Source organism: Sorex araneus, chromosome 1 (genome assembly GCF_027595985.1).
Source record: "Sorex araneus isolate mSorAra2 chromosome 1, mSorAra2.pri, whole genome shotgun sequence".
Classification (NCBI taxonomy): domain Eukaryota; kingdom Metazoa; phylum Chordata; class Mammalia; order Eulipotyphla; family Soricidae; genus Sorex; species Sorex araneus.
Genome location: NC_073302.1, coordinates 338,582,067 through 338,654,155, shown reverse-complemented (window position 1 = coordinate 338,654,155; position 72,089 = coordinate 338,582,067).

Genomic DNA, 72,089 nt, shown 5'->3' with positions numbered 1-72,089 from the left:
TTGGAAGCACCTTTATCTTTCTGTCACTGTCCAACCCTTTCCTTCTTCTGTCCCGCTCGCTAGGCTAGCTCGGGTCTCTTGCCCCCCAGCTCCCCAGGCAGCCCTGGGGCTGAGGCTTGCAGTCTCCCGGCCCTTGCCAGCCTCACTGTCTCGAGTAAACCTCTCACTGTGAAGGGTCCTTTGTCCACGGGGCCTCAACCCTGACCTGGATGCTGCTTTCTGGCTTCCACAGAGGGTCTTGGCAGGAGGATCCCCAACGTCTGTTCCAGTTGAGCTGGTCCCGTTACCAGATGGGGAAACCCAGGGTTGGTCACCCGGTAGAAAGTGCTGGCACCTTCTGGAGGGTGGCCAGCCCATCTTTGCAGGCCCGGCTGCTCTCCCAGAGTGCAGACAGATGGAGGCCGAGGGGCAACTGAAGGACCCGGCTCTGGAGTCAAGAGCACCAGATGCTTCTGCTGGTGGAGAAAAGAGGGTGCAGTAGATAATGGGCTGTTGGCCTGGGATCTTTTGAGGGGCCCTCCTGGGAGGGAGAATAAGTTGAGGGACCAGGAGAGCAACGGAAGGAGCTCAAGTTCTGTGTGTCAACCACTGGCAACCATCCACCTGAGTGACCACTGGCTGTGGTTCTAATGGGATGATGACAAAGCAGAAGACTTGATTTTCTGCTGGGCCTGGGGATCCCTGCAAGTGAGAAGTTAGCAGAGCAGAGCTGATAGGGTTCAGCGAGGAACACAGGGTCACGTGCCCTGATTGATAAGAGGACTTGAGCATGTCCTCAGCCACGTGAGCCATGGCACTCTCGGCTGCCCAGAGCCTCAAAGCTCATCTCTGTACCGTCCACAAATGTGACCATTGGCATCCAATGAGATTGTAGCCGTCATTTGCTTGGGCAAAGTTGCCCCTCCATGAGAGAGGGAGGATGACAGGGGGCATTCAAGTGGCCCCCACTCCAGTGTGCTGGGAGGGAGTTGGCTATTGGCGATGGTTCCACGAGGTTGACTGCAAGGGGAGGTGTCTCCTCTGCCGTGGCTCCAAAGAGGGAAATTCTCAGCTCTTGGCCAGCTGCTAAACACAGGGGTGGGGATGCCCCCTTTGAACTCTGACTGTTAAGAACCTGGTAGAGCCCCGAGCATACCTCCTGTGCTTGGGGAAGCAGCCTGTCCTCTGCGGCATTCCAACCGTCTGAAGGGCTAAATTCTGGAGGAGCTGCCTGGCTTTAAGCAGGGCTTGCAGACTCGCGGCACTCTTCACTTCAGTGCTGGGTACGGTGTGCTTGTTCTCTGCAAGCATACTCAGGGATTGCCGCTAGCCCCTTTCTTACCACTGACCTGATGCTGCGGAGTTGAGATTTCTTTCCCGAAGCTTATCTGGAGATGCCCTGGAAGGCTCAGCAGGTCCTCACCTGCTTCTGTTCAGACAAACCCCAATCCCTGCAGGGAGAAAGATGAAGACAAGGGTGATCCAAACATGCCACTGGAGAAACTCCAGATTCATTTTTGTTTGTTTGGCTTTGGGTCACACCTAGCAATGTGCAAGGCTACGCTCAGGGGTCACCCTGGTGGGGCTCCGGGCACCGTCTGTGGTGCCAGGGATTGAACATGGCTTGGCCGTGTGCAAGGGAAGAGCTTGACTACTGTACTCTGGCTCCAGCCCACATCCTGCAGCTAATCTTTGAAGCATGTAGTGCAGACAAAAGAAAGACGACACTACCTCAATATGCACCAAGGGCAAAAGGATCCATCAAATATGAATAGCAAATGCATGTAAGTTGGCAAATGATCCAACTGTGAGCTGCTATGTACACCTTTGTTCCAGATAAATTTGATTTCCAGAAACCTAACACCAAGTTTATTTAATTCTGAGTTAAATATTTAACTTACATAGCACTTCTAGCATGCCAGACATGGTTATAAGCATTTTTCTACAACATCAGTTTATTTGAATTTTCACAAAACCCTCATGAGGTAGGTGCTCTGCTCCCCATTTGGCTGCCGAGGACCCCAAGATGTGAACAAGGCACCTCTGCCTAAGTAATGCGTAACTCTGGGTTCTCTGAACTCCAACTCAGGCTTTCGTCTTGGGAAATTAGTCTATGACCCTAGCACTTAGACCACAATACAATTGTCCAGTTGTTTTTTTGGGGGGGAAGGAGAAATTCTTTTTTTTTTGGGGGGGTCACACCAGATGATGTGCAGGGTTACTCCTGGCTTTGCACTCAGGAATTACTCCTGGTGGTGCTCAGGGGACCACATGGGATGCTGGGAATCGAACCCGCAAATGCCCTACCCACTGTGCTATTGCTCTAGTCTCCAGAAGCAGAAATTCTTGACCTGTGGGCAGCAGTTAGGGGAAAGACAGGCTGGCTAGAGCTCTGCAGACAGCCTTGTCCAGAGCCAGGGCCATGGCCTCCCTGCTCTGTCCCTCTCCCAGTTCTGGTCCTTCCCTCAGCTCTGCCAGGAGCCCCTGCTCAGTGGAACAGAACTTCCCCACAACTGCCTTCTGCCCTCCCACCGAGCCATTGTTCTCCCGGCCTCAGACTTTGGGCCTCTTTTGGCAGGGACCCTGCGGCTTCTCTTATTTACCCATTAACAATTAAGCTCCAGGCATTTAACATATAAACACAGAAAACATCAACATAATTACAGTGAAGATTTCAATTGCTCTTTGGCAAGGAAGGGCCTGAATATTTACTTAACAAAAGAATTCCATCCTTCAGTCTTTAATAAAGAATTCACAAGAAGATTTAACCAGTCCAATTTCTCTAGTAAATGAAAAACATTCTTTTATTCACTACGAATATGATTTGTGTCTTTCTCTTTTTTGGGGGATGGAGGCAGGGTACATCCAGTGGTACTCTGGGTTTACTCCTGGTTTTGCGCTCAGGAATCATTTCTAGAGGGCCTGAGGGGTGGGGGGAGAATGGGGGCCATCTGGGTACTGTGGATCAAACAAACCCAAACTGGTCTCGTGCACAGCAAATGCCCTACCTGCTGTACTATTCCAGTCTTGTTTTGTGTCTTTAGAAACATATGTACTTCCGTCTTACATACAACTTTTCAAAGGAACCTTTTTTTTGGAGTCCTGCTCTTACCTTTAATCTCTCGCTATTTCTCACGTGCTGAGACATCCTTCTCTGAGCAGAGAAACAGGGTATGTGTGCAGATGCCACACACACACACACCAGCTCAGATTAGAAGACCCTGCCATCACACACCCTTTGTTATTGGCTTTCCTTTTGATTTTTGGTTGTTGTGAGTTTTCCTTTGTTTTGGGGCTACACCCAGCCATGTTCAGGGGTTACTCTTGGTTCTGCACTCAGGAATTACTCCTGGGGGGTACTTGGGGGACCACACGAGATACCCATGATGGAACCCAGGTCAGTGGCATGCAAGGCAAGCGCCCTGACTGTTCTACTACTACCCCAGCCTTTTCATTATTGTAAGCTTGTGCTTTACACATAGATTTTCTTTACAACCCATGAAGATTTGCTCAGAGTGATGACTTTGTGAAAATCTTCCTCCTGATTAAAGAGACTTCAGTCACTCCATGAAAACACAGGGCCCTGGGAAAAGCTGGGGGTGGGAGAGAACACTGGCGGGTTTATTAGAGAAAGGAAGGGTGGTGACTCATTCCTTTATTTGTTTGTTCTTTTAGTCATCCGTAATGATAACCATTCTTCTATTCCTACCATTGCCAGACATTTAGGATACAATGATGAAAAGAAAATAGTAGAGTTAGGAAGACAGGACAATAGTTAGGCAAGATGGAGAGTCAGGAGGAAGGTCCCCAGTTCTCCTTGGCTTAGTAGTTGAACATTGAATCAGACATAGGGGTTGGGCTGGGCAAGGTTTCACAGAGAGTTGCATTTTGAGGGTCGTGGATTAGTGGTGATGATGCTGCTAAGCAGTGAACACATTGTATTTGCTCTGTGCCCAGCATTCTGCTAAGCATCTTACACTTGAACTCAAAAATGTCTTCATAGAAACACTATAGGAGCCTTGGAGAGATAGCTCGGGACCTGGAATGCAGATCTTGCTTGAGCAAAGCCTCAGGTTTGATTCCTAGTGCCATGTGGCCCATAGAGCACCTCTGGGTGACCTCGGTGGCCCTCAGCACTGCTGGGCTCAGTTACAGTGCAATGCATGTCCAGGCTGAGTAACAAAACCCTTGATTGATTATCACTGGGTTTTGCTTGGTAAGATCCTTCATCAAAAACAAAACAAACAAAACAGTATAAATGTAATCTGAATAAAGCAGAGGACATGTGAATAGGAAAAAGGCCTTATTGGCATGAAAACAACTAAAGTTGGCACGAATGTCCACCAGCACAGCCTGGAGAACAGCTTCAAAGAGAGGGAGTAGGGGTCTGCTTTTATGCCCAGCAGAAGTAGGGTAACAACAGCTTATACATATTCTAGTAGTTTTCCAGGAAACTCATGCATATTCATGAGGGAGAACCCAAGCCTGCACAATTAAGGTGATATAATAAACACATACCAAATGCACAGAACAAGGTGGAGAAATGTCATGTAGGTGTGACTTTCAGTCTTGTAATGAAGAGGAATGTGAGAGACTGTTGGAAGGGCTCCTTGGTGCAGCCTCCAGTGGCCACTTCTGTCGACCAGAGGCCTGTGGTCTATTTATTGTTAAGGTTCTGTCATGACCCCATCAGAGTGAAAAGAAGGCAAGAAGATAGCTTCTGCCAGGGAGAGCTTGTCACACTCTCCCAACTGCAGTCCCCAGGCCAATCTGTTGGAGCTTTCCTAACCCCAGAGTCCTTCTAAATTATCCAAGGGGTTGGGTAGGGTGTTTGTTCATCAGATTAGAAGGCACAAAGTTGCAAAAAGCTTTGATGATAAAGAAATTATTATTATACTCATTTAAAGGTTAGGAAACGGAGACTCAGAAAAGCTTAGTAATTTTTCCAAGAGCAACAGAATGGGATGGAAGTGAAGGAACAGCAAGCCGCTGTGCCATGCTTACCGGGTCCTGGGTGCAGGGACACCTCACAGGGTGCAGCAATGGTAACTTGGGTAATAACTATTTCCAATGCCTAAAATGTACAAAAGTTAACATGACGAGGGCCAGAGAGATAGTACAGAGGCTAAGGCACTTGCCTTGCATGAGGCTAGCCTGGGTTTGATCCCTGGCACACCAAATGGTCTCCCACATTATCCAGGAGTGACCTTGAGCACAGAGCCAGGAGTAAGCCCTGAGCACTGCTGGGTGTGGCCCCAAACAAAAAATCAAATGCAAGTATTTAATAATAGATATTTCTCTTAAAGTTTTGTTTTAGCTATGTCCCACACATTTTGATATATTGTATTTTCATTCAGTTCAAAGTATTTTCTAATTTCCCTTGAGGCTTCCTCTGAACCATGGATTTTTATGCTGCTTAAGTTCCAAGAGTTTGGAGGTTTTCCAGTTAGGTTTTTGCTATTGATTGTTAGTTTAATTATATTATGGTTAGAGAACATACTTTGTATAATTTCAAGACTATTAAATTTATTAAGGTTAGTTTTATGACTCTGGTTATAATCTATCACAGTGAATGTTCCATGTGGATTTAAGAAGAACATATCTTCTGTCTTATTGGGTGCAGTATTCTGTAAATATCAACCGGACCAGTTAGTGGAAGGACAGTTTTTGATATATTTCATGGCTTTATGTTGGGCTATTCTATGAATTACCAAAAGAGGCCAGTTGAAGTCTCCAACTATAATTGAGGATTTGTCTAATCTTCCTTTCAGTTCTACAGCATTTGTTACATGTATTTTGAAGTTCATTTTGTTTAATACATACACATTTAAGCTGTTATATATTCTTTGGTCAGTGAATTAACTCTTTTATTATTATGCATTGACTCTCTTTGTTCCCAGAAATGATCTTTGCTTTACTTTTTTGTCTGTCTTGGTGGTGGTCAGGGGCTATTGAGGGCCACTGTTTGAGCTCCCTCCCCGCCATAAAGCCGTCCACAGCCCACTGAGTTCTCTCTCTGGTCCATGCAGCTCTTTGTCCAATATTAATATAGCTGCTCCAGCTTTCTTTTTATTACTTTGTGCATATCAATTTGACTTTCTTACTTTTAATCATTTATAAAATTGTAGATAGCACATAGTGGGTCTTAATTCTTATTTGTAAATGTAACTGTTTCCCTCTCTTTAAACTACTTTCATATATTTAGTATGAACATTGGTAGCACTGTAGCACTGTCATCCCGTTGCTCATTGATTTGCTTGAGCAGGCACCAGTAATGTCTCCATTGTGAGACTTGTTGTTACTGGTTTTGGCATATCAAATACGCCACGGGTAGCTTGCCAGGCTCTGCCGTGCCGGCAAGTTACTCTCGGTAGCTTGCTGGGCTCTCTGAGAGGGATGGAGGAATTGAACCCTGGTCGGCCGAGTACAAGGCAAACACCCTACCCGCTGTGCTATCGCTCCAGTCCATAAATGTTGGTATTGGTATGTTAGGGGCTGGAGCAATAGCACAGAGGGTAGGGCGTTTGCCTTGCACATGGCCGACCCGGGTTTGATTCCCAGTATTCTATATGGTCCCCTGAGCACTGCCAGGGGTAATTCCTGAGTGCAGATCTAGGAGTATGTATAAGTATATGCATATATATAATACATATATATGTATGTTTGAAATTAGGTCTACTTGTTTTTAATATCTTTTAAAATTTTTAACCCAATTTTGTTCATCGGTTGGATTTTAAACTATATTTCTTTGTACAGCTAACATTTTCCAGTGGTTGCCTAAAGGATTTTACACATGTATATCTATATATAGATATATATGTATATACACACACTATTTCACAGTCTACTTAGACTTAAGAGTTTACCATTTAATACAGACAAAGGAGCCCTATAATAAAAGTCTCTTTATCCTTGTTCTTTCATCTTGAAGTTGTCATATATATTGCATATATATACAACAAAAATTCACGGAGTCATGTTAAAATTTTTTGGTTTTCCTTAGAGCTAGTGTTTATTTAAGAAGGTAAAGGAAGCAACCCCCCCAGTTGAGGTTGAAGTGAAGTATTTATTTCAGGAAAGGAGCGAGTGGCAAAGACGTTCCTGCAAGCATGGGCGTGGGGGAGGCTCCAGGGGAAATAAATGCCCGCCATGCTCCTATTTTCGCTTCCAATTGTCAGACATGTTTTGTAGAATGGATGAGCAGAACAATAGTCTATTATGTTTTCACCATTCTTTTTCCTTTTCTTTATTTCCAGAGTCCAAAGTTTCTTGTAAGTACTATTTTCTTTTTATCTGAAAAACAAGCTTGCTGATGACAAATGCTTTTTTTAAAATCTGAAAGTGTGTTTGTTTCATCCACTTAAACTTTTTAAATTCAAAATTTATATCTCTTTTGAGCCTCCCAAGAAGTGTTCAGGAGGCCTGGGGCCACTCCTGGCATCACCACATGTAGTGAGTGTCGCTGAAGCGCAGGAGCAGTCAGTGGCCAACAGGTGCCACCAGGGCAATAATGTGGTCGTGTTTGGGGAGCCACGTGGCACTGTTAGGGATCAAACTTGGGACCCCTTGCATGCCAGGCTAGCACTCCAGGCCTTTGAGCTATTTCTCCAATCCTTTACTCTCACTTTTTGTCTTTTGATTTTTGGTCACAGCTGGTGGTGCTCTGGGGAACATGTAGTGTTGCAGAACAAATGCACGAAACAGGAGTTCAGCTGAAAGTTCAGCTCTCTGGCCCCATCCACTCTCATTCTTTTTTTTTCCTTTTTGGGTCACGCCTGGTGATGCCCAGGGGTTACTCCTGGCTCTGCACTCAGGAATTTCCCTTGGCAGTGCTCAGGGGATGAGCACTGGAATGGGATGCTGGGAATTGAACTCGGGTCGGCTGTGTGCAAGGCAAACGCCCTACCCACTGTGATATTGCTCCAGCCCCCATCCACTCTCATTCCTAATGATATTTCCTGGAGAAATAATTCTTGAAAAAATTAGGGGGAGGGTTGGGCCACATCCAACTGAACACAGACTTCAGTCTGGGGTTGGCTACATGCAAGGTAAGTGCCTTAACCCCCCTATCTGGCCCAATATATTTTTTTCAAGTTCAGACAAAGTTTATAAGCATGTAATTCACTGTTTAAATTATAAAATTTAATGGCTTTTAGTACATCCATAGTGTTGTGCAATCACTTTTATTTAACTCTAGAATATTTTCATCACCTCCTAAAGAAACTCTGTTATATTAAGCAGTTATTTTAAATTTTCTTCTCCTATCCTCTGGCACTACTAATCTGTTATCTGGCTCTATGGATTTGTTATTGTGGACATTTAATATAAATGGTCTGATACAATATTTGAACTTTTGTGTCTGGCCTCTTTCACTTACACATAATTTCAAGCTTCCTTTGTTGCGGCATGTAGCAATACTTCATTCTTTTCTATTATTAGATAATACCCTATTACTTGGATATCTCATTTTGATCAGCCATTCATTGGTTCATGCACATTTAGTTTGTTTTTACATGTTGAATATTTTGGATAATGCTGGCATAAATATTCACACACAAGTTTTTGTTTGATACTTGTTTTTAATTCTCTTGGATATATGTCTAGGAATGGAATTGTTAGACGCATAATAAATCTATATTTAACATTTGAGGAACTGCCAAAAATGTTTTTCACATTTTTGTGTCTTTTGATAGTCTCACCACCAATATGTGGGGATTTGAATTATTTTATATTGTTACTGCACTTGTAATTACCTAGTTACTTAACTATCTTGCATATGTGCATATATGTATTTATTGCCATAAGGATATACGATGGGAACTCATCAAATGTGTGTTTTTTTAGTTGCATTTTTCTAAGAACTGATGATGCAGAAATTTTTCATTGTGTTAATTGGCCATCAGTATTCTGCCCACTATTTTAATTGGGCTTTTGTCTTTTGTTGATAGGTTATGAGTTTATTCTATATCCTAGAAACTAGATGTTTAGCATATAAATACTCCCATTCTGTAGGTTGCTTCATTTTCTTCATAGTGTCCTTGATGTACAAAACTGGTTAATTTTGATTCAGTCCAATAAATTTACTTATTCTCTTATTGGTTGTGCTTTTTGTGTTTGTACCTACATTTCATGCTAAAATGTTAAATCTAGCTTTTTATATTTAAGTTTTTTTTATCCATTTGAGGTAATATTTACTTATGATGTGAGGTAAGGGCACCTATTTCATTCTTTATATCAGGTTATCTAGTTATCTCAGCCCATTATTGGAAATTATTCTTTTCCTCATTGAATAGTCTTGATCTTTTTTCAGAAATCAATTGGCAATAGGCATATGGACTTATTTCTGAATTCTCACTTCTACTCATTTGATCTATATGTTTTTAGATATCTTTATAGCAGTACACCATAAGCTTTGGTTACTGTAGCATTATAGGAAGTTTTGAAAATGGAAAGTATGAGTCCTTCGACTTTGTTCATTTTTTCAAAATTGATTTGGTTATTTGAGTGTCCTACAATTCCATTGCAATTTAAAAGAAGCTTGTTCATTTTCACCCAAAAGCACACCTCTGAGAGTGTACCTGGGTGCTTAAGGGAGGCTCCGGGGTCACCACTGGCAGTGCTGGGGTCTCCAGGGCTACACTAAGTGGTGCTTGGGGGCCCTTGTGGTGCTGGAACTGAACCAGTCTCAGTCACATGTATGGCATGCTCCTTAATCCCTGCACCACCTCTGTGGAGTCCTTTCCATTTACATATTGAAAAATGATCTTTTAGGACTAGAGTGATGTAGAGCAGGCAATGGGCACTTGCCTTGCAGGAGGCCAATCTAGGTTCAATTCCCTGCACCCCATGTGGTTCCCAGAGCTGGCCAGGAATTATCCCTGAATGCAGAACCAGGAGTGATCCCTGAATGCAGAACCAGGAGTGATCCCTGAATGCAGAACCAGGAGTGAGACCAGGTGTGGCATCTCCAGCCCCCACCAATATTATCTTTTATTTGAAGTTTTACCTTATTATAATCAAATGTATCAATTTTTTTCCTTTATGGATTGAACTTTGGTGTTTTATTAAAGACTTTATTTCTTCCTTTTTTTCTTAAGGCAGTGCTAGGGGACCATGCGGGATGCTGGGGATTGAACCTGGGTTTGCCACATGCAAGGCAAATACCCTACTCTTTGTACTATCACTCCAGGCCTGCTTATTTCCTTATTAAAGCGATGAAGGTATCCTCTTGGTTTTTTTGTTTAAACTTAGAGTTTTGGGGGCATTTTGGGACATACCCAGCAATCGCCCCATGTGAGGCAAGTGCTTTGTCCCTACTATCTCTCTGGCTCACCTCCTGTGTTTTCAATCTTCCCTTCTTATAAGTTAAGTTTTCTACTTTCTATTTATATTTTTGGAACACTGCAAATTTATGTTTTATACATTCCATGAGAAACCATAGTCCTCATAGACATTAGAAGAAGACATTTAATTCTTTTTTTTCTGTAAGTAAACAACCAGGTTCTAGAGCTATTTATAAAGTAATTCTTTCCCTACAAAATTCCTCTATTGGAAATCAAAATTCCAGAGAATATATTATTCTGGGTTTTTTAGTCTACATATTTTCATTGAGAGATAACTGACAGAGAATTTTTTATTAGTTTCAGATGGACAACATAATGATTTAATGTATGTATGTAGTGCAAAAAGGATTACACAATAAATCTGGTCAACGCCCATCATCATAGAGTTACAAAAACTTTTTTCTTATGAGAACACAACATCCATTCTTCTAGCAATTTTTAAATATATAATACTGTATTTTAAGTTCTATTTTTGATTTATCATTGGCTTACAATATTATGAAATGTAAGGGACTAGCATCAAACCTCTATATTACTGGCCACATCTACCACCAAAATTCTAGCTATCATCAAAATGATACCTCTAGACCTAAATGATACCTCTAGACTTACTCCTTTTCACCTCCTCTTTCCCTCTGTTAACCACTATAGGGTTTTATCAAGTCTAAGACTTAGTTTTTGTGGGGTTCAAGGGAACATGATGGAGTTTGCCACACCCAGAAGTGCTCAAAGATCAATTCTAACAGGGCTCAGGAAACCATACATAGTGCTGGGTGTGTGGGGCAAGGGCTTAACCCCTTTACTGCTGTACTGTCTCTCCAGTTTAGTTTTGTTGTTTTGCTGGTTCATTTATTTATTTGCATTCCACAGATGAGCAAACTCATCAGTTCGCAAAGAAGTCTTTCACTTCTTTGTTAAAGTAAACAAACTTTAGCAAAATAGCCTCATAGTTTCATCCAATTAGACCCCAAAGGTACACGTTCATCTTTTTAAATGGTAGCGTAGTATTCCATTGAGTATACCTACTCCTCTGTTGATGGGCAATTAGGATGATTCCAATTTTGGCTATTGTGAATAGTGTGTCTATGCACATAGGGGTACAAGTAACTCCCTATTACTGTCTTCATATGCCTCAGAAGAATGGCTAAGAATGGTATTGCAAGATTATATGGTATTTCCCCCGCCCCCCCCCTTTTTTTTAAAAAAAGGACAATTCATACTATGCTCCCTGGTGGCTGCACCAATTGATATTACCACCAAGAGTTACCAGGGTTCCTTCTACTTCCCATTTATACCAACACTTGTTATTTCTTTTTTTGGGGTCACACCCGATGATGCACAGGGGTCACTCCTGGCTCTGCACTCAGGAATTACCTCTGGCGGTGCTCAGGGGACCATATGGGATGCTGGGAATCGAACCCGGGTTGGCCGTGTGCAAGGCAAATGCCCTACCCGCTGTGCTATCGCTTCAGACCCCCAAGACTTGTTATTTCTAACCTCTTTGGGAGAGCTCAATTCTTCTGGTATTTGCTGAATACCAGATGATCGCTCCCTGTAGTTAATTTTTGTTTGTTTTTGGGCCACACTGGTGAGGCTCAGGGATTGTTTATGGGAGGATTTGGGCAACCATACGGGGTGCCAGGGATTGGACCCGGGTTGACCACGTACAAGGCAAGTGTCCAATCCACTGTCCTACTGCTCTGGCCCTAGACAGCTCATTGCAGTTTTAAGTTACATTTCCTTAATGACAAATGTTGAACATTCTTTAATGTGTGCATGGGCTATCTGACAATATAGCAATATAGTTTATTTTTTCATAGGTCTATGCCCGGCGGTGCTGAGGGGGGCTCACTCTGTGATGCTTGGCCTGGCTGTGCGGCTCCAGAGTGTGGGCCTGGCTCAGCTCACAGGACCAGCTGTGTGGTGCGTGGCCCAGTTATGCTCAGGGGCCACCAGGCCACATCCAACGGTGCTGGGTCGTGGAATACAGTGCTGAGGATCAGACCCAGGCTCTTGCACGTTATGATTCATTACTTTGAGTTGTGTCCCCCTACAGAATAGTGCCCCATAATTTATTATTACGGGCAGTTTGTTGGGTTGGGGGCCAAGCCTGACTGTGCTCGGTGATAACTCTTGGCAGGGCTCAAGGACCATGTGTAGTGCTGGGGATTGGACCTGGCTTGGCTGCATGCCAGGCCATTGCCTTACCCACCATACTATCTCTCGGGCCCTATATTTCTAGTAGTTTGTATCTTTCTGTCCCTTCACCAATTTTACTCTCCCCCACTTTCACTGCTCTGGCAATTACTAATCTGTTCTTTGTATTTTTTAAAGCTTTTTTTTTTTTTTTAAAGATTTCAAATGTAAGATCGCCCAGTATTTATTTATGATGTCACTGTCACTATAATCCTGTTGCTCATCGATTTGCTCGAGTGGACACCAGTAATGTCTCCATTGTGGGACTTGTTACTGTTTTTGGCATACTGAATACGCATGTCCCTTTCAGAATGTATACCTGTTAAGTGACCATGACTCTATATAGTATATATTTTTTATTCATCTATTCATAATTAAACACCTATTGTTTGTGCCCTGGTAATTGTAAATAATGTTTTAACATCCCAGGACTCAGATACATCTTTTCTATGCTTCTTAGTGATTTTGTTTCCTTCTGCTATGCAACCAGAAGTATTATTGTTGGATCCTACAGTAGTTCTATTTTTTTAAGGAATCCCAAACTTTTCCTACATGCTGTGCTGATTCTACCACTCCATCTTGACTAGAAGTCTAGTAGGAACTGTTCAGGGAACAGTTACTAGTTCTGTGGAGGAAATCGAGAGCGGCTGAGAGGCGGGCTGGTTTAGCTGATAGAAAGTTTAGCTTAGTTCAGCAAAGTGGTTTAGCTTTGCACACTCGGTCCTCACTCACAATCTCAGATTTTGTTCTCTGAACAGTGGATAGATGATGAAAAGTTGGATACAGGCAAGTGAAATTATTTTTCACATAAGCATTTTGGAAATATTTTTCTGGTTAAACTAGAGAGGATGGAATAAAGAAGAGTCACATGAGGTCCCGGTGCCCCGCTGAGAAGGAATTTCAATAATCTGGGTGAGACATGCCAAACACCCATGAGGACCATGGTAGTGGGGAGAGGGGAGATCGCAGGGATAAATCTGGGAGATAAATAGGAGGAATGGCTTGGATGGATGTCAAGGATGAAGTTTAGTTTTTGAAAAACTGGTGGAAGGTGGTGCAACTTGCTGAGCTCAGGAATGCAAGGAAAGGAACATGTTTGTGGGAATTCATTTTCTTTCACAATTTTGTCAGTGACTGACTGCATGACCGCTCCCAAGGTGCTGGCCCATGACTCACCTGGCAGATGCCTAGTTGCTGAGTGCCTGCCTGTGAGGGCTGATGCCAGGGGACCTTGGAATGGGCAGGGGATGAGCTGGTACAAGGGCCACCCTCAGCTCCTGGAAGAGGAGCATTCATCAGTGCTCAGGAAATGCTTGTCCTCTGGTTGGCCTTTGTGGGGGCTCCCAGAGTCTGCCAGAAGCCTGGGTCCTTCTGAGAAAGCTACAGGGTAAGAAGTATTTCTCCTCAAGCGAGAGACGGAGGAGCAGGGAACTTGCCTTTTCTTTCTTCCTATTCCCCGACTGGTCATTTATGCCTTATGATCTGGGACCCAGCTTTCTGCTATCAGTGTGACAGGATGAGGAACTAACTAGCTCGTTCTGAAGCTTGATGTAAGTCTGTATGGGTAAATTGGCCTTCTCTGTGATGTCTCAGAGGTACCTCGGATGTGGATGTCTCACTCTTCTGGTCCATCTCTTCACCTGCTCTCCCTCTGAGGGTGCCACTCTGGCTTCCCCTGAGGCAAGCTGGGTGTTCTCTGCCCGTTCCTGCTAGCCTCTGTGACTTTCTTGCTAGTAGCTATGAGCAGACGTAGAAGCGCATTCCGGCTTTGGGAAAGGTCAGTTCAGACCCTAGAATTTACTCTGTGGTGGGGTGAAGGACCAGAAGGCTGAGAATGGAGGAGAAGGTCTGTCCAAGCCTTACTCAAAACTGTCACTGTCTGGCTTCATTCTTTTAGATATTTTTTTAAATTAAAAAAATTTTTTTTGTAATGGATCTCCGTGAGGTACAGTTACAGACTTATAAACTTTTGTTGTTATGTTTCAGTCATACAATGCTCAGCACTCATCCCTCCACCAGTACCCATTCTCCACCACCAATGATCCCAGTGCGCCTCCCCCTACCCCCACCTCATCCTCCCCCACCGAGCCCAGTTTCTGTGGCAGGCCATATCTTTTTGCTTTCTCTCTCATTTTGGGTGTTGTGGTTTGCAATAGAGGTATTGAGTAGTCATTGTGTTCAGTCTATAGTCTATTTTCAGAATGCATCTCCCATCCCGAGCGGGCCCTTCAAGCACCCTTTACTTGGTGGTCCCTTCTCTATCTGAACTGTCTGGCTTCATTCTTACTTCACTGAACTTTAGGCAGAAATGAAATAACACCAGGATGTTACGGTGTGGAAAATGACAGTACAACCCCTACATTCCATACATGAGGCCTTCGATGCTCGGTCATTTATCCGAGGTCAGACTAGTGCTTCCTGTCACTCCCGATCCCAGGGGACCCCAGTGAGCTCTGGGGTCCTAATGCCGGAGAACATCGGCAGCCTTTGGGAGCAGCTGAGAGCTCCGGGTTCCACAGATTTGAGAGCTGAGTTTGGGGGGTTTCTATCACGTCCGGGGTCCAGGCGATCAGCGCAGGTAGTCGTGGAAACAGGATGAGCTGCGAACATTCTGGAGCTCACCCCAGCCCCTGCACCTGGGGTGCAGGCATGAATAGAGACCTTGTTTGGTAGGAATCTCTTCCCGTGGCTGTTTGCTTTGGGTTGCTTCCCTCTTCATTCCTGGCTGCTAACCCAATATTTGGCTTTCTGTGAGCACTAAATATAATTCTTCATTTTAACCCCCCAGAATCATGGTTTCCTACCTGCTTCCCACGACCGGATCCACAGCCTGGAATGAAAACACACCCGCTGGGCAGGAGCGCGCCGAGGGGGCGGCGGTTCCGGGCCGGGGCGGGGGCGCAGCTCTGTCCCTTCCTGCGCCCGGGCTCTCTGCCGTCCACTCCCTGGCCCTCCTCGAGGCCGCTGGGCAGGTCTGAGCAGCAGCGGCCGCGGGGCAAGTGGAAAATCCCCGCTCCTGTGCGCGCGGTCTGCCGGCTCAGCATCTCTGCAGCGCCCGCGGCAGGACACCCCATCTTACCCGGTGGGCAGGGACACCGGGAAGCAGCTTCCTCCCACCGGGTCGCCTTCACCCGCACCGCACCCCTGCAGCTTGGAGCTTCTTGCGGTCCAAGAGGCCTCAGGCCCGGAAAAGCCCCCACCCACCTCCCGACTGCTTCCGATGGGTCTGGGGCCTCACTGGCCTGTGCTGGGGTCTGGAGGGTGGATAGGGCCTGGCGCAATTGGATAAATCAGGCCCATTCTGACCTTCCGTGTCCCCTTGTCCCCTTCCTAGTCCCAACTGTCTTGTTCCTTCATATGAGACCGTGAAGCAATCCTGAGAGGGACCCAGAGGCTTTAGTTCCTAAGACCAGGAGGCCTGAGATGCAAATGTCTGCGACAAAAGGCACCCTGAGTGAATGAGTCAGAAGGAGCACGACAGGTAGAGAATGACTGTATTCGTTTGTGGGATATAAAAAATATATAGTAGAAGACTAATATTATCCATGGCCAGGGAAAACAGGGGCTAGGAGGACTGGTCAGTGATTGGAATCTACCCCAAGTGTGTGTGGGACTGTGGGGAGGAGGGTTGGTAAGATAGAGAAGAGACCAGTATGGCAATAATAGTTGGAAATGATCACGCTGGATAAGAACTGAGTGTTGAAAGTAGGTAAAGGGATATACATGATGACCTTTCAGTATCTGTATTGCAGACCACAATGCCCAAAAAGGGGGAGGGAGGGAGGGGGGAGGGAAACTGGGGCACTGGTGCTGGGAAATGTACACTGGTGGAGGGATGGGTGTTGGAACACTGTATGACTGAAACCTCAACATGAAGAGCTTTATAAGGGTCTATCTCATAGTGATTTAATTAAAAAATTTTTTTTTTTCTTTTAAAAGGCACGGCGTACTGATAGGTCCTAGGGACTCCAAGAGCTCTCTGGAAAGGGCCAAGACTTCCCCACGAGGTGACAGTGTGTTTGTACCTGGGACAGAAAGCTCCTTCTGGGGGCTGTGGGAATTTCCTGGGGAACGTCGTGAGAGCTGTTTGGAGGTTCTAGCAGGGGAGCTCGTTGCTATTCTGGGAAGCTTCTCTTGGACTTGGACAGGGACACACCTGGAGTGGCGAGAAAGGGAAGGGACACTAGCGCCAGATCAGCTGAATCAACCCTGTGACCAATAGGGGTGACATATCACGGCCAGGTCGCCCTCAGACTGGAGACTCCAGATCTAGAACTTCTTCCTCTGACCTCCCCAACAAAAGCCTGCATTCCTGAGGTGAGTCAAACCCAAGTGTTTGGGTGCTTGGGCCCACAGGATGTCTTCAGGGCTGGCACCATCTCACTCCTGGTCTGGTCCTCTCTCAGCATCTTGCCAGAGGATGTGGTGTGGGCACTGCTTTATCCCCCCCCTAACAGCAGGGCTGATCTGGGTGCCAGGGACACAATGAAAGTATAAGATCCCCTTATGCTCAAGGAAGCCACAGCGAACATCTGGCACTGCCCAGGCTCTGGAACCCTCACGGGCTGCACGTGACTTCTGTCTCGCAGGGCAGGGAAGGAGGGTGGTCTAGATGCTGGTCACTGAAACTCGCATTCTTCACGGCTTGCTCACACTCTTGTCATCATTGGGTGGCATGTGCTTCCACATCTTTATTCTTGCCACTGCGACCTTGGGCCCTTTCCTCTTCCATAAGAGACTGGCTTCATCGTGCTGCTGTAAAGAGCAGGTCTGTGGGCCAGTGTATGTCTGGCACACAGAGGCACACTGGAAGGGACTTTTCCTTCCGTGGGCATAGGATCACAGTGCATATTTATATGAAATCTCCTTGAACACTGACTGAGATGGAAATTCCTACTTCTACCACACTCCCTGGCTTTGATTCTTTATGAGGTTGGGGAGGGGGGCTGCCTTCAGGGTAGGAGAGATGTCTGGGGCTTTATTAGCACAGGAACTGTATCCCTGGCTCCTTCCAGTAGGCGGAGGTTGGGCAAGTTGGTACCCTGCCCGCCTGTTGGCTGGAGGAAGCAGCTTATGGATTTGGTGACAGATTCCTCTGACAAGATGAATGAAGCAATTGTGCGCTTGGTGTAGAAAAGATTCCAGATAGAGGAGATGTTTTCAATGGCAATAACCCTGAGATGGGGGATTTCACTGAGTCAACAAGCAGAGTTATCGGCACCGGCTTCTCTTTGATGGTCCTGTGAGCACTTGTAAGCCTCTGAAACTGTTCTTGGCACCGTCGGACCATGTCTAAAAGCTTTTATTCTCTTCTTCATTTTATTCACCCCCTCCTGCCTCCTGGAGGGATTCCTAACTCAAATTCTTGGACAACAAAGGCAGCTAACGGAATCCTGGTGGGTGAGATCCCAAACTAGAAAAATAGTTTTCACATAGCTCCAGAAATGCCCCTCCTGGCTCAGAAATGATTTTAGGAAACATCTGATGACCAGATTAAAAGGGGTCTCTGTGGGGTTTGGAGGCTTTTCTGGGAGAAGGGCCATCCTCACCTGCTCATTAGGGTTTCCGAAGACATGAGGGATGGCTGAGCGCAGAGATGGACTTGCAGAATGTTCGGCTGGTAAATAGGCAGCTTAATAAAGCATTTCATGTGGAAGCTGCAGGGTGGAGTGGGGTGGGGCGTAAACGGGAGTGGAGATATGCTTTACTCCCAGTTTACCAGTGAGGAAGAGGCCGCCAGCCAGGCTCTCCTGAGAACCCAGGTGGAAAGCACCACAGATGGGGCAATCCTGCGGACAGACCGGACTGGCAGGAGAGGAGATGGGCAGGTTGGAAGGTGGAGAGCAGACCGTCCTGGCCTGAGATATGCTCAGGGGGAGGGTGGGATGGAAATGACCCCTTTCCCCAAAGGTTTAGAGGCCCCTTTCTTTCTGCCCTAGGAGTCTTAAGAAGATCCTACCCAGGACAGTTTTCTGGGGCTGCCAGAGATCCCTCTGGATGGCTGAAGGCTGAGGTGACTGGTTCCTGGGGTGCCTGAGAAGGAGCGGGCCTGGCAGAGGAGATCTGCTCCAGCGACACCTTGGCTCCTGTGGGTGCCAAACAGCTGTGCCCTTTCCCTGACACCCCAGGCAGGGCTGCATGGCATCTCCTGGGGGTGGGGGAGCAAGGTCAGAAACAGAAACTGTAATTAAATCTTTTTTTACCCATCCTCACCCCTCAGCAGGGAGTTATTCTTGGAGCTCAGCGAGGGGAAGAAGAGGTGGAGTGTGAGCGAAGAGGTGGGTTTTGACCCTGTGGCCTTCCTGGTGATTGGGCGAGAACTTTCTCAATGGAAGAAGAGATTTCCTTGGCATCTCCTGAAAATAGGTCCCTCTGGTGAGCTCCTTTGAGATTACTGCAACTTTCAGCAGAAGGAGAGGCACTGGCATCAAGTGTGACATTCTCAGGCTCCCTGGCTGCCTCACTCTCTTCTCTTGGAGTCTGGGGGTGAATGTGGATAATGTCCTCAAGATCCAGTGAACAATCAGAGGTAATAGAAACCACAGGAGTTAGTTAGGTCAATAGTTAAAGCAAATAGTAATAGTTATATAACTCAGGACAAAGGCACAAGCCAAAGATTAAACCACCCACACAGCAGGGCAGCGGTCCATGGAGATAAAGAGCAGGAGGAAGACCATTCTCGGGCAGGACGCATGTCCCTGTTAGGATGAGATATGCTGACCATCATCATCGCTGTGCCCCTGCTATGCCCAGATAAAGGTGGGGAAGTTTGGGTGAATGTGTGCAAAATTGTACAAATTGTTTTTTGTTTTGTATTTTTTGGGTCACACCTGGCGAAGCACAGGGGTTACTCCTGGTTCTGCATTCAGGAATTACTCCTGGCGGTGTTTGAGGGACCATATGGGATGCTGGGAATCGAACCTGGGTTGGCCACATGCAAAGCAAATGCCCTACCCTCTGGGCTATCGCTCAGTCCCGAAATTGTACAAATTGAAGACAGGCTGGACAGTCAGGGCTCTGAGTCCCTTTGGCTAGAGAGCCCCGGGCGCTGAGCTCTATAAACTATATTCTATTAACTCTGTCTGGTCCTCTGGGTGTCTGGTGATCATGGTGGCCTAACATTCAGAGGGACAGCTGTGGGCACCCCACTGTGGCCAGAGGCAGGCGTGGCTGTGTCAGACAGGGACTGTTTTGTGGATCGGGGGTCGTGTTTTGGCTGAGTGGCCTTGGAAATATGCTGCATGAGCAACTCCTGCTCTTCTCCAGGCAGGACCTGAGGCTGAGGATGCTGATGGGGAAAGCAGAGGCCGGGACCAGCCGGCTTTGCCAGCGTTCCCCTTCCCGTCCTTCCTTGCAGGGGCTGTGAGGGAGAGTGGCCTGTCCCTCTGCTCCTGTCCCCCGTGTGTTCCCCCTCAACCCCCCAGACTTTTCCTCTCCCCCCAAACTGTGGCTGAGGCCAAGGAAGCAGGGCCAAGCCTGAAGCATGGTCTCTTGCTGTGGGGATTTCGGCATCTCCCTTTGACAAAAGCCAAAGTGGACAAGGAAAAGAACGTTGTGTCCAAGTTCTTGAAACCGGGCCTGCAGACACTTCACGTTCAAGAAGAAAAATCACTGACCACGCAGGGAGCTGCCTTTGAAGGGAAGGTTGAGCGGCTCAGTGGCCGGAGGACTCGCCTTGCAAGTGGGCGGTTGGAATTTGACCCCTGGTGCTCTCACCAGCTCTGGTGTGGTCTTGGGCTCTGATGAGAAGCCCACTCCACGGGCTGCTTTCTACCGCAGCGTAACTCCGCAGCTGGGATCTGTGAGCCCTGGCAAGCAGAATAACTCAAGGAGCAAAATTCTTAAGCGCCCATGTGTGAACATGGCAGCAACACCCGCTGAGCAGTACGGTCTGATGATGAGAGCACCCCAACTAATCACTGAGATCACAGTCAAATGGGTGGGCGCTGAAGCCCACACATCCTGGGTGTGTGACCCTTGTGAGACCACTACTGAAGTGAGTCACAGCCAAGTGTGTGTGTGACTCCCCGAGACTGTGACAATACTCCATGGAGTGAAAAGCAACACAGTGAAGACTGTGGCTTCTGTTCTCTAGCTACTCTGTGCAGGCAAAATTCCCTTTCTTTAACTTCCTGGCATCATGCATGGGAAACATTCACTTTCCCACTGAGCTACATCACAGGCTTTCACCTGCGTTTTCGAGGGGGGCTGGGTGACTCCCAGGAAGTGCCCAGGAGGTTCAAAAGTCTCACTGAAAGTTCTTGGCCTCAGGGCCGGGTAGTCCAGTGCAAGGGCTCAAGGATGCAAGGCTGCTTGGGTGAGGCAACCTGGTTGCCCTCATGCTGAGGCCTCCGAGGCCGCACTGCCTGCTTGGGGGACCACGTGGGGCCAGAACCAAACCCACATCAAATGCTGGCCAGGCCTGCACCCCACACCGGCCCACCTCCCAGCCCATCATTTGATTGTTTTGCTTTGTTTGGGGACCACACCTAGCTTGCATCTATGGCTCTATGGCAGGCCTTTTCTTCTCTCCCTCTCTCCCTCTTTCCTTCCTTCCCTCCCCCCTCTCTCATCCTCTCTCTGTCTCATCCTCCTCCGTCTCCTTCTGGGTACTATTGTCTGCAACATAGATACTGAGAGGTTATTGTGTTTGTTTCTTTACCTACTTTCAGCATGCAGTTCCTATCCAGAGTGATCATTTCCAAGCATCGTTGTCATAATGGTCCCTTCTCTATCCCAACTGCCTTCCCCCCCAGCACTTGAGGCAGGCTTCCAACCGTAGACTAATTCTCCTTGCCCTTGTTTCTGCTGTCCTTGGGTATTAGTCTCATATAATGAGTGCAATCATTCTATGTCTGTCCTTCCTTCTGACTCACTTCACTAGGTCCATCCAGTTATAAGACAATTTCATGACTTCATTTTCCCTAACTGCTGCATAGTATTCCATCGTGTAGATGTACCATAGTTTCTTTAACCAGTGGTCTGTTCTCCTTTGTTACTCTTTACTTCTGTCCTCTTTCGTATCCCCTACCCCCACCCCGCTCTACCGCAAACGTGGACCTCTATGATGGACAGTCCTGCACTCACATCGGGAGCCTCTCCTCACCGCCACTCCCCTCCTCTCCCAGCCTGCCATCTTGACTTGTTTACCATCATTAACTGTGTTCTCTTGCCACCTCAAGCACCTCGAACATTGCCACCATGGCCAGGACCCCTTAGACTTTGGCTTCCTGGACATCTACCCCACTGCCTCCTCCTTCACTCTTCCCCTCCCCAGCAGGCTGGAGGGACTTTCTGAAAACTCAGGGTGGCCACATCAGCCCCTCTGGGAACCCTTCCGTGGCTCACAGCCTCCAGGGTGATGCCCAAGTGGCTTCATGTAGCCCTCAGTGGACTCGACTGGCCCTCACCAGTCCCACCTGCGCTGGATTCCTGTTTCCCCTGTCAGAGGGGGCTTCAGTTTTTCCAGATCCCTGTGTGAGACTTCCAGGAACTCTGCACACCCCTCTTCTCCAGTGGAATGGTGTACACCAGCACCCCACCTGGTAGACACCCCACCCCACCCGTGCCACCCCATGGGTACATCCTACTTACAGACTGCAATTTCCAGGAAAAACCCTGAAGGACTTCCTATTCCTTTCCAGTCACTCAAAGAAAACACCCTTTCAACTTAGGTGTCACTTCTGTTTTATGTTTTTTTTTTTGGGGGGGGTCATAACCAGCAGTGCTCAAGCATCACTCTGTGTTTTGTGCTCAGGAATTACTCCTGGTGGAGCTCGGGGGTGACCATATGGGATGTCGGTGATCGAACCCGGGTCAGCCATGTGCACGGCAAGTGCCCTCCCCACTGTGACCCCTCACCCCTATGTTTTGTGCTACTGTTGATATCTCGTCCTTGAAATGCTCATCTGTGATACTTTCCCCTGCGCTTGCCTTCAACACCCATTCTTTTTTTGTTGTTGTTTTTTGGGTCACACCCAGCGATGCTCAGGGGTTACTCCTGGCTTTGCACTCAGGAATTACTCCTGGCAGTGCTTGGGGGACCATATGGGATGCCGGGGATCGAACCCAGGTCGGCAGCATGCAAGACAAACGCCCTACCCGCTGTGCTATCGCTCCAGCCCTCAACACCCATTCTTGCCTTTTTTGTTTGTTTGTTTTTTGTAATGTAGTGGTCACCCAACTTTTTACTTGATGAATCTTCCTCTCTGTGTATGTGTTTGAAGGGAAATAAATTCTGTCTTCTCCTTGAAGTCTGGAGAAATTAGTTGGGCATCAGACCCCCAGAAACTGGCTTAGTGGTGGGCTGTGGTGGGCTGTGACCAAATTCAGGTCAACGAGTTTGAGGAAGATTTGATCGTTTTCTGGCTAAGATGTTTCCTTTCTCCTTTGGAACATCTCTGCTGTGTAGGTCTTGCCTGGGACGGGAGTGGATGGAAGAGTATCAGTGAGGGTATGTGCCACTGAGGCATTCCATAACTGGAGGGAGGTGAGCACTTTTTGGTGTTCCCTTGAAGACAGCTCTCAGCTCAGTGCTCTCCTGGCTTAAGTGGCTTGGTGAGGGAGGAGAGATGGGCAAGAAACAGCCTGACAGCTTCAGGTGGCCCACTTTAGAGTGGATGGTGATATAGTGCATGTGCATGTGTGCATGCGTGCATGCATGTGCGCGCGTGTGTGTGTCGGGGGGGGCGGTCATGGTGCATATGCATGCATTCTTTCCTTCCTCTGTGCCATCTACCAGCCTGGCACCTCCAACTCTGCTCATGGACGGTGACAGGAGGCAGTTACACTGGTGGTTCACTCTCAAAGTGCACAATGGCCTGTGGCAACCTCCTCCAGTTCTCTCCAGAAAGTGATTCTCTTGGATTTGCTTCTCACTTGTGTTCTCTGATTTTTAAGATAGGGGGTTCAGGGGAAGAAGGGCAGGCACCTGTGTGTTCATGTGTGCATGAGAAGAAAAGTGTGTTCCATGAGGCAGGCTGGGGGGGTTGGTGGGAAACAAGGCCTGGGTGGTGGGCAATGCATCCCACTGAAGTCAGGGAGTGCCCAGGGAAAGTTCTCACTAAGTGGATTGGCATGGCCCAGGAACGTTTCTCTTTCTCTCTGTTTTCTGATAATTTTCTTTCACATTTCCGGAAGCTGTCTCTTTGTTCTTTGAGTGCTTAATAGGCTGAATATGCACCTGGATTCTCTGGATAAAGTCATCTCCTCTGCCCGAGTGTTCACATTGCCAACAGCCTGTCAGTCAACATGATTGTGCCAAGGTAATGCTCGTGGACATTTTGTTTTGGATAGTGTGCATTCCCTTGATGTCTACAATACTTTTAAAGAATTTATTTCTTGTTTTGTTTTACTATTGGTGAGGACTGGGCCACACCAGGCTGTGCTCAGGACTTACTCCTGGCTCTGTGCTGAGGGATCATTTCTGGTGTACCTATACAGGATGACAGGAAATGAATTTGAATTGGCCTTATAGAAGGCTACAGAGATGGTACAGAAATTAAGGTGCATGAAAGAGCAACTTCTCTCTCTCGTTCTCTCCTTCCTTCCTTCCTTCCTTCCTTCCTTCCTTCCTTCCTTCCTTCCTTCCTTCCTTCCTTCCTTCCTTCCTTCCTTCCTTCCTTCCTTCCTCCCTTCCTTCCCTCCTTCCCTCCCTCCCTCCCTCTCCCTCCCTCTCTTTTTCTTTCTTTATTTCCTTCCTTTCTCCCTCCCTCCCCACTTCTCTCCCTTCCTTCCTTCCTTCCTTCCTTCCTTCCTTCCTTCCTTCCTTCCTTCCTTCCTTCCTTCCTTCCTTCCTTCCTTCCTTCCTTCCTTCCTTCCTTCCTTTTTTTTGCTTTTTGGGTCACACATGGCAATGCTCAGGGGTTACTCCTGGCTCTGCACTCAGGGAATTACTTCTGGCGGTGCTCGGGGGACCATATGGGGTGCTGGGAATCGAACCTGGGTCGGCCGCATGCAAGGCAAATGCCCTACTCACTGTGCTATTGCTCCAGCCCCACTCTTTCTTTCTTTCCTTTCTCTCTCCTTTCTTTCTTTCTTTCTTTCTTTCTTTCTTTCTTTCTTTCTTTCTTTCTTTCTTTCTTCTTCTTTCTTTCTTTCTTTCTTTCTTTTCTTTCTTTCTTTCTTTCTTTCCTTCCTTCCTTCCTTCCTTCCTTCCTTCCTTCCTTCCTTCCTTCCTTCCTTCCTTCTTTCTTTCTTTCTTTCTTTCTTTCTTTCTTTCTTTCTTTCTTTCTTTCTTTCTTTCTTTCTTTCTTTCTCTTCCTTCCTTCCTTCCTTCCTTCCTTCCTTCCTTCCTTCCTTCCTTCTTTCTTTCTTTCTTTCTTTCTTTCTTTCTTTCTTTCTTTCTTTCTTTCTTTCTTTCTTTCTTTCTTTCTTTCTTTCTTTCTTTCTTTCTTTCTTTTCTCCCTCCCTCTCTCCCTCCTTTCCTTCCTTCCTTCCTTCCTTCCTTCCTTCCTTCCTTCCTTCCTTCCTTCCTTCCTTCCTTCCTTCCTTCCTTCCTTCTTCCTTCCTTCCTTCCTTCCTTCCTTCCTTCCTTCCTTCCTTCCGTCCTCTCCTTCTTTCTTTCTCATCATGTCTAGTCCTTGCTCAGGGGCCACACTTGGCTCTTCCTCAGAGATTAGTCCTGGCTCAGGGGAACATACACAGTGCTCAGATTTTAACCAAGGTCTCAGGGGCCATAGTCTTATGCTATGCAAGTGCCTTGACCTTGTCCTATGTTTTTTACCCTCTTTCTTTTTCTTTTGAGGATCTCACAGCAGTGCTCAAGGGGCCCCTATTGATACTTGGCCAGCTGGGATGGACAGTTCAGGGTTGCTGGGGCCCAGTGGTGCTGGACCAGCAGGCCACACACAGGGACCAGGAATCTAGATTTTTTTCTCCAGATCTTTGAGTTCTTGTGTGACCCCCATTTTAAAACATCAGAGAGAGAAAGAGAGAGAGAGAGAGAGAGAGAGAGAGAGAGAGAGAGAGAGAGAGAGAGAGGGAGAGGGAGGGAGGTGACTGCCGTAGAGGCAGGCAGAGAGTCAAGGAAACCCTGGGAAGGGTGCTGGAGCACTGTATGACTGAATCCCAATCATGAACAACTTTGTAACTGTGGATCTTGCTGTGGTTCAATTAAAAAAATTCTTTTTCCTCCCCATTTCTTTACTTCTTGGTTGCTGTGTGATGCTGGGGATCTCATGGTTGTGCACAGTGCTCCTACCTTTTCAGCCGTGATCTCCAGAGGCCTCATGTCAGGCTGCTGGTGGGGGCGGGGGGATTGTGGTGCACTGGGACCTGGTGCTAATGAGGGCTCAACTTTTTAACTGTGGGGCTTGCACATGTGCCTGCCGGCCCTTGTGCTGTTTGTTGAGGCAGGAAAGTTATGGTGCTCATGCACCTGACACCAGGACACCAGGAATCACCCTTCCTGGCTGTGATGTTCACAGATATCTTTTAGCTGTGGCCCTTGTCAGGGGTCTCATTCCTCTCCGTGATGCTGTTGCACATGTGGCTGGGTGTGGTCAGAGTCACCTGTGCCACTGCAGATTTCAGGTTGCAGAGCTTCCAGGTTCAAACGGTGGAGCTGCTGGATTGGTGTTCCAAGGGGATTGAAACTCATGACCATGTGCTTGCAGGTCAGGGACTCTAAGTCCCTGTGCTATTCTCCCGGACTAATTGCTTACTTTCTAAAAGGCCCAAAAAACCTGTAAGAAAGGGGCCAGTGCCATAGCTCAGCGGTAGAACATAGTTCCCAGGTAAATGACTTTGGGCTCAATTCCTGGCACCCAACAAATAAAGAACACCTGGCAGGTGCCTCTTCTCTCCCCATGTGTTTGTTAGTCATTATTTTGGCAGCCACTGGGAGGTGGCAGGTCTGCTTGAAAGGGTCAATCAGTTTTTTTGTTTGGGGACCACACCAAGCAGTGCTCAGGGGTTACTCCTGTCTCTGTGCTTAGGAATTAATGATGGTGGTGCTTGTGGGACCAAATGGGATCCCGGGGATGGAACCTGGGTCGACCATGTACAAGGCCCACACCTTACCTGCTGCACTATCTCTCCAGCCTCTCAGAAAGTAAGTTTTAAATGTGGTGCTTAATGCATGTCCCACTAACGTACAGGTCAAAAGAGGGAAATTAGTATTTCTTTTGAGAAGAAGAGTTCTCCTGTCAGTGCTCAGGGACTATTTTTGGCTCAGTACTCAGGAGTGACCCCAGGCAGTGCTCAGGGACCATAGGGGATACTGGAGATTTGAAAGGGTTTGGGGGGTGCAAGGTAAGTGCCTTACCCCTCTATCATCTCTCTCGGCCGAAAAAGAATTTTTGCTCTCAAGGAGCCTATGAACTATCTTCTAGGGCATCACCAACACCTAGCTATACTATTTTTTATTTTTTAGTCTTGCTTTTTGGATCATGCCTGGTGATGCTCAAGAGTTACTCCTGGCTCTGCACTCAGGAATCCCTCCTGACGGTGCTCAGGGAACCATCTGTGATGCTGGGGATAGAGTCCCGGTTGACCCGAGAGCAAGGCAAGCGCCGCTGTGCTCTTGCTCTGGCCCCAACTGGCTCCATGAGAGCAGCGATTCACCTGGCTGCTGCTGTTGGACACATCTATTAAGGAAGCTGAGTGAGTGTGGCTGGGGAGAAGGTGATCTGGAGATGGGTTAAAGTTGAGAGTTTGAGGTGCAGCAGCTCAAACCGGGGCCCTGACAATTGGGCTGTCTGGGCTGAAGCGTGAGGCGATACTGGGAGGTGACTCTAAGCAAACTGAGAGAAGTCAATCAACTTGCGTTTGATCTTGGTTCTTCTGTTTATTAACTATGTGGTTTCAGTTACTCATCTTGAAGCTCTACTGTCTTCCCTTGTTGAGAAAAAAAAGCAGAATAATAACAGTGTGAGATCATATAAGTAAAAAAAATGCATCATGTTACTCATTTGAATAACTTTTCCAGTTAAGGATCATCATACCCATTTTACAGAACAGGAAAGTGAAGTTTAGAGTAAATGTGAGGTCTAATTTCAGATCTTGCTTCACATCAGCTTTCTTTCCCTCTTCCTCGTGGCACTTACCCTGACTGCTCCCACCTTCCGAATGCACCTCCAGTCTCATCCCATTGCCCCTGGTCTTGTCTCTCTCGCCTCCTCTCCTGGGTTGTGTTAAAGGCAAGACAGAGCTCTCTTGCCCTTGGTGGTGGTGGGAATAATTATGAGACCGAACTAGGAGAATGGAGAGATGATTGCACAGTGATAACTTCTCCAAACCAGAGAAATCACATCTCTGGAAGGGAAAGCTCAGGAGAATGGGGCTAAAGGGGATATTTTCTGAAGGAAGTAGGAGCCCGGAGCACCAGGTTCTGAAGGTGCACTTTTGCTCAGTGTAGAGACAGGAAGAGGAGATGAGAAACTGGGGCCAAGTGGGCTTGGGAACCATTACTGAGCCAGCAGAAGCCCCGAAGGAAGGGAACGGGGCTGAACCCTAACAGTATTATGTCCCTGTTGCCTGGGACCTTAAACTGAGGGTTCTGTGGTGGCTAGAAGCATATGGAATAAGGGTTGTTGATGTATTATTGTCATTGCTCTTGCTATATTATTGCTACCCTAAGAAGTCCTAACGGGGCCAGGGGCCTCCTGGCAGAGTCTCAGATCCCCAGGCCAGGGGTCTCATGCAGGTGATGCTCTGGCCTGTGGTGCCCGGAATTATCCGAATGGGCCTGGCAGTGCTCAGAGGGGCACGGGGTTCCAGGAATCTAACTGGGACTGCATGCAGGTGTCTTACCCCACGTTCTATCTCTCCAGTCCCTGAACATATTAGTTTCACCTTTCAGACTTGCAGCATTAAAATGTCCAAGCCTGATTCTCAATTTTCTTCCGTTTTTGGTCACACAGTTGTTGCCACTGTCCCATCGGTGTGGACCGCTGCAGGAAAGGAGCGCACACATCTGCTCCCACTAAAAGGGCCCAGTCATCGCTTTCATTAAACTCCCGTTGCCCTGGAAGTTTGCAGACACCTGCTTGGAAACGGGCCTGTTTATGTTGACGTGAATTGCCTGAGCAGTTGTGCAGAAGGGAAGGAGCATTGTGTAGAAGGGCCCTGCAAGCCAGCCGGGCAGCGCGGGGGAGGAGGCGGCTGTGGCTCGGAGTGTGCCTGAGGAGGTCGATGGTCTCCGGGCGGGTAGGGAAGAGCGTGTGTGCGCCCGGTCAGGTGGGCAGGGGTTGATGTCAGCCTAACCCCATGGCATGCAGCTGGAGGAGGGTTCTTCCAGGACTGTCCAGCACTGGCGTCACTCTGATCAACAAGTGCGTTGTTTTTGGCCAGTCCACCAAGGCCCTGTGGGCTCACTGATTTGGGGTCAGTCCTAGCACGCTCAGGGCTGCTCTCGACTTGGTGCTCAGGAGACCCGCGATGCCAGGGATCTGCCCAGGGCCCCGCCCGCTAAGCATGGGTCCAGTCCTTTCAGCGGTCTCCCCGGCCCTCCCCAGGCTGCTTTGGTCCCTCTCTCCACTGAAATGAAGACTGGGAGCTATTACCCAAAGTTAGGATAATCTCCAGCAATGATCTTCTAGTTGAAGAAAACTCTTTTACAGAGCACAGGGGCTTTGTCAGATGAGCCCCTCACCTCCCTCCTCCAAGCCCCAGGCACTCATCCCTTTGCTCTGGTTAAACCCTTGTTTAGTGTCCCGTCTCCAGGCTTCATAGCCACTAGACTCCCCCTCTGCCTGTAGCCGAAGGTTCTCTTTCCTCTTGCTGGTCTCTCTGAGTTGATTGCTCGAGCAGCCTGAGAACTCAGAGGAGCAGGGAACTTCCCACCTGTATCTCCATAACTGGGCACCGCTGGCAGCGTTCACCATCACCGTGCACCTCCTTTGTAGGTGACAATGCCCCGCAGGAGAAGCTGTGTTCTCAGAGCTTGTCTTTTTTTGGCAAGACCCTCTGGCTTTCTGACCTGCTTGGAAACGGGTGGGTCGTGACGCCAACTGCAAAGTTGCCCCGGTCCTCTGCCAGCTCCTGCTGTCTGCCAAGGCCCCACCTGTCTGACTTCCGTCTGGGCAGGTGAGATGACAGGGAGCAGATGGGGCTGTTATTTTTATCATCTGCAGAGGCTGACGTCGGTGACTGGCAAGGTCACATACCTGTATCAGCGTTTATCAGACACCTGCACACGAACGTGGGGAGCAGCACGGAGGACAGAGCTGCTGCAGGAGAGCATGAGACAGCGACCACCTCCTGGGCCGGGCAGGGCACTGGCATCCGGCAACTTTCCCAGCAGGCATGCGGGGTGAGGTCCCAGCCTGGGGGACCATTCCTCCCCCTCCTTTCTCTTCTCTCCCCCTTTAGTTGTTGCTGTGATGACTGGCGTTCCCACACTTGTTCCTGGGCTTTGTGCAGTGGTTTGCGTCCCTAGGAGGTCACACATGTGGTGGCCCTGGGGCCCCTAAAGAGAAGAGCCACAAGCATTACTCAGGCAATGTGGTGCCCCGATGGGGTTCCAACTTGCAGCTTTGCCAGCCTCCCATTTGCTCTCCCTGCACTATGAAAGATTCTTCTACCTTTGGCTTGGGGTGGGGTGCAGCTGGCATTGTCCCAGGGCTACTCCCTGCTGATTGCTCAGAAGTTACCCCCAGCATTGCCCAGCGCGACCAGCTCTCTCACCTGCGGTCATGAGCTGGCCCTGCCCCCCTGAGCTCTCTCAGGTCCCTGAAGGGCCGTTCTCCAGGCCTCACTCTTCCATCCAGCCCTGTAGCTCCGCATGGTTCATCTCTCCCCCATACTTCCTGAATGTCCCCCCACCTCCTTCCACTTCCCCACACAGCCGGCACCACAAGAGGCTGCCAGATCACCAGTCACAGCAATTAAGACATTACTGTTTAAGGCTAGGGGTGACAATACAGACGGTAGGGCACTTGCTTCAATCCTGGGCACCCCAGATTCTGAACGAATTACCCCGAGCTGCCAGGAGTGATCCCTGAGCACAGAGCCCGGAGTAAGCCCTGAACATAGCTCGGTGTGGTCCCCACCCCACAAACAAAATCACGTTCTTGTTTATACACATCTTTGTTTTTGCTTTTGGGCCACGCCTGGGGTAATCCAGGGCTAGATCCAGCTTGGTCTTGTGGGGTGTCATTCCTGGCAGTGCTCAGGGGAACACGCCAGGTTCAAGCCTCCTGCACATGAAATATGTGCTCACCGTCTGAGTTATCACCCCAGCTCCAGTCCACACTGCTGTCAACATTCGCTGTATCATCAGCATCTCTTGAAACCAAGAGCTCCCTACAGCCGCGCCCTGCCAGCTCCAGCCGTCCGCTCCAGGATGGCAGAAGGTACTTGTCACATGGTGGGTGTTTGTTGAAGGAATACATTATTTGATTTTGTCAGGTTTGTGACATCTTTTCTCATTTTTGGCTCCCAGAAAATATTCCACAAGTTTATATTCCTTTAAAAAAAAATTCAGCTTGTCTTTGTGGTGAGAATTCTACCCACTAAACCGTGTCTAAAGTCCATGGAGATCCGGGGACTGAGGAGACAAAGAGGAGAATTCTGCTCCACATTGTCACTCAGAAGATGCTCGAAGGCACCCGGGCTGTCAGCAAGCAGAGTCATCAGGCAACATGGGGATTGGACAGGGAGGACATGGGCATCTACCCAGGGCCAACCCCATCTGACAGGACCTGGTTGATGGGGGCTCTCTGGGTCAGTCTGTCATGACAGAGTTGCCTCTGTAGGGACTAATGCAGCTCTGGAAATGCACAGCCATAGGAAATGGGGCCCATCCTGGGTCACCCCTCGTTGCTTAGGCCTCCAGCTGGTGTGCAGGGCTTTCCCACACGGATTGGAGTTTAGTGTCCGAAAGGAGAATGGAACAAACATCCTTCCCCTCACCTTACCCTCCCTGCTTCACCGCCCCCACTCAGTTAAACTGAAACTGAATTTATTCTTTCCTAAGGCAGTCATGGGGACCCCTAGTCATAATCAAGGCATCAAGGCCATGTGAGGCCGCTAAGAGGGTCTTTGCTCTGATCGACCCCTGCATTCAACATATGCGACTCTTCTGGGGGTTGAGCCTAAAGGTCATTATTTATCTATTTTTGGGTCACACCCAGTGATGTTCAGGGGTTACTCCTGACTCTGCACTCAGGAATTACTCCTGGTGGTGCTCTGGGGACCATATGGGATGCCGGGGATCAAACCCGGGTTGGTTGCGTGCAAGGCAAATGCCCTACACATTGTGCTATTGCTCCAGCCCAGAGCCTGAAGGTCATTCTCTGCTCCCTGTTGCCAGATGGCTTGAGAGTTTCAGAGACAGTCCAGGAAGATACTTGAGTGGCACTGAGCACTTTAAGGGGTGTCTGCACATGGAGGGAAAGAGAGGACAAAGCTGTCCCAGCACTCTGACAGGTCTTCCTTGCTAACTCTTGGAGGCTAAGTTGGAAGAGCCTGGTGATGCCAGGCGTGAGCAGCAAGGGTATGAGCACTTGCCTGGACTCCTGCCCCTGGATTTTTCTCATAGCATCAACAAAATGCAATACCAGAGGCTCCGAGAACACGTTACTTCAGAGGTTGAAATTACAGACTTGGAGCAGCCAAAATAGCTATTTGCAGTAATAACTATTCTAGCACAGGTTGGAAAAGCCTAGTAAATGTTGCCCTTGTTTGAAATCTTCTCCCCGATCCCCACCCCACCACCGCCCCAGTGCTGAACAGTTGGGCAGGCAGAGCGACTATTTTCTGTTTGTTTGCGTTTCAGAGCCAAGCTGTCTGGAAGGACTGTCTGGAGGAGTCGGCTCCCCGGCCCGGCAAGTGTACCCAGCAATCAGGTGCCATTGCGGGGCCCAGGGCGGCCTGGGTAAACACTTCTCCCATCCAGAGGGATCATTAGTGGAGGCCAGAGGATGTTTCTCTTTGAACCGCCGACAGATGCTCTAGTCCCAAATTGAACTCAGTTCTTGACCTTTAACTCAGGAATTCTCATGATATCATTGGGCAGGAAGACAATAACTTAGACCAGAGGTTCTCAGCCTGGAATTGCCAAGGAGTGTTTGCTAATCCCACAGCCCGGCAGCACTGCAGGGGGGGCTACCTCAGCGTCTCTCTTCGTCTCTCTTGGGGCCTGGGCATGTCTCTACCTTCCCAGGTAAGGCCCCAGGAGATGGCTCCAGGAGCTGAAGCCTGTGCTTTGCAAGCAGGAGACCTAGATTCATTTTCCAGCATGGCAGGGTCCTCTCAACAGGGCTGCAAGTCCTGAGCATTGAGATGGACAGAGTGCACGAACTCCACGAGGTGTGGCATTCAAACCCAACTACGCCAAACCCAACCAAGCAATTTCCCAGGTTACTCCAGTACACTGCATTGGTAGAGGAGCCCTACTTCTGGTGGTTAGGGCTTATGTCACTGCCTCCTGGTGGAAAGCCTGAGAGTCAGGGTGGTATGGCTCCTTCTATTCTTCCATGGGGTGGGCTCCTGGTCCTTCTCAGATGGTGAGCTTGCTCCATACCGAGCATTATTCTGGGGCCTAAAGATCAAGTTCAACAAGGCCTGGAGCTTGGTGACCAAAACATTGGTGACCACTACGGTAGTTCATGGGAAACAAAAGCTTTTTGAGTAGAATGTTGGCCAAAGACTATTTCACTTTATATCGAGGCTCCCAGACCTCAGTCCTGCATGCCCCCTCTGCGTCAGCTCTCTGCATGGAGCATTAACCAGTCACCAGTGGCCTGGCTGGAATCTGGGCATTGCCTGCCCCTCACCCTACGTAGAGCTCTAGATCTCAGGCATGACTGCCCACTCTCTCTGCCTCTGCCCCTGCTGGAGGCCAGGCCCTTGTCTCCCCCTCTGGCACTTTTCTCCCTGTCTCTACTATCACCCCTTCTTCTCCATCTATGCCTTGTCCTGGGATAAACAGTCTAGATACTAACTGCCTCTAGAACCCCTGCTCAACTCCACCAGCAGCTCCTCATTGCCTTCTTAGTTGACACTTCTTGGCAAGCTCCCCATTGCTGCCTACCTGCTTTCTGGTCTCAACTCCCGTGAAATCACTGTAGGGACCCAAGAATGCAATTATAAAGAACTTTGCTCTTTCCTGAACAAAGTTCAGGATAATGCTTGGCAGATTATGCTGTTCCATCTGCCAAACATTCCTTCCCACCCCCTGCTACACTCCTCCTTACTTACTTTCAGCACCCAGTCCAGAAAAGATCAGATCTGAACACTTGAAGAATCTGCCACCAGAACTCGTCAATACACTGGTTCAGCTCTTCACATGCTACCTGTCTGAATGCAAGGTTTCGTCCCAGTGGAAAACCAGCAGGACCGTCCTGTTGTACAGGAAGGGAGACATCCACGACATCTGCAACTATCACCTGATCTGCCTATTGTTTGTCATCTACAAGTTGTTCACTCGTGTCATCCTTAATAGAATAGGCAGAACACTAGATGAAGGACAACCATGTGGGCTCAAGCCGGATTCCGAAAAGGATTCAGCACAATTGACCATATCCACACGGTGACCAAGCTCATTGAAGTTTCGTAAAAGTTCAAGATGCCGCTCTGCCTAATGTTCATCGATTTAAAGAAGGCCTTCGATTCTGTTGAGACTAAAGCGATCATCGAAGCCCTAGCCAAACCGGGCATTCAAACTCAGTACATCAAGATCCTCCTCGAGCTGTATTATGGATTCACCACCAGGATCTCACCATTCTACAAGAAAGTGATCATTGACATAAAAAGAGGGGTTCGGCAGGGTGATACCATTTCACTGAAACTCTTCAGTGCCACCCTCGAGAACGTCATGCAATGACTGGAATGGGAAGGAATGGGAGTGAAGATAGATGGTTAGCAATTACACCACCTCTGCTTCGCTGATGACATTGTTCTAATAACACCAAACATTATCCAAGTGGCACGAATGCTGGCCGACTTCTACCATGAGTGTGGAAAGGTCGGACTGCAACTGAATCTCACGAAGACAATGTTCATGAGAAACGGACTAGTTCTTGACGTTCCATTTGCCCTCAACAGAACGAACATCTCCGAATGTAGCAGCTATGTGTACCTGGGTCGAGAACTCAACATGATGAAAGACTTGGCACTAGAGCTGTACAGGAGGAAGTGAGTGGCGTGGAATGTCAAGAGCGTCAAAGAAGTTGTTAAGAAGATGAAGAATCTCAGGCTCTGGGCACATCTTTTCGACTCCACTGTTCTTCCTGCACTAACATATGTCTTCCTGCACTAACATATGCCTCAGAGACCTGGGCCCTACAAAAGCAGGATGAGAATGCTATTCGGGTCTCCCAAAGAGGAATCAAAAGAGGTATGCTTGAGTATCACATTTCACTCAAGTGAGAGAAGGAACCAGAGTTCTGACCTCCATTGATGAATCAGAGACGCTGTCTCGTTTGCCATGGTGTCAAAAATCAGATGGGCCAGACATGTAAGGCGATTTGGAGATGACCGCTGGACTAGAGCTGTTACCAACTGGATTCCATGGGACATCAAAAGAACGCCTGGACACCCACCTACGAGATGGTTGGACTTCTTCGTCAAGACCCTGAATGAACAGTTTGAACACTCACTTTGTGTTCCTGGAGCGAGCTGACGCCACTGGTCTACACTAGCACATGAAAGGGATGAATGAAGACATTACTGGTGCCCACTCGTGCAAATCAATGAGCAATGGAATGACAAATGATATAAGTGATTGAATCACTGTGAGATAGATACAAAGCTTTCATGACTGAGTTTCAGTCATACAATGATTGAACACCCATCTCTCCCCAGTGTACATTTCCCACCACTAATGTCCCCAGTATCCCTCCCACCACCACCACCCCACCCCACTTTCTGTCTTTATGGCAGGTACTTTCCTTTTTACTATCTACTTTGGGGCATTATATTTTGCAATGCAGATACTAAGAGGCCATCCTTTTTGGTCCTTTGTCTACTTGCAGCACACATCTTCCTCCCAAGAGATCCCTCCAGCCATCAGTGACTTAGTCATACCTTCTCTATCCCAACTGCCTTCTCCTCCAGCTCACAAGAAGCAATCCTCCTAGTTCTTGTCTCTTCTTCCTTGGGTGTTAGTCTCGCACTATGTGATTTTATACTCTACAAATGAGTGCAGTCATTCTAGGTTTGTCCCTTTCTTTTTTTCTTTTTTTTTTTTTGGTTTTTGAGTCACATCGGGCGATGCACAGGAGTCACTCCTGGTTCATGCACTCAGGAATTACTCCTGGCGGTGCTCGGGGGACCATATGGGATGCTAGGATTCGAACCCGGGTTGGCTGCGTGCAAGGCAAACGCCCTACCCACTGTGCTATTGCTCCAGCCCTGGTTTGTCCCTCTCTTTCTGACTCATTTCACTTAGCGTGATACTCTCTATGACCATCCACTTATAAGCAAATTCCATGACTTCATCTTTTGTAATAACTGCATAATATTCCGTTGTGTAGATGTACCAAAGTTTCTTTAACCAGTCATCTGTCTCAGACACTTGGATTGTTTCCAGATTCTGGCTGTTGTGAACAGTGCTGGAATGAACATACAAGTACAGATACTATTTCTTTGCTTATTTGCACCCCTGGGATATATTCCCAGAGTGGTACTGCTGGGTCATATGGAAGCTCAATATCTAGTTTTTTGAGGAATGCCTTTATTGTTTTCCAAAAAGTGTGGACCAGTCGGCATTCCCACCATCAATGAATGAGAGTCCCTTTCTTCCCACATATGTGCCAGCACTAGTTTTTCCTGTTCATTTTGATGTATGCCAGTCTCTGTGGTATAAGATGATATCTGATCGTTGTTTTGATTTGCATCTACCTGATGATTAGTGATGTGGAGCATTTTCTCATGTGCTTTTTGGCCATTTGTATTTCTTTTTTTGTAGAAGTTTCTGTTCATTTCTTCTCCCCATATTTTAATGGGGTTGAGAGTTTTTTTCTTGTAAAGTTGTACCAGTGTCTTATATATCTTGGATATTAGCCTCTTATCTGATTCGTATTGGGTAAATAATTTTTTCCCATTCTGTGGCTTTCTCTATATTTTGGTCACCATTTCTTTTGAGGTGCAAAAGCTTCTTAGTTTAATGTAGTCCCATTTGTTTATGTTTGATTCCAATTGCTAGGACAGCAGTGTTTTGTCCTTAAAGATGCCTTTAGTTTTAATGTCATGGAGGGTTCTGCCTATATTTTCCTCTATGTACCTTATGGATTCAGGTCTGATATTGAGGTCTTTTTTTTTTTTTTTTGGTTTTTGGGTCACACCTGGCGATGCACAGGGGTTACTCCTGGCTCTTCACTCAGGAATTACCCCTGGCGGTGCTCAGGGGACCATATGGGACGCTGGGATTAGAACCCGGGTCGGCTGCATGCAAGGCAAACACCCTACCCACTGTGCTATCGCTCCAGCCCCAATTTTTTACTTTTTAATTAGTGAATCACCATGAGGGTACAGTAACAGATTTACACATTTTCATACTTGTGTTTCCCTCATACAATGTTCGAGCACCCATCCCTCCACCAGTGTCCATTCTCCACCACCGGTGAACCCAGTATCCCTCCCACCCGCCAATCCCCTCCCCCTCCCCCTCCCCCCACTCCCCCGCCTTTGTGGCAGGGCATTCACTTTTGTTCTCTCTCTCCTTTTGGGTGTTGTGGTCTGTAATAGGGGTATCGAGTGGCCATCATGTTCAATCTATAGTCTACTTTCAGCACACAACTCCCCTCCCGAGTGGGTCCTCCAACCACAGTTTACTTGATGTTCCATGAAGGAGATTTTTTAAAAAATGTTTTTCTTCTCTTTCATTATTTGTATATAGAAAAGTCATGGAGTTTTGGGTACTGATTTTTGTAACCTGCATTCTGCTGTACAAACCTATTGTTTCTAGAAACTTTTCTGTAGAGTCTTTACAACTTTCTAAGTATAGTATCATGCCCTCTGCAAATACTGATAGCTTGAACACTTTCTTTCCTATCTGGATGCTCTTGATATTTTTTTCTTGCCTAACTGCTATGGCAAGTACTTCTAGTACTATATTGAATAGGAATGTTGAAAGTGGGCAACAATGTCTTGACCAGGATCTTAGAAAGAAAGCTTTTAATTTTTCCCCATTGAGAATAATGCTTACTGTGGGCTTGTGTAAATGGATTGGACTATACTGAGGAAAGCTACTTGGTCATGGTGTGTGACCTTTTTGATGAGTTGTTGTACTCTGTTTGCTATGATTTTATTGAGGATCTTTGCATCTGTGTTCATTAAGGATATCAGCCTGTAATTATCTTGCTTATGGGGTCTCTACTTTTGGTATCAGGGTGATATTTGTCTCATAGAAACTATTTGGAAGTGTTTCTGGTTCTTCAATTTCCTGGAAAAGCTTGAACAGGATTGGAGTAGGTCTTTAAAGGTTTGGAAAAATTCACCAGTGAATCCATCTGGGCCAGGGCTTTTGTTTTTGGGGAGACTTTTGATTGTCATTTCAATTTCCTTGATAGTGATAGATCTATTCAGGTACTCCAATTCCTCTTGATTCAGCCTTGGGAGGCTATAGGAATCCAGGAATTTATTCATTTCTTCAAAGTTTTCTTGTTTCATAGCATAAAGATTATCAAAGTAATCTCTGATGATCCTTTGAATTTCTGTAGTTTTTGTTGTGATGTTCCCCTTTTCATTTATGAGTCTGTTTATTAGGGTTCTTTCTCTTTCTTTGTGAGTCTTCCTAGTGGTTTATCGATTTTGTTTATTTTCTCAAAGAACCAGCTCTTGGTTTCATTGATCTTTTGGATTATTTTTTGCCTTTCATCTCATTAATTTCTGCTCTAAGTTTTATGATTTCCTTCCTCTGCCTGATCCTTTCGTCGATCAGTTTTCAAGATCTTAAGCTGTGAGGTTAAATTACTTATCTGGGCTCGCTCTTCCTTCCTGAGAAATATTTGTAGGGCTATAAACTTTCCTCTTAACACTGCTTTTGCTGTATTCCACACGTTCTGGTAGCTCGTCTCCTTATTCTTGTTTGTTTCCAGGAACTTTATTTTTTGTTTGTTTTTGGGTCACACCCGGCGATGCACAGGGGTTACTCATGGCTCAGTTACTCAGGAATCACTCCTGGCGGTGCTCAGGGGACCATATGGGATGCTGGGAATTGAACCCGGTTGGGCCGCGTGCAAGGCAAACGCCCTACCCGCTGTGCTATTGCTCCAGCCCCTCCAGGAACTTTTTGAGTTTCTTTTTGACTTCCTCTCTAAGCCACTGGTTGTTCAGCAGGGAGTTGTGTAATTTCCAGGTTCTTACTTATCTCTTAATAGCCTGCCCAGGTCACTGAGCACTCGCTTCCCCAGTCCCTGTCGGGTGCCCGCTTTCAACGCCCCTTCTATGACCAGAATATTCTGGGCATAATTCTTTCAAACTTGATTGTAGCAGCAATGGTTTTGTGTGTGTGTGTGTGTGTGTGTGTGTGTGTGTGTGTGTGTTTGCCCCATACCAGGCTGAGCAGAGCACTGTTTCTGGACTTCAATTTTTTTTTTCACATACTTGGTGCCTGCAAAGCCCAGACTCAAGAAGAGCTTTAGTTTTTCAGAGCCTCACCTTGCTTCAGTCCATTTCCATTTTTTGTTCTTTTTAGTTGATTCAAGGTCTAGTGTGGACTCACTGAGCTTTTGAAAAATTCAGAGGCAGGGAAAGCATGGGTTGGGTCCCTTTTTCCCTTCTATTCCACAGTTGTTTCTCCTCTCTTTGAGGCTTCTCTGAACTGCATTCAACACCCATATTTCAAATTCTTCCTGTCCCTATCAAAGAAAGTTTCCAATTCTTTCTCTATAAAAATAATATGTCCTCAGGATAAGCCTATCTATTTTGAAATACAAAATAATTGCTGTTTGCTGTTTGTCTGTGGAGCAGTACTTCAACAGAAAAAAGGTAAAGGACTGAATACCTAATTGTGAAGCTGTCAATTAATGGAACAGAAACCAATGGGGAAAAAAGTGAAGGCAAAGACAGCCTTCTGTGGAAACTTTCTCCCAAAGCGGGCAGGCATTCTTTGATCAGAGTACTGCTCAGAAAAAGGTGAAATTTACCTATCTCTTTGTGTGTGTGTGTGTGTGTGTGTGTGTGTGTGAGTGTGTGTGTGTGTGTGTGTGGTGGAAAGACCAGAGGAATTATTATTTCAAGCATGCATTCTCCTAAGGCTTATCTTGCATACCTCACCTCCTGGTAGGGAGTCACTCTATCCTGAGGGCTTATGAAGTTGAAGGTCCCAAAAATGACTGTTGAAGATTCACAGGAAAGGGCCAGAAAAAAACAAAACAGAACCGGATGGAATCAAGTCACCAGAATCAAAGCAAGTGAGCAGGCCGCTGCTGGAGATGGAGCGGAGTTGAAAGGAGTGTCCGCAGGAGGGTCTGCAGGCAGAAGTGAAGGGAACGAAGGACATGATGTGGCTGCCCAGGAACAAGACCAGGGCTTCCCCTCCTCCCCTCCTTCTCCTCCTCCTCATCCCCTTCCTCTCCTCCTCCTCCCCCTCCTCCTTCCCCTTCCACTCCTCCTCCTCTTATTCTCCTCCTCTTCCTCCTCCTTCTCCTCCTCCTTCTCCTTCTCCTCCTCTCCTCCCCCTCCTCCACCTTCCCATCCCCCTTCCCCTCCTCCCCTCCTCTCCTCCTTCTCTCCTCCTCCTCTACTCCTCCTCTTCTCCTCCTCCCCCTCTCCTCCCCCTCCCCTTTCCCTCCTCCTCTTCCTTCTCCTTTCCTCCTCCTCTTCCTCCTCCTCCTCCTCCTCCTCCTCCCCCTCTTCCTCCCCTCCTCCCCTCCTCCTCCTTCTCCTCCTCCTCCTCCTCCTCCTCTTCCTCCTCCTCCTCCTCCCCCCTCTTCCTCCCCTCCTTCCCTCCTCCTCCTTCTCCTCCTCCTCCTCCTCCTCCCCCTCCTCCTCCTCCTTCTCCTCCTCCTCCTCCTCTTTCTCCTCCTCACTCTCTCCTGTCTCCTCATTATCCTCCTCCTTCTCCCATCTCCTTCTCCTTTACTTTCTCCAACTTCTTCTTTATCCTTCTTCCTGTTGGGGCTCATTCCTGGTGGTGCTTGCGGGTTGTTTTTGGCACAGTGAATAGGGGCTGCTCCTGGTGGTCTAAAGGGAACCATGAAGTCCTGCAAATTGAATCCAGGACTCCCCTCCAACTCTCCATTCTACTCCCTGGTTCTCATGGTTCTTTCATGAATGCAGGCAGTGTCCACCTAGTCTTGCCTCAACCAAAGCACAAGCTACAACCCATTGAGCCATCTCCCTGGCCCTCAACAGCACATTCTATCTTTATGTTTATTTCCATTAGAGGGATGTACTCAGGGTTTACCCCTGGCTCTGTGATCAGGGATCACTCCTGGTGGTGCTCTGTGGACCATATGAGGTGCTAGGGACTGAGCCAGGTGTGGCTATGTGCAAGGCAAATGCTTTACTCCATTATTATCTCTCTGGTCCCTAACAGGATGTAGAAAACAGGAGCTGTCCAGAAATCCAGACTGGTGTTGGCCATCATTGTAGTAGTTAGTGGCAGCAGACCCCTGCTTCCCTTTTATGTCAGATCATTCATTCAGGGCACAGGGGCCCGTGTGCCCACCTGTGGCTCTCCAGGGCAGTTCAGTCCACTCCCTGCACAGACTGCTCAGCCGTGGCATGAACCACTATTGCTTCAAGAGTTCAGCAAAATCGGTAAGAATCCAGAAGCTTCTCTGCTCCTTGTCTTGGTGTCTAGTCAAGATATTTTTATTTTCTTTTGTGGGAAAGGGGGTGGGGTGGGGGAAGGAAGCAGAAAAAAGGACTGGGTGGGATAAGAAACCTACAAAACACAAACAAAAAGGGAACTCACTAACCCAAATCATTTCCAAGCCTTGGGACAAGACTTCAGGTGTCTAGCTTCAGGCACAGCCAGGAGCAGCACCAATGCTCCCTTGCATCTCACTGGGGAAAGGAGAAGTCCGCTACGGTTTTGTTTGTTTGTCCGTCACCATTAGAGAAAGAAGTTGTGTGAAACAGGACAGTATCATGTTAAGTGAAATGAGTCAGAAAGAGAGAGACAGACATTGAAAGACTGCACTAATTTGTGGAGTATATAGTAACAGAATGGGAGACTAATACCCAAGAACAGTAGAGATAAGTACCAGGAGGACTACTCCACAGCTTAGAAGCTTGCTTTGTATGCTGGGGGAAAAGGCAGCTCAGAAAGAGAAGGGACCACCAAGTAAAGGGTGCTAGGAGGGCCAGTTCAGGATGGGAGAGGCGGGCTGAAAGTAGACTATAGACCAAACATGATGGCCACTTAATACCTCTACTGCAAACCACAACCCCCAAAAGGAGAGAGTGAGAGCAAAAGGGAATGCCCTGCTGCAGAGGCGGGGTGGGGTGGGGGGGAGGATGGGGTGGGGGTGGTGGGAGGGATGCTGGGACCATTGGTGGTGGAAAATGGGCACTGGTGGAGGGATGGGCACTCGACCACTGTATGACTGAAATGCAAGCACAAAAGTTTGTAAGTTTGTAACTGTACCTCATGGTGATTCACTAATAAAAAATTAAAAACAAAAACAAACAAAAACATAGTGTCCTGACACTGAATAGCTCCCTGTTGGGATCTTGTCTCGCCTGGGGGACTCGGGGGAAGCTCTGCATTTGCTGTGGTGCTCTTTCCTCAGCGAGTGTCCTTGAGCACTAGTCCCATGCTTGCTGGCGGGTCTTGCCCGTCTTCACTCATCCACGTGGTGCCTAATGGGGCCGTGCACGAGTGGAGGACCAGCAGAGGGCCAGAGGCTGCCCGCAGGACAGCCCTAGGACGCAAGTGTAGCACCCTGTGCTCCAGTCCAGCTGGACTTCCGCGCGACCTTGGCAGAGCCCCCCAGTGGCCCTCCTGTGCTGGCGCCTCCATCCCTGCATGCACGCAGACTGTCCCATCTGTGCACCTAACACTCCGCGCTCTGCAGTGAAGCCTGGGCTGACCAGGTGCAAATGATTGCTCCGTCAATCCCCAGCCGTCATCCTTCTCTCTTTCAGGCCGCCTCTGAAATTAAACTCAAAAAGAAATATTTGCACAGAGATTTCCCCCAAGGCCACTTTTAATACACCTGGTAATCAGCACAGGCTTTAAGAGGCTCTTTCTGCCTTGCAATTATTGCATCATTTGACTAAAAATTTTTTGTGAATGTTTCCAGTGAAAAAAAAATTTTATTAAAAAATGTTTTCTTTTTGGGTTTTGCACCCATGCCTGTCTGTATTGAAGACTTTCTCCTGGCTCTGTGCATTGGTGGCCTTGAAGGACTAGTGGGATGCTGGGGATTAAACCTCAGTTGGCCGCTTGCAACGCCACCACTCTATGTACTCTTCTATCTCTCTATCCCTATGACTGTTCTCTCTCGCTCCTTAAAAATATTTTTCAGTGAGGTTATTTTTCTCTCTATTCATGGGTGGGGAAGAGCTGTTTTTTTAGTGATGTAAGGCTTTCTTGACTATGTTTTCCATTTCTGAGGGCCCAAGATTTTTTCATAACCAGAAAAAAAGTTTAGTTTTGCATCTAGATGAAACTGAGACGTTGGAAGGTGGGTGTGGGTGTGGGTGGAGTTTTTGTCAGGATCATGCTCCTGAATCTTTAGGCATCAGTTCTGGGAAAGAATTTTGATCTCCTAAATCTGTCTTCCTTTGCTTTCTAGAAAAGTGCCTTTGAAAAAAATTATTATGGAAGACAGATTTCTTCATATCAGTCTCATCTTCCCCTTTTTAACTTTTGTTTTATTTGTTTTGGGGCCACACCCAGCAATGCTCAGGGTTATTCCTGGTTCTGCATTCAAGAATCACTTCGGGCAGTGTTCAGGAGACCATATAGGATATCAGGGATCGAACCCAGGTTGGCTGTGTGCAAGGCAAATGCACTGTCTGTTGTACTATCACTCTGGCCCCTTTCCGGTTATATGCATTTCTCCTCCCTCACCCTACACTCTCCTTTCAAAGCTTCTTTGGTAGTTGGTAGCACTGTAACACTGCCACTGTCATCTCTTTGTTCATCAATTTGCTCAAGCAGGCACCAGTAACGCCTCCATTGTGAGACTTGTTGTTACTGCTTTTGGCATATCGAATACGCCATGGGGAGCTTGCCAGGCTCTGCCATGCGGGCGGAATACTCTCATACTCTTGGTAGGTTGCCGGGCTCTCTGAGAGGGATGGAGGAATCGAGCCCAGGTTGACCATGTGCAAGGCAAACACCCTACCCACTGTGCTATCGCTCCAGTAGGTAATTGGTAGATTACAAAATTGGTAGACTCAAATGTTAGTAGTACAGGTGACCATTGAATGACAAGAGGGTTAAAGATGTCAATATTTCTTGTGGTTAAAAACCCACATTTAGGGCTGGAACGATTGCACAGTGGGTACAGCGTTTGCCTTGCACGCGACCGACCCGGGTTCGATTCCCAGCGTCCCATATGGTCCCCTGAGCACCGCCAGGGATAATTCCTGAGTGCAGAGCCAGGAGTAACCCCTGTGCAGAGCCAGGTGTGACCCAAAAAGCAAGCAAACAAACAAACAAACAAACAAAAAACCCCACATTTAATTTTTCACTTTCCTGCAACTTAATTAAGCTTGTATTAGCCGAAACCGTACTGATAGTTTAGTATAAATCATAAAGTTGATTAATACATATTTTGTATATTGCATATATTTTGTTCCCTATTCACTTTGTTGTTGGGGTTGGGGGCCCATACCTGGCTGTGGTCAGGGTTTACTCCTGCCCTGCTCTCAGTCACTCCTGGCGGGGCTTGGGAGGCCACACGGGCTGAACCTGAGCTGACTGTGGGTAAGGTAAGCATCTTCCCTGCTGTGTTATTCTTGAGCCCTCATTCCATATTTTTTCAAAAAAGATGGACAAATATTTAAAAACTTGTAAGAAAAATACATTTACACTACTGTATATTTATCAATACCCTAAATTTATGTTGTTTGTGAAAAAAATCTATGTATAAATGACTTGCAGGTTGGGCGTTTGACTTGCATGCGGCTGACCTGGGTTCGATTCCTTCATCCCTCTTGGAGAGCCTGGCAAGCTACTGAGAGTATCCCGCCCGCACGGCAGAGCCTGGCAAGCTACCCTTGGTGCATTAGATATGCCAAAAACAGGAACAACAAGTCTCACAATGGAGATGTTACTGGTGCCTGCTCGAGCAAATCGATGAACAATGGGATGACAGTGCAATAGTTCAAAGTTATGCTGGGGAGTGCAGAGGGCGGGGCGGTGCTTGCCTTCTACACAACCTATCCAGGTTCTGCCGCTAGCGATTCCTGAGTGCAGCCTGAGAAACGAGCTGAGCACAGGTGTGCCCCTCCTCTCGAGCAAACCAACCAGCCCAGTGTTGTTCAAGCATCAATCAGATCTCACATTCTATCATTTTCTTTCTGTTTTGCGGAGGGGACATGGGGGGGAGTTGGGTCACACCCAAAGATTCTCAGGGGTTATTCCTGGCTCTGTGCTCAGAAGTGAACCCTGACAGTGCTCAGGGACCAGGCAGTGTTTGGGATTGAGCTTGTGTGAGCAGCCTGCAACAGAAGTGCTTTAACACCTGTCCTCTCTCTCCAGTCCTCCAACACTTTGCCCTCTTATTTATTTATTTCTTTATTTCTTTATTTATTTATTTATTTATTTATGTATGTATTTATTTAGGGTCACACCTGGCGAGGCACAGGGGTTACTCCTGGCTCTGCACTCAGGAATTACTCCTGGTGGTGCTTGGGGGACCATATGGGATGCTGGGAATCGAACCTGGGTTGGCTGCGTGCAAGGCAAACGCCCTACCTGCTGTGCTATTGCTCCAGTCCCAGATTTGTTTATTTTTTAAAAAGGATTTGATGTTCTTTGGAGAATTACCGTCCTCCACGGCCTTCACTATGACGGTTGATCGAATGCCTGCCTTTTCCCAGCCAAGTGACAGGCACATGAGCTTAGCAAGGCCTGTTCCAGGCTGGTTTTTATTGGTAATATTTGAACATATTTGCATGAAACTCTTGTGTAAATGGAGTATTTGATGCTTTCTTAGAGTTGCCAAATTTAATTGCCGCATACCTATTATACCTGAAGTTTAAATTCAAAAGTATATATTCAGTATGTTAACTTTTTATTTAAATAAGGTAATTTGGTTGACAACAAGTTCTGTACTGCTTGATACTTGCAATGCTACTTCACCACCTACCACCGGGGTGTCACTAACCCCCTCCCCATTGTCCTAAGGTCCTTTATCCCTCCAGCCCTAACTCTGCACTTTCAGTTCACTGTTCCGTTGGCAATGGCTCAAGTGTTGTTCTCACTGTTGACTGGCTAGTATCTTGTTTTCTTCCTTTATTCTCCACAAAAGAGCAAGATCATCAGTTATTTATTTTTTTTCTTTGACTCAGCATGATACTCTCCAGCTCCATTCAGACTATAGCAAATGAGAGGATTTCATCTTTTTTTTTTTTGTCCACAGAGAGTAGTATTCCATTGTGCATATGTACCATGATATTGTTATCTGCTCAAAAAAATACTTTTAAAGCAAAAGTATGTCCCTGAGTTTGCATGGGATATGCACTATGAAAAGATATTTCTTTGCACTCAGGAAATACACCTGGTGGTGCCCAGGGGACTTTATGGGGTGCCAGGAATCGAACCTAAGTCGGCTGCGTGCAAGGAAAGTGCCCTACCCACTGTACTATCCCTTTGACACCTCCAAAGTATTTCTTATTTCTCTGGAATTCAGATTCAACTGGGCATTCTCTATCTTCTGCCGTTCCTGTCAGAATGCTGAGACGCACCCACCACAGAGAATAACTGAGCTGTAGCTCCAGTAGTCAAAGGGAGCACAAGAGCTGAACGAGGCTACCACAGTTTTTTTGTTAAGTAGATATTAGGTGAGGCTCCTTTCTCTGAGAGACCGGATGGGCAAGCTCAAAACGAACAGTGCCCCTTCTGTTTGGTAAAGAAGAGACAGCTCCAGGATTCTGTTTACTTGGTCAAGTTTCAGAATCAGAGAAGGAAAGAAAGTAGCTTTGAAGATCTGCTCCTGGATACGAGGCTTGGGATATTTAGAAGCAAAGTATTGTCAGGTGCCAGCTGAAATACCGAGCCGGAGCTTCTAGAGGTTTCTGTTTTAGTGCAGTAGTGAGAGGACCCAGGCGAAATCCCACTGAGACTTCCAAGGAGAGATGGTCTGAGGGGGGCAGACAATGCCAGCCCGAGAGAGCGCAGGGCCAAGTGGTCCAGACTCAGGAGAATTGAACGCCTGCTGCTGCTGGTGCCTCAGGATTTTTAATTAAATTTTTTTCTGGGGGTGTCACTGTACCTAGTGGGCTTGGGGGACCATATGGAGTCCTGGGGGTCAAACCCAAGTTAGCAGCGTGCAATGCAAGTACCCTAGGCTGTACTATCTCTCCAGCCTGTGGGGACCTGGGCCAGCAGCAGGGTCTGTTAGGGATAGGAATGGAGGCCGTCTGGGACAGAGGGCGGCTCCTGCGCTGAGGTGTGTGTATTCTCCACAGGTGACATTTCCCACAGGTGCCCAGCTAGTTGACAGGTGTGACAAGGCCCTCAGAGGTCTTGAGGGACACTCCCTCCCTGACCGGGTCCCCTGCACTCACAAGCCACTATTAATCCTGCCATCATCTTGTCAGCTTCACAATGCTATTTCTCACTTTTTAATTTGGAGGTTATGTGCATCTGTTTACTTGGATATTTCTGTTGTGGATCCGACTCTCTGAGAAGCCCTCACAACCCGAGGTCAAGGGGAGAACCCTTGCTCCCTACCCGCAGCTCTCTTCACCTCTACTAAGTCATGTAAAATAGTCAAGATGCTGATTAAGTTGAGTTTCCTTTCTTGGCTGGCTGGGGATGCCTGGAATGGTCTCCCTCAATTCTTAACACCCCCAAACCTCTTTACTGAGAAGTCAAATTATATCCTTAGGCAAAGGTACAGGCATCATATAAGTGGGGAGTTCAGAAGGAGTAAAAGATTCCCAGCTTCTGAAAGTTGGGTTTTAACTGGGGGTAAAAGTTTTCAGCGAACAAACCATGTCCAAGAACAGGGACTGGATAAGGAACCTATGGTAATATAGATACGATGGACTCCTACTCTCAGCTATAAGAAAAGACGAAGCTGGTTTGCCTCAGTATGCATAGAACTAGAAGGTATCATGCTGAGTGAAGTCAGTCAGAAGCTGAGGGACAGATACAGAATAATCTCTCTCATATGTGGAATATATAGAAGCGTTAAGTATGGGAACAACAAATGGCCTAAAGCAACAGGACCTAAGAACTGACCTACAAAACTGACCTTCCCATGGTGGGAAACAATGGTGCCAGGTGGGGGCATTCAGGAGGGGATCTTGAGACAATAGTAAAGGAAAAGGGTCACTATAGTAAAGGGTGTGGTGTTGGAATGCTGACTGCATGAAACCCTATCATTAACTGTATTGTAAACCATGGTGACTAACAAAAAATTTAAAAAGGATAAACAAGGAGACCAGGAGGAGAAGTCATATATATGTATTTAAGAATATATATTATATATTATATATTTAAATATATAATTTAATGTTTCAGCAGAAAAAAGAGGTTGAACCTAGAACCTATATTTTAGAGCAGGTCAGCCCAGGCCATGAAGTGCAGTAGAAAGTGCAGGTTCTGGAACTTTACCCCACTGGTTGATCTGGCTCTGTCATGTTCTTGCTGTGTGACCAAAGGCAAATCACTTGATCCCTCTGTGCTTTTCTCATCAGTGAAAAAAGAATAATACTAATATTTCCTTATAGGTTTGTTTTGAGAAATAAAATAAAAACACACAAAGTGCTTATGACAGGGACTGGTACAAAGAGTTCTTTATTAAGAGTTGACCCCTGCTGTTTATTTTTAGCTGTTTGCTCAGGCTTTCCAGTCCTCAGCTATGAAGCTACCAGCTGGGATTTCACCAGCTTTATAAAGATCTGGGGAAATTCATTTTGTTTTATTTTAATTTTATTTTTTGACTGCTTGTTCTCAAGGGGAGCGCTCTATTCCAAAAGGATCTGATTATTAATCATCTCTCTAAAACCATGCAAAATACCTTCTGAGATATTTTGTATTTTATTTGACCTGACTTGTATTCCCACAGTTTAAGAAAGTCTGGATTGGGGGCTGGAGTGATAGCACAGCGGGTAGGGCGTTTGCCTTGTACACTGCCGACCGGGTTCGATTCCCAGCATCCCGTATGGTCCCCCAGCACTGCCAGGAGTAATTCCTCAGTGCAGAGCCAGGAGTAACCCCTGTGCACTGCTGGGTGTGACCCAAAAAGAAAAAAAAAAAAGAAAGAAAGTCTGGATTTCAGGAATGCAATGCCAGGGAATTTGAAGCTTCACTGTAGATATCATCCAAGGAAGCCAGGGTTCTTGGAGGATGGTTGTGTCTATAATAGCTTAGGAGAGAAAGGTAGGGTCCTAGGGGGCTGAATTAGAATGGGATTCTAGCTAGGGGAGCTCTGTGCCAGGGTCTACAGCAATGACTCTCAGAACATCGATGCTTGCAGCCTCTGTGCTATCTGGGAACTTGATGGACATGCAGACTCTTGCATCCATCCCATATCTGTTCAATCAGAAGCTCTGGAGAGGGAGACCAGCAAGCTCTCTTCATGTGTCCTTTAGGCCAGTGATTCTCAACGCTGACCACACACTAGGGTCACCTGAACAGACAGAAATGTTGAAGTCTGGGTCCCGCCCTTGGAGATGATTCTAATGTAACTGTCTTGCTTGTGGTCAGGCCTGCAAACATGTTATCAGTAAATATTAGAAATTAGGAATCTGAAAAGCTCTCCAGGTGATACAAACAAGGAGACTTTGAAAACTTCTGTTCCAGGTGGTGTCGGTTCAAGTTAAGTTTGAAAACCTCTCTAGTCAACGGCGTAAGTAAGCCAATGTTCAACTAATGGAGGGAGACAGAGCTGCAAGACTGGAGGAGGGTGAGATGGAACCTGAGCCAAATCAGGGAATGGAGGTTCTGGGAAATTACCAGAACAAGCTTAGCTATTTTCAGCTAGCCTTTATCTTCTGCAGGTGCAGCCTGTAGCCTGGAGATGGGGTTGGGCTGACTTAAAGGGCCAGAAGCAAAGTGGAGCGCAAAAGAAGTACTTACAGGTGGTTGGGAGATAATTCTGACTCATTTGCAATGATGCATTCTAGTTTGTTACCTTTTCTTCGGAAGGGTCTGACAGTCACGTGTCATGTTTTCCCTCCTCTCCACCTTGATGAGCATTTACCTGTCTTGAACAGTTACTAGAGACCTGCAATTCTGCTATTGTGTTGCAGTAATACGGGTCAGAATCTAGACCTCTTACCCAGTGAACCAGTCATTTTTCAGAATTCCTAAGAGGACAGAGATTTTCCCCCTCCAACAACATAACTAGATGGAATCACTTCTGTTTGTTAGAAAGTCCTGCCTTTGGTCCTTTCAAATTATCTTGTAGTGAGTGCTATCTATAAGGTAGTACATGTTAATTGAAATTAACATACATGTTACTTCACACATGTTAATTGAAACATGAATGCCTCCTATTGGACAGATATATGATCTGTGCTCCCTGTAGTTCTAGCTTGGAATAACACAGGACACATCTACTTTTAACTTTCTCTTCTCTTCTCTTCTCTTCTCTTCTCTTCTCTTCTCTTCTCTTCTCTTCTCTTCTCTTCTCTTCTCTTCTCTTCTCTTCTCTTCTCTTCTCTTCTCTTCTCTTCTCTTCTCTTCTCTTCTCTTCTCTTCTCTTCTCTTCTCTTCTCTTCTCTTCTCTTCTCTTCTCTTCTCTTCTCTTCTCTTCTCTTCTCTTCTCTTCTCTTCTCTTCTCTTCTCTTCTCTTCCTTTTCTTTTCTTTTTTTTTTTTTTTGCTTTTTGGGCCACACCTGGCAATGCACAGGGGTTATTCTTGGCTCTGCACTCAGGAATTACTCCTGGCGGTGCTCAGGGGACCATATAGGATGCGGGAATTGAACCCGGGTCAGCCGTGTACAAGGCAAACGCCCTACCCAGCTGTGCTATCCCTCCAGACCCTGACTTTCTTTTTTGAGGGAGTGTTACACCCAGCTGTGCTCAGGGCTTACTTGTGGCTCTGTGCTCAGGGATCATTCCTGGAGATGCTCAGGGGACCATATGTGCCGTTGGGGGCTGGCTACATGCATGTTACCCCTGTATTATCTCTCTCATTCAGAGATAATCTGACTCACTTGCAATGATGCATTCTAGTTTGTTACCTTTTCTTCAGAAGGGTCTGACAGTCACGTGTCATGTTTTCCCTCCTCTCCACCTTGATGAGCATTCACGTGTCTTGAACAGGTACTAGAGACCTGCAATTCTGCTATTGGGTTGATTATGCTTCTCATAATCTCTTCTCCAGGAGAAATGCTTTCTTAATTTCTTCCAAAATTCCTAGTACAAAACAATTTTCAGTGGCTCCAAAACTATAAGTACAGAGACTAGAGAGCAGAAATACAAGAGATGGATTCAAGAAACCAATTTGTGCATAGAATTAGAAGGAGGTTAAGTTCAGGTATTAAAGAGAATAGGCCGAGAACAGAGTAAAGGTGAAGCTGATGAAACAAGGTAACTTAGGATCGAAGTGGCCAGGTCGGAACTGGGTGACCACTAGGGAGTTCTTTCTTGGTGGGTGCTGTGTGCCAGACCAAAGCCAGGAGGACTTGGTGGGCCAGCTAGGGTGAGGTTGAAATCAGGCCACGAAGCACCCCCCACCCCCCAGGTCCTTTGTCCATGAATTACTGCCAACCCAGGGCACAGCAATCCTTTGCTTCACAATTGGTGTTTTGAACCTAACTTCAGGGCTTTACCTAATCCTTATTAAATTTAATCCGTTTATTCTAATTAGTCAAAGTACTTGTTTCTGTCGTCTTCAACTTTGAGCCATGCCTCAAATTTTGTCAACTGACTTTGATCTCAGTGTCTAAATGACTGAAAAAAATCCTGACTAGCGGCTCCTGAGGGACTTCTTTCCAATGGAATCCATGTTAATAAACATCACAACTGACTATGGACTGCTTAACTATTTGTTCATTTATTCACTTGTCCAAGGGCAAAATGCTATTTAGGTGATGATGTTAAGTTGTTCTGAAGGTCCTTGGAGCAGGATTGTATTAGAAAGGTCTCTGCAGTGCTGCTGTGGCCACAGGGTCTTCTACAGAAATGATACTTCTTGAGGCAGCATTAGACAACAGTATTTTATTTTATTTTTAATTAAAAAAATTTGATCGCTGTGAGATACAGTTACAAAGCTTTCATGATTGAGTTTAAGTCATAAAATGATGACCACCCATCCCTCCACCAGTGTACATTTTCTACCACCAATGTCCCCAGTATCCCTCCTGCCATCCCTACTCAACCCCATCCCTGCCTCTGTGGCAGAAGACAATTTCCTTCTTTCTCTCTCCTTTTGGGCACTATGGTTTGCAGGACAGATACAGAGAGGCCATCACGTTTGGTCCTTTATCTACTTTCAGCACACATCTCCCATCCTGAGTGATCCCTCCAACCATCATTGACTTAGTGATCCCTTCTCTATCCCAGCTGCCTTCTCCCCCAGCTCATGAGGCAGACTTCCAACCGAGGAGCAATCTTCCTGGCCCTTATCTCTACTGTCCTTGTGTAGACAACAGTATTTTAAACCCTGAGGTTCCACTCCCCCAGCTGCAGACAACTGGGTCTGCTTTAAAAGCAGCCATCATAGTCTGCCCCTGGTCTGTATACACCTTGTGGTGAAGTTCTCAGCCTTGAGGGGGTAAAAGAGCAATTCAAATTCTATCTCCTCAAATTCTATCTCCAGGGACTTAATGAGAGAGACACTAGGTGTTTAACAGAAAGAGCTGAGGCTGACACATTGCGTAAAGAGGAAGAAAACTGTGAATACGAGTGTTGTGAAGTGTTGGAAAAAACAAACTATGAGGAAGCAGCAATTTTGAGGAGGATCAGATTTGTCACTAGTTGAGGAATATTTCTACTATAAGACACTTATAAATATTGACCATGATATTATAATTAGCCCTTTTAGTACACAGTTGGACTTATAATAATAGTAAAAGAAGTCCCCAGGGCCATAAAGGAAGAGTGAATGGAAAACTCTACTGGTAAATACGCGATCAGAGGCTGTGGTCATTCTGGGAGAAAGGACCAGAATAGGGATCTTGTCTGGTCCTCGGACACCAAGTCCAGGCTCTGCAACAGGCAGAGAGCTTGGAACAGAATATTTCCTTAAAGCTGGATCAATTATGGAATACACATCGGTAAAATACTGGTCAAAAAATATCTACTCACCAGAAAAAGGAACTAGGAAGGATACTTCTCTGCTCTGGCCCTTCTGGATGGAAAAAAAGCAGCTCTGAGAATTTGTAGTCACAGCCTGTACCTTGCTTCAGTTTGTTTCTGATTTATACTATTCAGGTGGTCAATAAACTCTCAGACTAAGACATTAACACTCAAGTGGTCCAGGCTGATGACACCTCTGGAGAGACAGGAAAAAGCAAACACACAATCCCTTTGGAAGGACACACCCTGACACAGGCCTTCAGGATCCCCACAGAGCAGTTTCATGGAATGTGGGCTCAAAACAAAAAACCCACGAGGAAACAACCCCATTATGAACATGTGTCAGAGGACATGACTAAGAATTGTGGAAAATATAACTACTAGATAATAATTCTTAAAAGTAAATGCTCAAAATGATTAAAAATGTAATGAGGTAATAATGCTAGAAAATAGAAATATATGATTAAGAATGATTTGGCATATTGGGGCTGGGGAGATTGTACTTTGGGTAGGGTGCTTGTCTGCCATGCAGCCAACCCAGGTTTGATCCTGACACCCCATATGGTTTCCTGAGCCCTGCCAGGAGTGATCCTTGAGTGCAGAGCCAGAAGTAAATCCTGAGCACGGCTAGGTGTGGTCTAAAAACAAATAAACATATACATAAAATATAGGTACTGTAATTAAAACACAGTTGTATGAAACAGCAAATTTATACAAAACAAGAGCATAAACCAAAAGTTAGAACTGAAGAAACTCCAGAGTTCAGCAAAAGATTAACAAGATATACAATATAAAGCAGCTATTGAGATATGAGATCTGAGATAAAAATATTTCAATATAAATCTAATGGAAGTTTCAGAGAGGAAAATAAAAGAATGAGGGGGAGTTCGTATTTATAGGGGTAACCTATAATAATTTTCCAGTTGATGAGTGACATGAATCACAGATTCATAAATCACATGTGTTCCAAGAAATCTACCAAGTTAAATCCACAATGAGACACATTGTGGTACCAGTTCAGAACTTCAGACAGTAAATGGAATTCTTGAAAACAACCAAAGCATTCCACCGAAGGAACAGCAATTAAACCACTACTAGATTCCTCAAGAGTAGTAACGGAAGCCTGAAAATAATATAACAAAAATATGAAAGGCTGGTAAAAATTTATTCTTGGCTAAAATATCATTTAAGAATGCGAGCCCCCCCTCCCCACCAAAGAATAAAATAAGATGCATCCTGGTTTTCTGAATAAAGACTGTGCTGAGCGCAGCATACCAGAGATGTGGTGGGATCTCTGATGTGACCATGAGTGAGCACCACGATTAAGTGTGCAAGACCTAACCAGGTGTGTGAGATCTCCAGTCCTCACACAAAATCGATAATGATGAGTAATTTGGTGGATCTAGAGAGAGCGTACCTGGCACTTAAGAGAGGAGCAGAAATTTATTAGAGTCAAATCGCTAAATTCCAACTAATCTTTAGGAAGGGAACAGAAACCTCGATGAGGGAAAATATGCTTCCTATAACAGAAATGCAAATGTCTGTCCCAAACGCCTTCTTTCATGAAAAGACTTAATGCTCAGCTGTGCAGATGTTAGACAACCCCAGAACTTAGCTTTACCAGTATCTCCCTAAGATCACAAGGTGAGTTCTCACTATTCTTGAAGTAGTTTCTGGTGAATGACAGAGCCAGATGAAACCAGCAAAGGTGGTAGAACAAGAATCTGGCTCTTTTTGCTCAATGTGGGACTTGCAGCTTCCCCCTGAGCAGGGAGGGACTCTCAGACCTGCACTGTAGTCTGAAGGCTCCACTTTCTCCAATTCGACTTCTTCCTTTTCTCTCTCAGTGTTACTCCCCTCAAGCAGATGCAGTCCTGATCCCATCTCAGCGTTTGTTTCCTTGAGAGCCCCAAATTGTAAGTTAAAAATCTTAGAAAATGACTTAAATAAAAGTAGGAATGTAAAGCTTCCAAAACAACAGTGAGGAAGACAATTGAATTTTATGAAGATAAAAGGAATCAGTAGAATAGATTTTTCTTTTGTAACCTAACATGGTAAAAATAAATTAAATATGTGAGCAATAATTAGAGTGAATGTAATTAAATTTTCTTGCCCCATTAAAAAAGTAGATGACAAATTGCTTTATGGATGTGGTATTGGAATTATGTGCATGCGAGACCAATATTTAACTATATTATAAACCACAGAATCTTAATAAAAATTGAGAAATTATTTTATGGGGAAAAGAGCAAAAATCTACTGATAAATGTTAATAATCATGCCTGAAGTACTAGGTGATAGGAAAAGTTGAATGTAAAATACATTGCCAGATAAAAAAAAGTTGGTGTCACAGTATTGATAACTGACAAAGTAAATTTAAAGGAAAAATATTGTTACCATTATTTTGTGAGTTAACTCACATCTGAGATTGATCTAATTGAGATATACATGTACATATATATATATACATGTGTATATATATATAGAGAGAGAGAGAGAGGAAGAGAGAGCAAGCTAGAGAGTGTGTGTCATATCCAACAAAGAACATTTATATTTTGAACATACATAAATATTTACTAGTCGCGCTCCGCCGAGATTCGACCCGGGTGGCCATGCTTTTGCACGGCCACTTTGCTGCTGAACAACCAAGATCCAGAGCCAGCTACACTACTTCTGGTCCCAGCAAGTGCTTGCAGCCATGTCTTCAGACTGTGAACTAAGCCTTTGACCCATGCTGCCCCATGAAGGGAAATGATGCAATTTCCAACTTAAATCTTCCTGGGCTTAATTACTAAAATACAGAAATCCTAAACCATGAGGCTGCTACCTCTTTATTCTTTCATATCTCTTCATTCTCATCAATGGAAAACTAATTATCAAATGCTTCCTTGTCAGTAGGGCCGTATTTTGGGGGGGTAAACGCCAACAACAAGTTGTGTGTTGAAACTCCAACAATAGTGAATTTTGTGTTTAAATATGGAATGTAATCAAGGTAAAGAGAAAATGAAGTGAAATTTATCAGTTATGCAGGCAGGGGTGGGAGGTATACTAAGGTTTTTTGGTAGTGGAATATGGGCACTGGTGAAAGGACAGGTGTTTGAGCATTGTATAACCGAGACATAAGCCTGAGAACTTTCTAACTTTCCACATGGTGATTCAATAAAATAAATTTTAAAAAAATTTACTAAAATTTGGTGTTCTTTTGGTTGTTGTTTTAGTGGTGCTCAGGGTTTACTCCTGGCTCTACACTGAGAAATCACTCCTGCAAGTGCTCAGGGACCATAGGGGATACCAGGGATCATACCCAGGTTCGTCACATGGAAGGCAAGTGACCTATCTATTGTACTATCTCCCAGGCCCCCAAATTTGGTTATTTTTGTAAAGAAAGTCAGAGAATATCAGAACAGACTCAGGTAGATATAAGCATATGGAATTAGGCATATATCGGGGTTAAGGTGCTTGTACATGGCCAACTAGTTACATCTCTAGCATTGTATATGGCCCATCAAGAACTGCCCAGATTGATCCCTGAGAACACAAAACCAAAAGCCCTGAGCACTGCCATGTCTGCCTCCCAAAAGAAATAGGCATATAAAAGGAAATTGAATGATTTCTGGTGTAAAATTTTCTGAATCTCAACTTAAATTTTCATCTTGACTTAGTTTGCATTTCCCGTATGACGTATAATGTGGAATGTCTTTCCAAGTGCGTAGCTGCTATCCATATCTCTTCTTTGATGACATGCTATTAAGATATTTATCCATAAAATAACTCTTTGATTATTGAATTATAAGAATGCTGTGTAGATTTTGGATAATAGTCTTTTATTGGGTGTGCGTTTGCAGTTATTTTGCAATCTAGTCAATGACTTGTCTCCAAAACTTGGTTGACAGTGTCTTTCAGGGAGCATAAAAATTTAATTTTAAATGAGTCTAGTTTATTTATTCTTTCCTTGGTAGATTGTAGCTTTGATAGGATATCAAAAACTTATCTCTTTGGATGATAGACGGCTCAAAGGACCCACGCTTTGCATTTGGAAGACCTGGGTTCAAACTCGAGCACTGTATGCCTCAGACTCACCCACCGCAATGCCTAGTGTAACCCAGGAGGGCCCCAAACCCAACTGGGTATGGTCCTGGTGGCCCCCAAAACATCTAGTCCTAAAAACACTGCATCACCAAGCCTAAGCACTCAGCCATCAAGCCAGCACAGCCAGGCTGGTATCACCAGGTGTGGAACAGGAGTTGAGAGACCACCTGAAAAAATTATTTTCACATCTCAGTTCATCCATATTTTTTTCTGTATTATTTTATAGAACTTTCATAGCTTTATATTTTATGTTTATATCTTTGATACTATGTATATTTTTTAAATAAAGGCCTTCTCAGCTGCATTTGAAGCCTGGGGGTCACTCCCGATTACAATAAGCCCTGGAGATTTGGGCCAAATAGTTCAATGCTCCCATCCAGAAATTCAGTGTCACTGAGGCTGCACTGGCTGATGTGGTGCCAAGTATTCTCTGGGATCAACCTGTGGCCTCAGGTATGAAGGTATTCATTCAGTCTCTTTGAGGTACATCCCTGGCTTCCAGTGTACTTTTAGGAAGGATGTAAGTAAGGTTTAGATTCTTTTCTTTCCCTCTTTTTTCTTTAGGTATGTCAACATCTAGTTTTTCCAATATTATTTGTTAAAAGAGACTATCGTTTGCTCTACTTAACAGCTTTTGAATTTTTTTTTTTGGTCAAAGATAGCACTGTAGCACTGTCGTCCCGCTGTTCATCGATTTGCTTGAGCAGGCACCAGTAACGTCTCCATTGTGAGACTTGTTGTTACTGTTTTTGGCATATCAAATATGCCACAGGTAGCTTGCCAGGCTCTGCCGTGCTGGTGGGATACTCTTGGTAGCTTGCCGGGGTCTCTGAGAGGGATGGAGGAATCAAACCTGGGTCAGTTTGGTGCAAGGCAAATGCCCTACCCACTGTGCTATCACTTCAACCCTTGGTCGAAGATGAACCAATAAATTTTTGTGGCTATAATTTTGGGTTCTCTGTTCCATAATCTATATGTCTATTGTTTCAGAAATAGCACACCATCTTGATTAATAAAGCTTCAGAGTTAGTACTGACATTGGTGAATGTCAGTCCTTCAACTCTTGTTTTTTAACATCATATTTGTTGGATATAGGAAATCTTTTGCCTACCCATTTAGAGTTTAGAATCAGTTTGTGAATATCTATAAAATAAGTTGCTGGGATTTTTATTGAGATTGTGTTGAATCTATGGATCAAGTTGGAAACAACTGGTATCTTATCAGTGCTAAGTTTTTTCCTCATGAACATGAAACATATATTTATTTAGCCCTTCTTTGATTTAATTCATCATCACATAAATCTTAGACACATTTTGTTACATTTATTCCTATTTCTTTTTTTATTGTGTGTGTGTATTGGTCTGGCTTTAAATTTCAAATTCCACATGTTCCTTGCTGGTATATACAGAAAACAATTGAGTTCTATATATTAATCTTATACATTGTAACCACGGCATAATCACTTATTAGTTCCAGAGGTTTTTTTTTTTAACTGTCATTGTTTTGGATTTTCTACAGACAATTATGTCTTCTGCAAACAAAGACAGTTTTACTTTGTTCTTTCCAATCTCTCTTTTCCTTTTCAAATGAATTATGCTATATTTAAGCACGATATTTAAAAAGAAGTGATGAAAAGCATCTTCCTTGTCTGGTTCCTGACCATGGAAAGTAAGCCTTGAGTCTCTCACCATGAAATATTATTTCTTTTGGAATTAAAAATATTTTGTGCTATATCATCAATAATAAACTTGGGGCTCTAGGAAGTGGCTCTGTGGCATCTGCCCCACAGGCCTGGGACCACAGGCTTGATCCCTAGCAATTCCGTACGTAGCATAGGTGGCTGCCATCTTGATGGCCCTTCTCCTGGGAAGCCTGGGAACCATAACAAAGTGTAGGAGCATTATCACTAAGTGTACAAGCATTGCGACGGAATGTATATGAGCACCACAATCAGAAGTGTGTGATCCTGGCAAGCACCTTACCCAAGTATCTGAATATTGAAATCAGTTATGTGACCCGTTTGTCACATCAACCACTAAGGAAAGGAAAGGGTGAAAGTAAATTAAAGACAGTTTTCATTTTTTTTTTTTTGGTTTTTGGGTCATACCCAATGATGCACAGGGGTCACTCTTGTCTCTGCACTCAGGAATTACCCCTGGCAGTGCTCAGGGGACCATATGGGATGCTGGGAATTGAACCTGGGTTGGCTGCATGCAAGGCAAATGCCCTACCCGTTGTGCTATCGCTCCAGCCCCTAAAGACAGTTTTAAAATAAGTGTCAGGGATATAGCCAAGCGGTGGGTTCCTTTCTAGCATGTGCAAGGACCCGAGTTTGATCCCTGACATCACATGCCCATGCCTAGCATCACTGGAAATGACACCTATAAAATGTTTATTTTAAAAATAATATATATATATATATATATATATACCTATTTACCATACATCAACCTCTTACTTTGTTTAAATTTTATTTGGTTTTTGTTTTGGTTTTGGGACCTCATGCTCTGTGCTCAGGCATCCCTCCTGGCGGTACTCAGGGGGGTGCCAGAGGTGGTGCGGGGGTGGAACCTGGGCTGTCTATGTGCAAAGCAAGCGTCTTGCCCACGTGCTATTTCTCTGGCCTCTCATTTATTTTCTGTTTTAAAGTATTTATTTGTTCACTTGATTTCCTCCCTCCCCTTTCATTGTTGTTGTCATCGTGGTGATGACAGGAGTGTCTGGTGGTGGTGACTGTTCATTTGCTGCTGCGGGCATGGCAAGGGCTGGGCTCACACACTCACCGCAGTCCTTAGTACTTGTACAGTGCATGTACATGCACTGGCTGGGACTCACTTGCAGTGGAGGCTCACGGTTAAGGGGGTGTCTCACACCTGTGCTCCTCAGTGGCTCTACTTCTGGCCACAGTGTCCACATATCGCTGTGGTCCTCAACAGGGGTCACACTTTTACTGGTGCTCACCTACACCTGACTGTGGTGTGTCTGGAAATCACTTGCAGTGCTGGGAATCAGAGATGGCAGTGCTGCTTCTGACCTTCTAGTGCTTGACTGACACGTGGCTACAGCCCTGACCTGGATTTGAATCCCAGACCTCTGAGCAGACTCAGATGTGGTCCTTAAGCACCACCTGGTGTGCTACCACAGCCCCCCATCCTCACTCCCACTTAAAAAAAAAAAAAGACAGTGGAGCTGCCAGGATGGTGCTTGGTACACGTGGAAGTTCAGGAATTTGAGCTTGTGACAACATGCTTATAGGGCAGGTGCTGTGAGCCTCGCTCCATTCCTTGGGGCTCCATTTATTATTTTAAAAAGTTTTTTTTTTATCCATTGTCCAAATACTACCTCCTTCTGAGAGCGTTTCCTGATTTTCTCAGCTAAATAATTTATCTTTTCCTTGAAAATCCCAAGCCATTAATTTTTATCTTTTTATGGCACATATTATATTCTGTATAGTTTTCTAGGACTTGAGAATTTTTCCTAGGTCCTTCCTCCTCGGTTTCAAACCTGAGAACAGAAACTCTGTCCGCCTATGTTCGTGTTTTCAACTGTGCTTGACACGGAGCTTTGCACTCTTGGGTTCTTTGTTTTGTTTTTTTTTTCTTTTTGGGTCACACCTGGCGATGCACAGGGGTCATTCCTGGCTCATGCACTCAGGAATCACCCTTGGCAGTGCTCAGGGGACTATATGGAATGCTGGGATTCGAACCCGGGTCGGCCGCGCGCAAGGCAAACGTCCTACCCGCTGTGCTATCACTCCAGCCCCCTTGGGTTCTTAATACGCATTTGAGGAATCATTTGACCACACAGTCCCATCAGTTTTTATTTTGTTGCTGTTGACTGTCTCAGGGAATGAGCTCCCACAAGTCCTTTCAACGTGTTTTTGGAACCCACCCTTTCTCAGAATGCCTTGTCACACGTGTTCCTGGAGCAGTAACAAGTTCATTTTTAAAAGCCTTTGGCTGGTGTCATTTTTATTTATCCCTGCTCCATGTCACTCTCAGAACCTTGGTTCTCTGAACAGGAGGGTGCAGTTAGCTTCTGGGAAGCCTGACAGGCCTCTTTTGGCAAGCTCCTAGGGAAAAGCTTCTTTCTTTCTGACCCTGTCACTCTGAGGGGAATCGGGCTTACGGTGGGGAGGCTGCTGACAAGGACTCATGTCTGTGCCCACGTTTCTGGTGCCTGGCTTTGGAGTGTTTCGAGCTCATCATCCGTGACAGACAGCTGCCCTCCACGCAGGCCTGTCAGGTGAGGAAGGCCACAGCCTGTGTGCAACACTTTTACAAATCAGGTTCAGAGAAACTCTTGGTAGCTGGTTGGTTGGTGCACAGCCTGGAGATGGCCTGCCTCCCACTGGTCACTGCTCGAACCCCACACATACACCTTCACCCCTCTGCCAGTGCCTTCCCACTACTCTGAGTTTTTTGAGTCTCCCACACTCAGTCCTGCTTCCTTCGAAGCTTTAGTCCTAAGTATATGTCCTCCCTCGGGGCTAGACTCCCAGTCACCGAGACTCTGACTCCGTTTCTCTTTCCCGGACTGGACAGTGGGAAGGTCTGGGGGTGGGGGTACCTTGAGGGTGCCAGAGATTTCTTACCTGAAGAGTTGTTTGTTGATGTGGGAGGTGTTCTGGGCTGGGTGTTGAACTGCACCCTGGTCTCATTCAAAGTGAGGGATACAGGGTCTCCTTTGGTTGGGATACTCTGCTGTCCGCTTCTGTAGTCCTCCTCATTTTTATCCCTCTGAAAAGCCTTCCCTCATTACACAAACACAGGGGTTGGAGAAGCATGTGCAAGCAGCATACAGAGAAGTGTCTCAACCTGATTGTTAGCCACAAAAGACATGTGCCAGGTCAGCCGAACCATCTTCAGAATCTCTAGTCCAGAAGCAGTCCTTAATATCTGTCACAAGTTGAACTGCATCCCTTTAAAAGATGTCCTAACCCCAGGACTGCAGAGTGTGACATTTGGAAAGACAGTCAGTGCAAATGTAAGCAGTTGTGGTGGAGTGGACCCTACCGGACGGAAGGGATGTCCTTCTCTGAAGGCACATGCACACAGAGAACACCATGTAACAAATGCAGCCACAAGTTGAGGAACATTCAGGATTGTTGCTAAACCACCGGAAGCCAGAAGATGCAGGAGAAGTTTTCTTCTTCTTCTTTTTATTTTATTAAAGAACTGTGATTTATAAAGTTATGGATTGCTGAGTTTTAGGCATATGATATTTCAACACCAATCCCACCGCCAGTGTCAACTTCCTTTCACCAGTGTTCCCATATTCCCTCCCCACCCACAACCCCCACCCCATCCTCCACCCCCACCCCATCCTCCACCCCCACCCCATCCTCGCCTGTTAACTTGACAGGCACATCACAAAGTTCCAGTGGTTGCAGTTTAGATTTCCTATTTTCAGCATTGTTGAGTGTGCGGTCTGTGTTTTGGATATATGGCTAACCACTGTCCCATATTGTCAGTATAACAGAAGCCCTGATGCCTGTTCACCCATTATGTCCCGTTCTCTTCTTCCTCCCTTGGTTTCTTCTCTGCCTGTCCTTCTCTCTAAACACTGGAGTCAAGGTGATGTAGGCATCCTCCCTTTACAACACAGTTCCTCATCTAGTGTCCTATGTACCACTGATAAGTGAGATCAGCCTGTGTTTGTCTTTCTTCTTCTGGCCTATGTTACTCAACATGACATCCTGCAGTTTCAACTAGGTTGTTGCAAATTGCAGGATTTCATTGTCCCTCGCAGCCGCATAGTATTTCATTGTATATATATCTGTACAGATTCCAGGGGGTAAGTAGCCCCGCAGACTCTAGAATTTGGGTCTCTGACTCTGGAATATGGGTCAGTGTTTACCCACTGTCCAAGCCAGCCTGTGGGTTCTTTGTTATGGCAGCCCTAGGAATGGATGCAGTATCTCTGCCCCCAATTATTTCCAATGCAAAGGAGCACATATCAAGTTCCCTCTTTTTTTTGTCCTCAGAGGTGGAGGAGGGGGACTACAGTTTTTCTTCATCATGTTCTAGGCTCTCGGGACATTTCCTGAAGATTCTCATCACCCTGCCCATATTGAGTTCTGCAGCTCAGCTGTTACTGAACAGGGGAAAAAAGGTTGTCTTTCTTTCACTGCTCCACACTTTTCAGGGGAGAGGGTTGACAAAAAGGGATGTTGGGGTGTTTGCAGGAGAGAGGAAGGTACACTGGTGATGGGTGTGGTGTTGGAGTTACATGAGAAACTCACTATAGTACTGTAAATCATTGAATCTCAGTCAACTAAAAGAGTTAAATAGAGAAAATGTGGATTAAAAATGAGTGATCAATCTAAATTTAAAATAAAAATCTTAATTTAATTAAAATATATGCATATATAAATATAAAAACTCATCCTTCTTTCAAGAACCTTTAACCATGACTAGGTCCCTTACCGTCCCGTTGGTCCTCTTTGGGGCATGAACATTGCTCCCTGTATCACTGGATGATTCTCCGGGTCAGGAACTCCCTTCTCTTCACACCCTCTTCCTGTGTGTGGGTGTGTTAGGTGGCTGGTTCTGGGTGACAGAGCTGGTGATTCTGAACATCTGGTGCTGAGTGTAACTTGCCTTCCTTGCCCCCACGCTTGGTCCTGACCATCATCCTGGCTAACCAGAGGAGCCTCGTCCACATTTTGGTCCTACATTTGCCACTTTGCTGAAAGGTTCTGACTGACTGTGGTGTTGCCTTTGGTTCTCTAAGGTAGAGAACAGGATGCTGAGGATGGCAGGAGCGTCGCCTGGGTATAGACTGGAGACCCAAGTCAGCATGACTGATGTTCTTAGAGGAGGGGACCTGGAAGGACAGGGACAAGTTCCAAGCTCCAGATCCTCAGCAAGAGGTTCACCCAGGCTTCAGACTGCCTCTTCTGGGGGAGCAAGGGGCTAGACTTCAGACAGCCCCTGAGGGGGAAAGCGAGTATCATACTCGCCCAAGCAATATTTTCTAGAGGGGGGAGATGCTACTCTTGTGAACATCCAGGGTGGGACTGATAGTGGAAAAGGTCACAGTTTTGTGTGACACCCTAGATGGGGGTGGAGATGGAGCCTTGAAAGTCTCAAGTTTCGCTTTGCTTCAGGAGGAACAATTCTCTCCAGGGAATTGGTTTTCCCCCTGAGCCTTCCCCAGGGTCCTCTTGGAGTGGTATCTGCCTATCCCCAGAGTGCCCTCTCCTCTGGGTCGTCTGGGACAGATACAGAGTTCCTGCTGATGCCCAAGCAGGCCAAGTTGGCTTCCCTGAGGTGAAGGGATGTGGGATGGCCTGTCTACACGCCCATCTCACATTTCCTCTCTGGAGGCCTCACTGCCTGGGAAGCAGCCAATTAGGCAAAGGGCTGCTTTGCTGGGCTCTGTGGTTTGCAGGGAGCCAGCAATACACAGACCTGGAGGACAAGAGACTTTGGCAGTTGGAACTAGAACTAAAGAGTTGCTAGTCCTGAAGGATGTGCCGGGCGTTTCCCTTGGGCCCTGTGGTCAACCCACCATGCACACTAACTTCTCCCTGTGTCTCATCAATTTAAAAAACTTTTTATGATAACATCATGATTTACCAAGTTGTTCATAATACAGTTGTTTCAGGTATTCAATCCTAACTCCAGTGTGACTTCCCTCCACCAATGTCTCACCCACCTCTCAAGTCAGCCCTCTTAACAAGCACAAAAAAATTTACTTCTTCATATTGCTTGTTACAGCACAAAGGTAAATGAAATTACCAAAAAAAATAGAGCAATAGAAGTCAATTTGTGATTTTTATATCTCACAATGGTGTTACTAACGTCATTGTCTGAGGATTTAGTTGGTTTGTGGGTGCTAGTTGAGCCTCTATGTTATTATTCTTTATTTTGTTGTTGTTGTTGTTTTGGCTTTTTGGGTCATACCCGGCGATGCACAGGGGTTACTCCTGGCTCTGCACTCAGGAATTACCCCTGGCGGTGCTCAGGGGACCATATGGGATGCTGGGAATAGAACCCGGGTCGGCCGCATGCAAGGCAAACGCCCCCCCCCGCTGTGCTATCGTTCCAGGCCCCGTCTATGTTATTATTCTTGCTCATTGAGCTTGGTGGTCTTCTATACAACTTTTCCATCAGTTATGTGGTGGCCCTACTGGGCTGCCAGTTCCCTTCCCTTCCCTTCCCTTCCCTTCCCTTCCCTTCCCTTCCCTTCCCTTCCCTTCCCTTCCCTTCCCTTCCCTTCCCTTCCCTTCCCTTCCCTTCCCTTCCCTTCCCTTCCCTTCCCTTCCCTTCCCTTCCCTTCCCTTCCCTTCCCTTCCCTTCCCTTCCCTTCCCTTCCCTTCCCTTCCCTTCCCTTCCCTTCCCTTCCCTTCCCTTCCCTTCCCTTCCCTTCCCTTCCCTTCCCTTCCCTTCCCTTCCCTTCCCTTCCCTTCCCTTCCCTTCCCTTCCCTTCCCTTCCCTTCCCTTCCCTTCCCTTCCCTTCTCTTCTCCTTTCCATTCCTTTCTTCTTTTGGGTTTGGGCCACACCCAGAAGTGCTCAGGTATTACTCCTATTTTTGTACTGAGGAATCACTACTGGCAGGCTTGAGGGACCATTGAACCAGAGATTGAACCTAGGTTGGCCATGTGCAAGGCAAGTACCTTACCTGTTGTGCTATCTTTCCATTCCCATTATTGACCTTTCTATGTCTTGGGCGTGGAGCACTGGGGCCACATCTTTTGGTACTCAGAAGTCACGAGGAACAGTTCTGGCAGTGCTCAGGGGCCTATGCAGTGTTGGGGATAGAATCTAGGGTTTCCCATGCAAAGCACATGCTCCCCAATCATCTTCCCAATCCTCCCGACCTTTCTAAGTAGAAGGCTATTTCGAGCAATGATGAATTGTTTACTTAATTAAATGATATGTATTTATCCTCCATTTCCATTAGCAAAGTGCCCCTTTTTCCACACTCTCATCGCTTATCGTCTCCTGGACTGGCCAATCCACCCAGGCAGACTGCCCAGGGCAACGGGGAAGGCCCGGGAGAGAGGGATGCAGCAAGGAGTCTCAGGAGAAAGAGGTCCCAGGTTTTGGCTATTACTTAATTAGCTGCCATGTAAAACAGACTTGAAGGGCTGAGTGAAAGGGATTATTCTGGGCTCCTAAAGATTGGGAATTGATTTATTAGCAGGGGACCCCATTTGCATGCGGAGAGGAAGCTGGTAATAATGCACAGCAGTGCTGGCCTCTGAGGGAGGGTACAGGGCCCCTTTGGTGGCTTCTCCAGGGATTTCTTAAAGGACCTTTTCCCTGGCCACCCACTCCCAGAACCTCTGCTAGGAGGACGAGAGGCTCACTTTCCAGGCATGAAACCATTCTCCAGCACCACCCCCTGGGATTTGTTGGCTGTCCACAGTTGGCCTCTGCCTTATGACCTCTCAGTATATGTATTGCAAACCATAATACCCCAAAGTAGAGAGAGAGTAAGAAGGAAAGTGCCTGCCATAAAGGCAGTGGGTGGGGTGGGGTGGGCACAGCGGGAGGATACGGGGATATTGGTGGTGAGAAATGCACACTGGCTTCATCTTCAGAATGCCAGGCCAGTGCCACATGCTGTGGACCCCAGCAATGCTTCTCTGGGCTCACGCGCGTGGAGGTGTTGGGTGTCCAGAGCCTGCTCTCAACACACTTTCCCTAGCTTGAGCTACCGGATCCATGTGATAGCAAGGTGCAAAGCGTTTTCTTCCTCTGAAGCTGATAAAACAGGAGCGTCTGGGGGTCGTCCAACCTGCAAGCCAAGCAACACAGCTGTGGGATACAAACCTGGGCTACCTGGCCGTACACTTGCCCTCAGCCATGGAGTCCTCCATGAAGGAACAAGGTCTCCCTGACCGGGAGTGCCTCCGTTGGTACTTGTCTTCCTTGAAAACCCAGTACCCAGGGCCTGCTTCCTCACTTTCTCCACGAGTCTGCTCTCAGGTCCTCATCCCCAGTGAAGTGCAAGGGGCCAAGAATACCTTTTGTTGTTTGTTTTGTGTTGAGTTTTTGGGCCACATCCAGCAATACTCAGAGGTCACCCCGGAGGGGTCCTATGGGGTGCAGAGCAAGCACCCTACCAGCTGTACTTGCGCTCTGTCCGGGGACTGAGAATCCCTTGAAAGATTGTCCCTCTCTAGGAAAATATTTTTCTTTTTCTTTTTTAATTTATTTTTTAATTTGTGAATCACCATGAGTTACAGGTACAGTTACAGGCTTACTGACTTTTGTGCTTGCGTTTCATACAATGATTGAGTACCCATCCCTCCACCAGTGCCCATTTCCCACCACCAATGGTCCCAGCATCCCTCCCCTCACCTCACACTCTCTCCCACCCCGTCCCCTCCACCCTGCTCTGCCTCTGTGGCAGGGCATTCCCTTTTGCTCTCTCTCTTCTTTTGGGTGTTGTAGTTTGCAATAGAGGTATTGAGCGGCCGTCATGTTTGGTTTATAGTCTACTTTTGGCACGCATCTTTCAACCCGAATGGTTCCTCCCAACATCCTTTAGTTGGTGTTCCCTTCTCTGAGCTGCCTTTTCCTCCAGTATGTGAGGCCGGTTTCCAAACTGTGAAGCAGACCTCCTGGTCCTTATCTCTACTCTTGGGTATAGGAAAATATTTTTAAACAGGATTCTAGAGTTAAGCTGAAGGGATGACACCTTAATTTACTTGTCAGTGCTCAGGGGTTACTCCTGACTCTGTGCTCAGGGATCACTCCTGGAAGACCATGCGTGACGGCGAGGGCTGACTTGAGGTTTGCTGTGTGCAAGGCAAGTGCCTTAGCCCGTGTACTATCCCAGGCTCAGGGATGGGGCTGTAAAGGTAGAATCTGAAGCAACTTCTGACTGGTGTGTGTGTGTGTGTGTGTGTGTGTGTGTGTGTGTGTGTGTGCATGCGCGTGTCTGCTGGAGGTTCCAGGGCCCTACTCTGTAGGCAGGTGCGTGCTTCCTTATTTGGGGGCCTGCGTCATGACCCTTGATTCTGAGGGAGGCTCAGCGACCCCCTGCCCCCGGCCATGTGTTCCTGTCTCTGCGTAGCCGCAGGAGCAGGCTGACAGAGCAGAGCAGCGGCCGGCAGTCTGCAGTCACTGGCAGGCCGCCTGCTATGACGCTGAAGGCACAGTCCCAGGTTTACAAGTTGGTGGTTGATGTCGATCCTTCTGAACTCCACTCCGTCCCAGGGCAGTTCTGCTGGATTCTCGGCCGGGTGCGGGGGACTGCAGCTGGGCTCCAAGGCCGGGTGGGGACTGGGGGCCTCCCGGAAGGCCTGGGGAACGAGACTCCCACCGAGCTGCCCAAGTGCTCCGGGACCTTGTCAGGTGTCGGTACACAGGTGGGAAGCACGGGACTGTGGGACATGAGCACAGCCCTCCGAGGCTCCCGTCCAAGGGGACCAGCCCCCCTCCCCCTTCCCTGGCTCTTTGACTAGTGTGTGGCCTTTATGGGCCGTGACCAATGGCTCAAGGCCTGTGCCGGCAGTCATAAGCCTTCATCCTGGCAGGAATTCTCATTAAACGGAGGCTCGGGGTCTCACTTACAAAGCCCGGCCTTCAGGTCTGCACCCTCTCAGCTGCTCAGACTCTTGCATGCCACCTGCTGAGATGCCCGGCTCAGGGATGCCCCGCTTATCTCTAGGTGGGCTGCAAGGGTCTAATCCTTGGGTGGGCCCTGAACTTTGATCTATGCTGATCTGGAGAGAAAATACTGGTTGGCTGTTATAAGAAAGAACATTCTAGGGTGTGACTTGCCCGGCACACTTTTCATGCTAATGGTGAATTATGAATTTGTGCTATCCATCTCTTCTCTTTATAACGAATAGGCTTGATTTAAATTCGAGGTGCCAGGGATAGCTGGCATTTTGTTTTGTGATCAGCAGACGTCCTCCTGTTGCCCTGCGGGATCAGTGGGTAGGGGTTCACCGAGTACCTAGCCATCTGTCCGTTCTGAGCGTGAAAGCTCCTGAGAGATGCCGGAGGGTTGGTGGACTTCGCAGAGAAGCTAGACCCAGAGCTAATTTGCGTAGACAGAGAGGAAGCCCAAAGTCCAGGGGAATCGCTGGCTTGTATACTTGAAATAAAATTGGAGGCTTTGCTGCACTTTCAGTGCCTTCATTCCAAATGTGTCTCCTGGAAACTCCAAGAGTGAAGCGCTGGGGTGGCTCTTCTCGCTTCCAGGGCCGATCTGCCGAGGGCCCTGTTGCTCTGCTGCCTCCCTTGCTCCCCAGAGAGCTGGAGGTGTTAAACAGTGTGTAGCTTTTAAAAAACGGAGTGGGGGCACTTGGAGCCGGTAGGGCTACACTCAGCTGTGCTGGGAGCGGGGGCGAAGGGACTGTGGCCCTAGGGATTGAGCCCAGCATCTCACACTTGCAAGTCTGCCACTGAGTCGCTTTCCCAGCCCAGTCCCCAGAGCTTTGACCCAAGTTCTGAGGAAGTGTTTTACTCTAGCTGCTTGGTTCCCAATGGCCTCCCCAAGCCTTCCTGTTGTCATAGCACCGTAACTGAGACTGGAAGAACTGGGCCCCATTTCTGTGCCGTTCCCTGAGTCACATTTATGGATAAAGGAAGTGCCTAATGGAAAAAGGATGAGCACCAGGCTTTGATGCAGGAGCCCTGAGCCCAGTATCCAGCACTGTGTGGTTCCCTGAGCACTCCCAGGAGTGACCCTTGAGCACTGATCCAGAAAACCTCCTGAGTTCTGATGCAGGAATAACCCCGGCCACTGCCTGGAGGTGCTAAAAACAACAATAAAACAACAAGATGAAGGCCTGGGGTGGAAGAAAGCTCAGGGGACCCTTGGAGTTTCCGAATTTCAGGACAGGAACCTTCCCTGGGCCTGAGCAGGCTCAGGGCTGGGCTTCTGGCAAACTTTCCTTCGAGCCCGGAGGACACCCACACGCCCAGACCACGGGGAATGCAGCTCACTGGCCTTGGCAGGAAGGAGGGCTGAGTCGGCCTTTTGCAAAACATAAATACTCAGCACAGCTGCCTCTGGCCTGCCCCCTTCTTGTCAAATCCAAGAAGGAAGAGCCCGACTGCTCAACCCTTCACCCCACTGCTCTCAGACCCCAAAGAATTTGGACTCTGATCAGTTAGGAAGCTGGATCGCCTCAACCCCAAATTGGCTGCTGGGCGCTGGTGGGGTGGGGTGGGGGGTGGGGTGAGGCCTGGGAGGAAGGATTGCAAGAAAATCCAAGGAGTTGCCTGTTCCAAGGGAAAAATAAACGTCTGTTGTTGATAAAGATTCCTGGGAAGTTCCCCACCAGCTCTATTAAGGAAATTCTAGGGCCTTTCTGACACAGTGAGAGAAGGTCGCCTTTCCCAGTGCTTTGTCACCAGAGGTAGGGATTCTGGATCCTTTGCTGGCACTTCTGATTCAGGCCTTTGCTCACGATGTGGTGTCACCTCTCCCGCCCCTAAATCCACCGTCAAAGTCTTCCTCAGCTCCTCCTTCGGATGCCGCATGCCTTTCTAGCCCGCCGGGAGGCCCACACCTTCTGTGACACTTACCCGACTCACTCTGATGTCTCTCTTGGAACTCTTGTCACCCTGGAGTCAGTCCCACACACATTGTTAGCACTCAATTTTTCTCAAATTATTTCATGAAAGTAACTCTGTATCACAGTCTTGTCATCACGGAGAAAGCACAGCTGGGCTCCGTACTACTGTGGGTTTAATAAATAAAGGCTGACGAATGGGTCCCTGGAAGATAGCAAATTCTTTGGTGCTGGAGGATCAGACCTGGTGCTGCCTCTTAGGGCCTCTTTGACCACAGATTGGAAGGAGGGTGTGTGCCTTGCAATCTAGAGACAAAGCTCTAGCAGGAAGATCACGTTGCCAGCCAGGGTCGGCTCTGTCAGTGGAGCCCCTGTCACCTCCAGGTGTCCTTATGGGAGGACTTGTCTGAGGTGTTGCCCCGGCAGGCCAGGGAGGAACACAAAGGCCTGGAGAAGGTGCTCTCTCTGCAGAAAGCCCTGCGTTTGTGTCCCTGGCACTGCATGCACTTCTGAGCACCTAGGGAGGGGACTCACCCTAGCATACCACCCCAGAGTACTCTCCCTGGAGCACTGTGAGGTGCGGCCCCAAAACAAAGCAACAAGGAAAGATGCTGCATCCTCAACATGCCAGGACCACGGTGCCGTAAACGCAGGCGCACCTCCAGCTGAACTGTGTCTCCTTTAGATTCCTTAGTTGAAGCCTGTCACCCAGCCTGACTGAGCCAGAGAGAAAGATCTGGGATGTCATTAAGGTTAATCGCGGTCACAGGGTAGAGCCCTTATCTGAGAAGCAGCCTCCTAAAGGAAGAGAGGACGAGAGAGGGAAAGTGACACGCTTGCACAGAAGTAAAGCCTGTGTGGGAGAGAAGCCACCTGGGGCAGAGGCCCGGCCAGAAACCAGCCCAGCTGCAACTTGAGCTCGGTTGTCCCAGCTTCCAGACTGTGAGCAAACGCGCTTCTGTTGTTTAAGCCACCGGTCTGTAATATTGGTTATGGCAGTTCCACCTGAGTTGTATGTATACTTAAACTTTACTCTCTGACTGATAGGACCAGTGTTCACTGTGTGCTTATGGTATGTCAGAAACTATTTTCTGAACTACAGTAGTTGTATGTGGTGAGCAATGAGATGAAATGACCTCATTTAATGGCCACATTCGTTTGTGGAATATAAAATAATGTAGTATGAGCCTAACACCCAGTAGAGACAAGGGCTAGGAGGATTCTCCACAGTTGGATCCCAGCCTCATTGGCCTCTCAGTATCTGTATCATAAACCATAATGCCCAAAAGTAGAGAGAGTAAGAAGGAAAGTACCCGCCATTGAGGCAGGCGGTGGGCTGAGGGTGGCAGGAGGGTTACTGGGGACATTGATGGTAGAAAATGCACACTGGTGAAGGGATGGGTGTTTGATCATTGTATGACTGAAACTGAACTATGAAAGCTTTGTAACTGTATCTCATGGTGATTCAATTAAAAAAAATAAAAAAGAAAAGTCCTCTTTTTTTGTGGATCTTAGATCCTAATAGGGGAAGAATGATTTTTTTGGTTGGTTTTTCAGCCCACTCCTGGCTTATTCCTGATTTTGCACTCACGGATCACTCCCGGGAGGCTCAGGGTGCTGGGGATCAAACCAGGGTCAGTCAAGTGCAAGCAAGCACTCTACCCACTGTGCTCTCTCTCTGGCCCTAAGACAGATTTTTTAAAAAAGGTATTCATATTA